This window comes from Nerophis lumbriciformis, linkage group LG39 (genome assembly GCF_033978685.3).
Source record: "Nerophis lumbriciformis linkage group LG39, RoL_Nlum_v2.1, whole genome shotgun sequence".
In the NCBI taxonomy this organism is placed as follows: Eukaryota; Metazoa; Chordata; class Actinopteri; order Syngnathiformes; family Syngnathidae; genus Nerophis; species Nerophis lumbriciformis.
The window spans coordinates 14,648,098-14,720,186 of record NC_084586.2 but is presented as its reverse complement, the minus strand read 5'-3'; the positions used below and the strand labels follow the sequence as shown (position 1 = coordinate 14,720,186).

At 38.1% G+C, this 72,089-nt stretch overlaps 3 protein-coding genes across 7 annotated transcripts in view; 2 read left to right on the top strand and 1 right to left on the bottom strand.

The window, feature by feature from the left end:
• Nucleotides 1-3,713, top strand: part of cyth1b (cytohesin 1b) — a 56,452-nt gene extending 52,739 nt beyond the window's left edge. For all 3 annotated transcript variants that reach the window (XM_061931761.2, XM_061931759.2, XM_061931760.2), the window contains exons 10-12: nt 824-895; nt 972-1,126; nt 3,260-3,713. In XM_061931761.2, coding sequence (XP_061787745.1) covers nt 824-895; nt 972-1,126; nt 3,260-3,341 — 309 coding nt within the window. In that variant the 3' untranslated portion in view covers nt 3,342-3,713. The remainder of the gene's footprint in view (nt 1-823; nt 896-971; nt 1,127-3,259) is intronic.
• A 7,809-nt stretch (nt 3,714-11,522) lies between these two features.
• pgs1 (phosphatidylglycerophosphate synthase 1) lies at nt 11,523-55,219 on the bottom strand. 3 transcript variants are annotated; one of them, XM_061931763.2, is made up of 11 exons: nt 55,012-55,219; nt 44,602-44,803; nt 44,232-44,309; nt 36,738-36,837; nt 36,463-36,652; nt 32,197-32,375; nt 24,992-25,191; nt 24,495-24,786; nt 19,310-19,458; nt 19,126-19,246; nt 11,523-12,354 (listed from the first exon to the last, which is right to left on the bottom strand). In XM_061931763.2, exons 1-10 carry the CDS (start codon nt 55,125-55,127, stop codon nt 19,127-19,129), a joined length of 1,626 nt encoding a protein of 541 aa, XP_061787747.1. In that variant the 5' UTR covers nt 55,128-55,219; the 3' UTR covers nt 11,523-12,354; nt 19,126. The 3 variants fall into 3 exon arrangements, with proteins under 3 accessions (XP_061787747.1, XP_072768807.1, XP_072768808.1); XM_072912706.1 differs by lacking the exon at nt 11,523-12,354 and adding an exon at nt 18,312-18,474; XM_072912707.1 differs by lacking the exon at nt 11,523-12,354 and adding an exon at nt 18,323-18,471.
• Nucleotides 55,220-63,213: 7,994 nt separating this feature from the next.
• socs3b (suppressor of cytokine signaling 3b) lies at nt 63,214-68,976 on the top strand. The gene is made up of 3 exons (XM_061931712.2): nt 63,214-63,441; nt 66,830-67,130; nt 67,205-68,976. The coding sequence occupies exons 2-3, from the start codon at nt 67,035-67,037 to the stop codon at nt 67,718-67,720; spliced, it is 612 nt and encodes a 203-aa protein (XP_061787696.1). The 5' UTR covers nt 63,214-63,441; nt 66,830-67,034; the 3' UTR covers nt 67,721-68,976.
• Nucleotides 68,977-72,089: the final 3,113 nt, after the last annotated feature.

Here is a 72,089-nt window from a genome sequence, read left to right as displayed (position 1 = left end):
CTGTGTGTAATGTTCTGTATTTTCAATGGAACACATAAAATGTTGGTGTTGTTTACTTGAGTCATATTGCAGCCTACACGTATCTCTTATGTGCGCCTGGCATCATATTGCAGTCTACACATATCTCTTATGTGCGCCTGCCATCTACTGGTCACACTTATCATTACACCATGTACCAAATAAAATAGCTTCCAGGTCGGTAAGCACGACCAGAATTATTCCGTACATTAGGCGCACCGGGTTATAAGGCGCACTGTCCAATTTTGAGAAAATGTAAGGATTTTAGGTGCGCCTTATAGTCCGAAAAATACCATGAAATAAATGTATTATTTTAAAAATCATAAAATATTTAAATTATATTTTACATTAAATTAATTGCATCTAATAACACATTTATGTATTTTATTAATAATATAAATTGACAATTATTTCAAGATATTTATTTAATTTGTCCAATTGACACTCCATATAAAAGGGCTAAAGTTTACATTTTGACAAATTGTTTATCGCATGCAACTGCAGTTTTTCTTAAATCAATATTTAATGCAAAAAGCTATCCCAAGCATTTTTTTGTCATTTAAAATCCTTTTTGAAATTATTTCCACAATATCTGCACTTGACCTTCTGATTGCAAATGAAGTGTTGACATGCAATATGGTAATAATCAAATGAAAGGGGCAATGTTGTAGTCATATTAATTTGGCCATGATACATTTCCATGGTTTGGCAGTTAGAATTGGCCCGTTGAGGGCAGTTAGGCCATACAAATGAGTTTGTGACACAAGTTGTGCAAGCGTGTTCTCTCTCTCTCTCTCTCGCTCAGGACAAAGAACCCAGAGGGATCATCCCGCTGGAAAATCTGAGCATCAGAGAAGTGGATGACTCAAAGAAACCGGTAAAACCCTCCGCCGCGCGCCACATTTTCCGCGACAACTCATTTTGGGTGACCCGCTCTCCTCCTCTTTCCAAAGAACTGCTTCGAGCTCTTCATCCCGGACCACAGAGATCAGGTGATCAAGGCCTGCAAGACGGAGGCGGACGGCCGCGTGGTGGAAGGCAACCACACTTTTTACAGAATCTCCGCGCCCACCGTGGAGGAGAAGGAAGAGTGGATGAGCAGCATCAAGTGAGTTGTTCAAATGGACTTATTAGTGCCACCATTTATTGACTTCTACATGTTGCATAGTCCTGTTAGATTCCTGCATTTGGAGTGGACACAATGTGATGTCACGGGCCAAAAGTTTGGACACACCTCATTCAGTGGGTTTTCTTTATTTAGATTATGTAGATTGTCACATCAAAACTATGAATGAACACATGTGGAGTTACCGTATTTAACAAAAAATAACTGAAAACATGTTTTGTATTCTAGTTTCTTCAAAATAGCCACCCTTTGACTTGATTACTGCTTTGCACACTCTTGACATTCTCTCCATGAACTTCAAACACACTGTGAAGTGAACCATTTCAGCAGTGACGTGCAGTCACTAGAGGAAAGAAAAAAAAATTTAAAAAGAAAAAAATTGTATTAAATTGTTATATGTATCCAGTGATTATACTATAAAGTTATTTTCCATTTAACTTCACCAGTTTTAGATTATTTTTTATTCAAAATCGCTGAATTTTCACATTTGCCGTTCAAATACTGAGAAGAGACGGTGCGGTGAACAGCAGCCAGTTGAGGCACGTCACTCAGTGCCTCAACATGGATTCCGGACTCGGCTAACTGCTGGCCTGCTGTGCAGTGAGACCGTATTGCTATATGAATTATATTATACATTTCCATAGTTTAGTTAGCTGAGGTATATAATGTACAGTGTATTTTGTCAACAACTGTATGTGTGTAAAGTATTTCTTGTGCTGAGCGATCATAAAACGGCTGCAAAAGACGCACTGGCTGAGGCTCGCCTCCTGCACCCCCGCCGTAGAATTGTTATATCAACTAAAGCCCACACTTAAACTTTCCACGTGCAAGATTGAATCTATTTAAAAAAATTATTTCATAAGAAGCCAAAAAGTGCAAAAACAATAATGTTGGTGTTGGAGGAGTTGTGAATGACTGCAGGGCCACAACATTAGGTACACCTGCAGACTGCAGGTGTATCTAATTCACAACTCCTCCAACACGAACATTATTGTTTTTGCACTTTTTGGCTTCTTATGAAATAACTTTTGTAACCTATTTTCGTGGGGTTTCCTCTTTGTGATGTTAAGTTCCTGTTATGCGCTGTTACACAGTATATGCCTTGAGCTCTTATTTTGAAGGCGCTAAGAGCGGAAGTGATGTCACGTTGCGGAGGTTTTTGAAAGAAGGTAAATAAAGTGGTCCTCGTGTAAACTGGAGCCTCCGTGTTTGTTATTTTGTAGTTTCATACAGTATAGGCGACATTTATAAACCCTCGGTTCACTTTTTTAAATAGATTCAATCTTGCACGTGGAAAGTTTAAGTGAGGGCTTTAGTTGTGGACTTAATTTCTAAGTAAAGGTAAGACCATAATAAAGTTTTTTTTATTAAATGTGCTTTTTTGTGTGCTACAGTTTGTATGTGTAAAGTTAAAGTTAAGTTAAAGTACCAATGATTGTCACACACACACTAGGTGTAATGAAATTTGTCCTCTGCATTTGACCCATCCCCTTGATCACCCCCTGGGAGGTGAGGGGAGCAGTGGGCAGCAGCGGCGCCGCGCCTGGGAATCATTTTTGGTGATTTAACCCCCAATTCCAACCCTTGATGCTGAGTGCCAAGCAGGGAAGAATGCTGGTATGAGCTTTTAAACATAACCCGTTAACTGCTGCCAATCAAATGGTGAATAAGATACTCTTTAGGGTTCATATGTTTGTAAATCTGACTGTGGTGTAGTCAGTGCCTCACCAGCCATCAACCTCACCGCACGTCACTGCATTTCAGGTGACTACCTCTTGAAGCTCATGGAGAGAATGCCAACAGTGTGCGAAAAAGTACTGTAATCAGAGCAAAGGGTGGCTATTTTGAAGAAGCTAGAATATAAAGAGTTTTCAGCTATTTCACCTTTTTTTTTGTTAAGTACATAACTCTACATGTGTTCATTCCTAGTTTTGATGTGACAATCTACAATGTAAATAATCATGACAATTAGAGATGTTACATTTCAGACTTTTCTCCTGGTCAATTTTCCATAGGTCATAAAAATAATGGTATAAGGTCCAGTTCATGTGATGGAGTCTAATTCAAATCCTCACATTTCAACAACTGTAAATAAAAAAGTGTCCTCTCCCGCAGAGCCGCCATAAGCAAAGACCCCTTCTACGAGATGTTGGCCGCCCGCAAGAAGAAGGTGTCGTCCGCCATGAAGGGCGTGTAGCAGCTTCAACAAACACGGACCTGAAGTCGAGGTTTAACAAACCACAATCTATTGCACCTTTACGTGACGGCAGCACTTTTTATTTCCAGGCTGCAGAATTATTACCTTCACATGTTTTGGTCTTGTTGAGACTCAGGGTTTGTTGCTTCTCCAGGTGAGAAGCTGACACATCACTAAGTAGAATTTCATCAACTGGAACAATCTCCTTTCATCTCAGACTTTTGCAAAGCCTCCAAACTTGAGCGTTCTTCCTCCACTTCTTGTTCTTGCATTCTAAGCACACATTGGTGGGAATGATGCTAAAGCGTTGATATTTATTATTATTTGTCCTTATTTATTGTTTATCTCATTAAACGTTTACAACCAGTCAAAGATCTTCCCTTGGCCCTCGTCTTATTTGACACCAGTGGAGTACCTTAGTTCTGCCAAGACTAGAGATGTCTGATAATGGCTTTTTTGCCGATAATCTGATATTGTCCAACTCTTAATTACCGATACCGATATATACAGTCGTGGAATTAACACATTATTATGCCTAATTTGGACAACCAGGTATGGTTTAAAAAAAATTATAAAATAAGATAAATAAATTAAAAACATTTTCTTGAATAAAAAACAAAGTAAAAAAAAACAACTATATAAAAACAGTTACATAGAAACTAGTAATGAATGAAAATGAGTAAAATCAAGTGTTAAAGGTTAGTACTATTAGTGGACCAATCATGTGTGCTTACGGACTGTATCCCTTGCAGACTGTATTGATATATATTGATATATAATGTAGGAACCACAATATTAATAACAGAAAGAAACAACCCTTTTGTGTGAATGAGTGTAAATGGGGGAGGGAGATTTTTTGGGTTGGTGCACTAATTGTAAGTGTATCTTGTAGAGATGCGCGGTTTGCGGACACAACCGCATCCGCGGATCGGGCGGTTGAAATAAAAAAAAATTAGATTTTATCCGCGGGTCGGGTCGGGCGGTTGAAATAAAAAGAAATTAGATTTTAAATAGATTCAGGCGGGTGGCAGTTAAACCAATTGGGAAATATATATACATAGTTAAATGTTGTTACCCACATACGAAAAACGAGCAGGCACCTGCTGCATATGCCACAACAGAAGAAGAAAAAAAAAAGAGATGGACACTTTTACGGAGCGGAGAAGGGACGCCTCGCCGGGGTCCGGGACCGAGGCCCCTTCCCCCGAGAGGGCCCCACCGGGAGCCGTAGCTGAGGCGATCCGCGAGAAGTGCCCGACGCACGTCCAGGGTCACCACCGCGCCCACCGCACCGACACCCCGCCTCGTCCGCCTTCGCCGCGGCCGGCGTCACGCGCAGCAGGTAAGCAGCTTACCTGCCCGCCACCCCCGTGGCCGGGGGCTCGTAACAGGGGTCACTCCGCACGCTCCGCCCGCGCAGCTTACCTGCCCGCCACCCCTGTTGCCGGGGGCGCGTAACAGGGGTCACTCCGCGCGCAGTGCGCTCACGAAAGGGGTGGGGCTCACCCTGGTTGATATAGACAGCAGGACGGTGGCCATGGAAGTTGGAACCCGCTAAGGAGTGTGTAACAACCCACCTGCCGAATCAACTAGCCCTGAAAATGGATGGCGCTGGAGCGTCGGGCCCATACCCGGCCGTCGCCGACAGCGAGAGCCGCGAGGGCTATGCCGCGACGAGTAGGATAGCCGCCGCGGTGCGCGCTGAAGCCTCGGTCGCAAGCCCGGGTGGAGCCGCCGAGGGTGCGAGGGACATCGCACCTCCACGCGCTTGGAGGTGCGCTCAACGCGGCTCCCAGATGATTGCGCACTGGTGTGCGTCTGGGCCGTGACAGCGTGGCACGCATTGAATGTCTGTGCTGCATTGGATCAGTCTCCTTTCTTTAACAGGCAAAAGCTTTATAACCTCACTAATGCCTTGCATCGTCTATATTAGATATATAACAACGGGCGGGTGCGGTTCTGATTAAATGTTAGATCGGGCGGATGGTTGACGACTTTCTGATGCGGTTGCGGATGAAATAATTGCCTATCCGCGCATCTCTAGTATCTTGTGTTTTTTATGTTGATTTAATAAAAAAAACAATACCGATAAAAAAACAAACGATACCGATAATTTCCAATATTACATTTTAAAGCATTTATCGGCTGATATCAGCAGGCCAATGATATCGGACATCTCTAGGCTAGACCCATTGGAACTCACTAACTTTACCTTGACTACACTAAATAACGATTTAGTTTGTCTTAACATGTTTCACACTACTAATTTACACCATCTAACCTGGGGTTTATTTCAAGGCATGGAAAAAGTGCTGCAAGGCATGCTGGGAGCACTTTCCTATTATTTGGTTTAGGGTTGTACGGTATACCGGTAAAAGTATAGTATCACGGTACTAATGAATCAAAAACAATACTATACTCTGTTTGAAAAGTACCGGTTCGCCATATTATTATTTATCTTTTTTAACGACACGCCGTCACATTGCTGGTTTTACGAGCAGAGGAGCATGTTCGGCAGCGCACAATCACAGAGTACTTACAAGCAGACACAGTGTGTAGACAGAAAAGGGAGAACGGACGCATTTTGGCTTAAAAACTAACGATAAAAGTGTAGTTCTAACACTGAAACGCCCTCAGGAAGAGGTGCTTTAAGACATGGCTAACGTCCATCCGCAGTGTTGTAGCTACTTCTAAATCACTAATCCTCGCCTCCATGGCGACAAAGTGAGTTTCTTACAAGGACGAGGAATAGCTAAACATGCTTCACTACACACCGTAGCTCACCAGCGTCACAATGTAAACAAACGCCATGGGTGGATCTACACCTGACATCCACTGTAATGATACCAAGTACAGGATCGTATCTAGTCGATACTACTATCGATATTTTTTTAGCATCACAAAATCTTTGTTCGTTAAAAAAAAACAAATTCATATTATGTTTATAAACCCAGGAAATACGTCCCTGGACTTAAATTACGACCAAAGTATGATCCTGTAACTACTTGGTATCGGATCGATACCCAAGTGTGTGGTATCATCCAAAACTAATATAAAGTATCAAACAGAAGAATTAGTGATTATTACATTTTAACAGAAGTGTAGATAGAACATGTTTAAGCAGATATTAACAGTAAATGAACAAGTGCATTAATCATTTTTTACAGCTTGTCCCTCATAATGTGTACAAAATAATAGGTGTATAAATGACACAATATGTTACTGCATAGACTAATTAGGAGCCTTTGTTTGTTTACTTACTTCTAAAAGACAAGTTGTCTACTATGTTCACTATTTTATTTAACAATGGTTAAAATCAGGCACTTTGAAGCTTTTTTAGGGATATTGCGTGATGGGTAAAATTTTGAAAAAAACTTGGAAAAATAAAAAAAGCCACTGGGAACTGATTTTTAATGGTTTTAACCCTTCTGAAATTGTGATAATGTTCCCCTTTAAGGACTAAATTGCAATAATAAACATATGTTTAATGTACCCTAACATTTTTGGTTAAAATAAAGGTCCCCTTTATTGAGAAAAGTATCAAAATACATTTTGGTACCGGCACCAAAATATGGGTATCGAGACAACCCTAATTTGGTTGTAGAGTGAAACATGTACTGTATACTAAATGAACAATTAGGGCCGTCCAAAATAACGAGTTAACTCATGATTAATCACAAAAAAGTATATTAATCATGCATATATGCAAATTAATCACAATTTATTCTGAGTGCATTTATCACTTTCAAATACGACACTTTAGGTGACTGCTTCCAGGTTTTTTACGCATTTAAAAATGCAACTGTGTTTTACATAAATGTTTACTCTGCAAGCTCCTATTAGTGATGGGTCCGGCAACACCGGTGCATCGGCGCATGCGTCGAGCTCATAGAGCAAAACCCTGTGACGGGTGCGCGTACCGCTTTTAGAAAGTCACGTGACCGATCATGCGCTGTTTGGGTCACGTGACCGATACGCCAACTGTGTCGCACTGACGCCTGCGCGTCAAACTGTGTTTTTATAAGGAAGCGCATCCGTCAACGAGATGCTGCTGCCAACACAATCGTCACACTTCTGTCGTTGGTCATTCCTAATTTATCGTCGTCAGAGATCATGGAACTGCCTCAGGCAAAAAGAAAGATATCCGCCGTGTGGGAATATTTTGATCATACTTGCCAACCTTGAAACCTCCGATTTCGGGAGGTGGGGGCGGGGGGCGTGGTTAAGAGGGGAGGAGTATATTGACAGCGAGAATTCACCAAGTGAAGTATTTCATACATACATATATATATACAGAGGTGGGTAGAGTAGCCAGAAATTGTACTCAAGTAAGAGTACTGTTACTTTAGAGATTTATTACTCAAGTAAAAGTAAGGAGTAGTCACCCAAATATTTACTTGAGTAAAAGTAAAAAGTATGTTGTGAAAAAACTACTCAAGTACTGAGTAACTGATGAGTAACATACACACACATATCATATATATATATATATATATATATACACACACACCGGTATATATATATATACATACATTGATATATACAGTATATAATTTATATTTATTTTGCCGTTTTTGTTTACATGTTAAAGGTGTTTTAATGAATATACATGCATGTTTAACACATATAGATTCCTTTCTTTCATGAAGACTAGAATATAAGTTGGTGTATTACCTGATTCTGATGACTTGCATTGATTGTAATCAGACAGTAGTGATGATAACGTCCACGTTTTCAAATGGAGAAAAAAAGTTCCTGCTTTCTGTCTAATACCACATGAAAGTGGCTGGTTTTTGGCATCTTATTTGTTCAGCTTCCATATTCATTTTTATACACTTTACAAGAAATACATTGGCGGCAAACTCCGTAGCTTGCTAGCTTGTTTGCCCTGGCTTTCGGAGACTCTTATTTTGAAAGCGCAGGGGCGATGGAGCGGCACTTTTATTGTGAAGACAGGAACTGTGCAGTCAGTCTTTAGGCTTTTGACGGGATGTACGGTTGAAATAAAAAAGGGTCTTTTTTCCTTCACACTTTTGATTGATTGATTGGAACTTGTATTAGTAGATTGCACAGTACAGTATATATTCCGTACAATTGACCACTAAATGGTAACACCCGAATACGTTTTTCAACTTGTTTAAGTCAGGTCATGTGACCGCCTGGCTCTGTTTGATTGGTCCAACGTCACCAGTGACTGCATCTGATTGGTGGAACGGAGTGAACGTCACCAGTGACTGTATTTGTTGAAACGCAGGCACTTTGAAGGTCTGTCTGACAGACCAAAACAAACAAAGCGTGCATTAACAGATCGATAAAAAATAGTAGCGAGTAGCGAGCTGAATGTAGATAAAAGTAGCGGAGTAAAAGTAGCGTTTCTTCTCTATAAATATACTCAAGTAAAAGTAAAAGTATGTTGCATTAAAACTACTCTTAGAAGTACAATTTATCCCAAAAGTTACTCAAGTAGATGTAACGGAGTAAATGTAGCGCGTTACTACCCACCTCTGTATATATGTATATATATATATATATATGTAAATATATATATCTACATCCTGAAAATATGCAAACAAAACTGTGTTTAGATAATTGATACTTCAAACTTGCATAAATAAATATTAAGGAATATAACATAACTTGGCTTCTGAGAGCTTCAAAATGTAATGAATAAAATGCTAAAGTTGTTGATAAACAAGCAATTATTTTAATAATTAAACATGGTCATTTTAAATGAATTATTATTTAAAATTAATTATTTCAAATATGTTTATTTTAATGTATAATTCTATGGCTGGATGTAATAAGGAGTCAGAAAAAATACAAATAAAAATACAATAAATTTTGATGTTTTTAGCAAAATATAGTAAAAATGCATTTCGTTTTTGTTTTTTTTAATTAGTAAATATATTTATTTTTAGGTAAGATAAACATAATACAATTTATCTCTAGTCTGGATGATTTAGTTCTTGTCACCCTGTTGTCCTCCCGTCGTGAAAAAAGGCTGTCCTCACTCAGGTCCGCATGGAGCTGGAGGGGGCGTGGCCTCCAGCTCCGGCTGAAAATCGGGAGATTTTCGGGAGAAAATTTGTCCCGGGAGGTTTTTGGGAGAGGCGCTGAATTTCGGGAGTCTCCCGGAAAATCCGGGAGGGTTGGCAAGTATGGAACAGCCTCAGGCAAAAAGAAAGATTTCCGCCGTGTGGGAATATTTTGATCATATATCGGAAAAAAATGTATTTGTGTTAATTTCCTTGTCGTTTCATCCTCTTCTCTCAAAGTTTCCACTTGATCTATTAGAATTCAAAATCTCTTCAAAATGATTCTTAGTTTACTATTCATATTTTCTGCAGGTTAAATGTCTCATTTGTACGACAGAATTGTCGTACATTAACAAATCCACCTCCTCATTGCTGTCAGCCGGAGAAATAATAACTAAGAAGAGAAATCGTCTAAAATTTAATACGTTGGAAAAACAGTTTAAAAAAAACAAAAAAAAACATTCCCAGTCCACAAGCATCCTCATCCACAACACGTTATCTTAGATTTCCATGTTATGATACATGTTCACATTATTTATTGACTATCTAAAAAAGATAAAAATCTATTTTTATTTAAATGAAAATATGAAATATATAGGTATGTCCGATAATGGCTTTTTGCCAATATTCCGATATTGCCCAACTCTTTAATTACCGATACCGATATCAACCGATATATACAGTCGTGGAATTAACACATTATTATGCCTAATTTGGACAACCAGGTATGGTGAAGATGAGGTACTTTAAAAATTTTTTTATAAAATAAAATAAGTTAAATAAATTAAAAACATTTTCTTGAATAAAAAAGAAAGTAAAACAATATTAAAAACAGTTACATAGAAACTAGTAATGAATGAAAATGAGTAAAATTAACTGTTAAAGGTTAGTACTATTAGTGGCATAATTGCCAACCTTGAGACCTCCGATTTCGGGAGGTGGGGGGCGGGGGCGTGGTTAAGATATATATATATAGATATATATATATAAGAAATACTTGACTTTCAGTGAATTCTAGCTATATATATATATATATATATATATATATATATATAATAAAATATATGTATATATATATATACACATATATTTTATTATATATATATATATATATATATATATATATATATATATATATATATATATACATACATAAATAAAAGAAATACTTGAATTTCAGTGTTCATTTATTTACACATATACACACACATAACACTCATCTACTCATTGTTGAGTTAAGGATTGAATTGTCCATCCTTGTTCTATTCTCTGTCACTATTTCAGAACACACATATTATACAAATATACATTTTAAAATCAATAAGAAAACGGGAGCTCTAATTTGGGAGTCTGAATTAGGATCAGAAGTTCCGATATAAACATTGCGCACTCACGTCGCCTTTTTGTATTGATTACTGCAGCTGTGCACTGGATTCATTCACAAACACAAACTACAACTCACAAACACTTTAGAGTTAGGCTCCACCATCAGAATGTGTACTTAAACTTATAAAGATCACATGGATATTATTCAGTGAGTTGATTCACCAAAACTAACCTGTTATACAGGAGGAAAAAGCACACAGTACGTTTCAATTGTTCACAGACTGGTCGCGCTCATCAGAATGACAAGACACTTCCGGTCTGCAGGTGATAGCATTCAATTGGGAAGAAACGCCCTACTGCCCCCTACTGACCAATGTGAATACTGATAAATGTGTAATGACAGCTTCAAAAAACGAATTCAAACCAAAAAATAAAATAAATAAATTAACACAAAAATGTGACACATTATGGGTGGGTCACATATGCACCCATATCACTCAGGTCCGCCTGAATTTCGGGAGAAAATTTGTCCCGGGAGGTTTTCGGGAGAGGCGCTGAATTTCGGGAGTCTCCCGGAAAATCCGGGAGGGTTGGCAAGTATGATTAGTGGACCAGCAGCACGCACAATCATGTGTGCTTACGGACTGTATCCCTTGCAGACTGTATTGATATATATTGATATATAATGTAGGAACCAGAATATTAACAACAGAAAGAAACAACCCTTTTGTGTGAATGAGTGTAAATAGGGGAGGGAGGTTTTTTGGGTTGGTGCACTAATTGTAAGTGTATCTTGTGTTTTTTATGTTGATTTAAAAACAAAAACAAAACGATACCGATAATTTCCGATATTACATTTTAACGCATTTATCTCTAGAAATAATCCTAAATGAAATACAATGACTTAGTTTATATTATTGTATATACTAGGGCATAAAGTCAGTGTCAGTTGAGTCGGTCCATAGGTTGCCTGTAGGGATTTTTAATGTCCAGCAGATGTCAGTATTTAGTGACACAGTATCGACACAGTATCAATACAGTTTTGCAATGTGTCGAAACGCTTCATCAACCCATCACTAGCTCCTATTAATCAGGGATTAAACATTCTAAATGTGATTAAAAGAAGTCATCATTTGGCAGCAGTAGACAAAATAGTGTACTCACGTGTAGGATTAAACACATCCACATCAATTCCAATGGGGAGCATGTCTCGCCAGAACACCGTCCACCCAGTCCAGGACCTTAGCACCTTACAACCCCGCTAATAAAGTTAGTGAACGTGTGAATTGTTTGCTTGTCATCAGTTTGTCTTCTAAAGGTACGCTGCCCCCCTCTGGTTGGAGTGCAGAAGACAAGCTCAGCAGACGACTGGTACCTGTGGTGTGACGTGACTCCTGCGCCAGGTGGACCTTTAAACCTTCCTCTCTGGTTAGTTGCAGACAAAAGGTGTACTTCAGAGTCACATGTGACTTTTGACCGGTAGAAATGTAAAAAGACATTTTAGGATCCGGCTGATCCCCGGCAATAAATAAGACTTCGCCATCCCGTCAAGTCACCGTGACCCATTTTTGTTCGTGTCACTTCCTGTGAGGACACAAGTTCAGTGCGGCAGGATCCACTTCCTCCTTGCTTCCAGGACCAGAGGTTCTCACCTGCACACAAATAATACACAAAAGGGGAAAAAAAAGTGACGGATCAGAGAATGTCCTGAGGACGGCCCACACAGCGCAATCTAAGACTAGAAAAGTACCACAGTTCGCTCACAATAAACAAATTAGAGACACAAACAAAAGAGCTTTCTGAGAGAGATTTCTGCTCCGCCGCTCCCAGTCTGTGGAACGCTCTCCCTGACCACCTGAGGGTACCACAGACTGTGAATGCTTTTAAAAAAAAAAAAAAAGGCTTAAAATCCCTTCTTTTTAAAAAAGCCTTTTTTTTAAAGATATATGCGTGCTAGTTCTTTTTTTAATACGCTGTAGCACTTTGAGGTTGTATGCTCAATGTAAAGTGCTTTTTACAAATAAAATCTATTATTATTATTATTAGCAAACAGGTGAAATGCAACAAGAAAAAGTTGTAATGTTGACTAATAATTTTTTTTTAACTTAAACTGTTATTGCTCCAATGTTGTGTGAATGCTCCAAAACATTCACACGTTTTCTTTTTTTACACCAAAATTCATATATTTATTCAACTTCTTCTTCTTCTCCAGATTTTGGCACGCTCTACCTTCCACATTTTTCACCCGATTCAAACCGTTCCAACTTCAAACTGTTCAGCCTATTCAGGAATCGCGGGCTTTCCCTTGACAAATTCCAAACATTTCCAGATTTTCCAGAATTCCACGTTTTCCGGGTAATTTTTCCCTCATTCTGCGGTCCTCTCCAAGGTTTCTCATCGTCATCCCATTGGGTTGAGTTTTTTCCTTGCCCTGATGTGGGATCTGAGCCGAGGATCTTGTTGTGGCTTGTGCAGCCCTTTGAGACACTCGTGATTTAGGGCTATATAAGTAAACATTGATTGATTGAAATCACCAAAAATGATTCCCGGGCGCAGCCAACGCTGCTGCTCACTGCTCCCCTCACCTCCCAGGGGGTGAAACAAGGGGATGGGTCAAATGCAGAGGACAAAGTTCAACACACCTCGTGTGTGTGTGTGTGTGTGAGACAATCATTGCTACTTTAATTTGAACTCTACAAACTGAGGTAGAAACTATTCAAGAGGGTCACGATAGAAAAGACTTGTAATGTGTGAACAATTTCAACAAAGCAAACATAAAACCTTAAAAGACTGACAATATTGCAGTAAATCACACACTCTTTAACTTTCTTTACATTTGCACAGAAGAAAATAATGTTGACGGAACTATATCACTTTGCAGAGTCTCATGCAGCAATTTTATTTATTTTTTGTTGTCCTGTAGTTGATGTAGACGTCCATATCGTCTGTATGCATTTACTTTGGGATACTTCTCTTGTTGCCTTATTTGTATTTGACTTTATTAAATGTATTTATATTATCATTTGGTGCAGGAGGGGATAAAAAGAGGAAAAAAAGGAAGATAGAGGGGGAAATTGTGGGGACAAGAGGGGGAGCAAACAATAATAACAATAGAGCAACATCAGTAAATAGGATGTGTACAAATATGATGGTAAAAGTGATAGCAAAGAAGCAGTTAGTGAAATAAATAATACAGAAATGACAATGAGCATTATTACACTACAAATGGAGCAATAGAAATATCACTATTGATAATGAACAATACCAATAATTTACCTTTATTATCAACAATACAGATGTTCAAATGCAACAATACATATACGTAATGATAACTAGAGATACGAAAGAATGCAGAAAAATGGAGGGGAAGAAAGAGAAGCAACCTATATTAACCTTGTAGATTGTTATAGTAACAATAGGTTAAGCTTTGTCCGTGTGGTAATTGGGTTATACTTGTATAGCGCTTTTCTACCTTCAAGGTACTCAAAGCACTTTGACACTATTTCCACATTCACACACTGGGGGCTGCCTGCCTAATCACCACCCATCAGGAGCAAGGGTGAAGTGTCTTGCTCAAGGACACAACGAGGTTGGTAGAAGGTGGGGATCGAACCAGGAACCCTTGGTAGCGGGGGTGTATAATGTAGCCCGGAAGAGTTAGGGCTACATGGGATTCTGGGTATTTGTCCTGTTGTGTTTATGTTGTGTTACGGTGCGGATGTTCTCCCGAAATGTGTTTGTCATTCTTGTTTGGTGTGGGTTCACAGTGTGGCGCATTATTACCGTAGTAAAAGTGTTAAAAGTTTTTTATACCGCCACCGTCAGTGTAACCTGTGTGGTTGTTGACCAAGTATGCCTTGCTGTCACTTACGTGAGCAAGCAGAAGCCCCATGCAACGTGTGGCTAGTCCGGCACGCTGGTTGTAGTGGGCGCTAAATGCTGTACCATCACGGCACGTTCGAGAGAACAGTTGCCTTGAATTTCGCAGTCTGCCAGAAAAATCGGGAGGGTTGACAAGTATGATGCTGTCAAGCGCTATTCATATAAAACCCGCGGGCCGCACGAACATTCAATTTTCATATTAAGGTGTGGGCCGCGTGTCTGAGACCCTTGGTTTATACATAGCACAAAGCAAAAAAAAACTTTGTATGCAGTGTTTATTTCACTTTAAATTTCAAAAGATTTGTGTGGCTCCCATTGTTTTCTTTAATTTGTGAAACTGGTCAAAATGGCTCTTTGACTGGTAAAGGTTGCCGACCCCTGCCCTAGGGCAACAACATGAATTATTATATGCATGAGTGTATATGTATGCAGCATTTTAAGTGGTGTTACCAAGTGTTTATATTACTCCTGTTTGTTTTACGTTGGGTTGAGGAGGAGGAGGAGTCACAGCCCCGTTTTACCGTCTACCTCTTGCTTGGTGTATTTAAGTATACCAAAGTTTGAAGGTGGATGTTTCATTTCCCCCCACTAGAGGGCAGCCACCTGCAGACCCTCACACCAGCCTGCTTGGGGTCCAAGATCACATCGAGACTTTGCAACAATGGACTTCCTCTCCCTGCTCGTTGCCGACGGCAACCATGTCCTCCTTTTCAAGGCCGGCCTTTTGTTTGGTTCCCGTCAGGAACCACGTGAGATAAGAGCTGAATGCGCGCGGCTAAAAATGTCAACATCACCCACCGCCAGAGAAACCACTCGGTGTGCGCGCCTTCATTCCTGCCCAAGTCATTCTACTCCACTTTCTAGCTGACAAACTGAGCAAAAATGTGCGCAATAATCCGAGTGGACTTTGTTTTCATGACTTTTTACCCTGCCTCACATTCTTGGTTGTCGTGCAAAACAAATCCAAACATCAGAGGTGAGTCTCCGGCTTCATCGCGGTCACGTAAACAGTAAAAAGTATCAAAAGCGGTGAGTCAGAGGGGTGAGTCAACGGACTGGGATCCTGGCAAGACGAGGAGGACGCCGGGTCAGGACGGACCACAATGACACTGGAACTTCTTTTTCTTACAAGCGCGCCCGAGATGGATTCCAGTGACTGTGCACCCATTTTAAAACAATAGCAAAAGTTTTCCACAGGCCAAAAGTTTGGACACCTTCTCATTTCAATGCCTTTTCTTTATTTTCATGACTATTTACATTGAAGATTTTTTGATTTTTTTACCCTTCGCGTTCATATTTCGCTGTGTTTGTTGCATTTCGCTTCATTGTAAACTATGTCAACAGGAAGATTTTGTCTTTACCCGAGATCTACAAAGCGGAGAGGAAGCAGGACCTGACCCCACCTTCAGGCACCTTTTCTTTGAACTGTTTTGTAACCAAAGGCGACGGCTGTTTATGACCCCCGTCCCTTTATAAACAGCTGTTGCCATGTAATCAGGGAAAGTCCAAATAAAAGAGGAGGCGTGCGACCTTTCGTCAGAGCGCGGTGGAAGACTGTACAAAGAGTACAGCCCAGACGTTTCTCCTCAATTGAGCTAAATTGAATTCTGTCTCTGTTTAATTCCTTGCTTCTTGTCTTGTTTAAAGGCGAACATTATCACAATTTCAGAAGGGTTAAAACCATTAAAAATCAGTTCCCAGTGGCTTATTTTATTTTTCGAAGTTTTTTACAAAATTTTACCCATCGCGCAATATCCCTAAAAAAAGCTTCAAAGTGCCTGATTTTAGCCATCGTTATATACACCCGTCCATTTTCCTGTGACGTCACATAGTGATGCCAATACAAACAAACATGGCGGATAGAACAGCAAGCTATAGCGACATTAGCTCGGATTCAGACTCGGATTTCAGCGGCTTAAGCGATTCAACAGATTACGCATGTATTGAAACGGATGGTTGTAGTGTGGAGGCAGGTAGCGAAAACGAAATTGAAGAAGAAACTGAAGCTATTGAGCCATATCGGTTTGAACCGTAGGCAAGCGAAACCGACGAAAACGACACGACAGCCAGCGACACGGGAGAAAGCGAGGACGAATTCGGCGATCGCCTTCTAACCAACGATTGGTATGTGTTTGTTTGGCATTAAAGGAAACTAACAACTATGAACTAGGTTTACAGCATATGAAATACATTTGGCAACAACATGCACTTTGAGAGTGCAGACAGCCCATTTCAGGCGCGCTAAGAACATATATTTTTCCCCGATTTCAGCACTCAGGTTAACCATACCTAAATAGACAAAATACTGCATTACACAAGACTACTCGAATGATTGAAAAAAATTAATGTTTTTAAGCTAAATTATTGGTAAACACAGTTTATGTATAATAATTTACGTAAAACCGCGAGTAATGAATAAAGTTTTCATCAATTAATATATTCTGTAGACATACCCTCATCCGCTCTCTTTTCCTGAAAGCTGATCTGTCCAGTTTTGGAGTTGATGTCAGCATCTGCTTTGAGTGTCGCAGGATATCCACACATTCTTGCCATCTCTGTCGTAGCATAGCTTTCGTCGGTAAAGTGTGCGGAACAAACGACTGACCATTTCGTCGGCTTTCTCCACAGCCTCGTATTTTGAACAAATTTCGTCCAATTTCTTGCCACTTTCGCATCTTTGGGCCACTGGTGCAACTTGAATCCGTCCCTGTTCGTGTTGTTACACCCTCCGACAACACACCGACGAAAGTGAGAAAATGGCGGCTTGCTTCCCGATGTGACGTCATCGCTCCGAGAGCGAATAATAGAAAGGCGTTTAATTTGCCAAAATTCACCCATTTAGAGTTCGGAAATCGGTTAAAAAAAATATGGTCTTTTTTCTGCAACATCAAGGTGTATATTGACGTTTACATAGGTCTGGTGATAATGTTCCCCTTTAATAGATGTCATCCATGTTTGAACCTGACCGGAACATTTACATTTTTGTTGTTGTTTACTGGCGTCATATTGCAGGCTGCACGTATCTCTTATGTCCATCCATCCTTCATTTTCTACCGCTTGTCCCTTTTGTGTGACTGCGAAATAATGTGACTGGTCACACTTATCATTTCATCATGTCCCAAATAAAAATTACTTCTCCTAAGCACAACCAGAATTATTCCGTACATTAGGCGCACCAGGTTATAAGGCGCACTGTCGCTTTTTGAGAAAATGTAAGGATTTTAAATGCGCCTTATAGTCCGAAAAATACGGTAAGGTTAAAAAAAAATAAAAAGTTGCTGCAAATAAGCGTCTTTTCGTGTCTTTCAGCCATCTCCAGGTCGAGTTTCTGTCAAATCCAGGTGCGAGGCATGATTTATAGTCGAGAATCAACTTTCACCAATGCAGAGGAGAAGCAGCAGCTCACCGGCTCAGTATGTCAATATCGCAGAATAAGCTTCTTAGGGTCCAAAAAAAATTCGATTTTTGAATGAATCGCAGATCCTATGTGTAACAATTCTTAATCGATTAAAAAAAAATCTAAAATAAATGTTTCCCCCCTAAAGAATATGTCCTGTGCAGCCACTTCAGTAAATGTTTGGGTAGAATTTTATCAAACAAAACCAGTTTTCTTTTATGCAATATAAAAATGTATCACAGCTGTTTATTCTTATGGAGGAATGTCATTAATCATAGAACCCAATTGTAGAGGTTGCCCTCTAGTGGGTTCTTCGGACCACCACACACTGCCAGGAGAGCCTGGAATTCAGGGTATGACACGGTTTTATTTTCATCAATTCTGCAAGGCTTTTGCTTTCCAGCAAAGTGTCTTTTTCTGAGTTTGTGTCTCTCTCTCGCTCTCTCTCTGGCTCCCACTCCAACTCCAACTGTGTGTCTCATCCCGGCTGCTGCTAATAAAGGCGACAGGTGATTAGATGACAAGGCCCACCTGGGCCATCTATTCACCCGTCGCTGTCTTCGAGGCCGGTCCTGGCACACCCCGTTCCGCGGCAGGCCCGCAGGCCACGCCCCCCTCCACACCAATGTTATTAAAAAAAGTATGGATTTTGAATCGAATCGTTACCCCTAAGAACTGAGTCGAATCGTGTGGTGCCCAAAGGATTCACAGCCCGACTAGTTAGCGCTCTGACAACGCGCCGCTAAGAATACTCGGTCGCCGTTGGCGCTTATAATAACAATATCGCTAATACTTGATTCATATCCAGGTCACAAAAAGTAAATGGAGTATTGTTAGCACTTTTTGGATGGTTTATTAGAGGGTTTTATGACTCCGTCATTAGCTGACTTTTGCTAACATTTATTTACGATTTAGAATTTATAAAAACAGAAGAACATGTCTTACATAAGGATTGTGAATGACAGGCACAATTTAAATTATTTGTCAACTTATTAGTGCAATTAAACTTTCCCATTTAGTTCTGCCTTGTTTTTTTGTTTTTTTTTTAAAATATGTTTAACCGTTAAAGTAACATTTCAAGCTTGAGCTGACTGCAGGAATGGTGATTCAAATCTAGATTCAAGATTTTTTGTGTGTGCCTTACCTCAGAAGAAGTTCTTGATGAGGGGAGTGATCAGCCGGACCCAAAGCTTGACGTGGCGGTCCGACTGCAGGAACGTAGACCTGGACACCTCAGAGGAGCGCTGGTACAACATTTCCTGCTCCTGCAATGTGTCGGAGGAACTAAATGATGCATCATCACTCCCAACTGTGAGGTAAACACTCACCTCTTGCAGCTGGCTCTTCAGCTCTTCGTTCTCGGTTACTATGGCAACCTGGGCCTCCAAGTCGCGGTGAACCGAGCGGTACCCAAAATTAGGGGAGCCTATTAGCGTGAGGCAAGGCTGATCCTGCCCTTTGAGGTAGTACCATAGACCTGGAAGACAAGAAGGAGGGTTTTGGATCACCATCACACTGTCCAATAAAAAGTATGTAGAGTTTACAGTAAAAAGAAAATTGGCAGGTCAAAATAAAAGTGGTTCAATTTACAGTAATGCACTGTAAAAACTACCATAGATTTTACGGTAAAAAAAAAAAAAAAAAAAAAAAAAAAAAAAGGTAGCTCAGTCTTAGGAAGTTTACAGCAAAAATTAAAGTGGTAATTTTTCATTTACAGTAATGCGCTGTAAAAACAACGCCTGCAGATTTTAATGTAAAAATAACTGACACGTTTTTTTGAAAAAAAAAAAAAAAAAAAAAAATGTAGATTTTAACACAATTTTTACTATGAAAATAACAGTTGTACAGTTTTTCTAAAAAAACAACTGGCAGCTTAGTCGCCGAAGTTTACCGTCAAAATAAAGTTTTTCCATGTATCGCAACGTACTGTAAAAAAAGTGATTCCGCTTTTTGTATAAAAAAAGAATTTCTGAAAAAGCGAGAATTTTTTGGAAAACGTTAAAAGACTTGAATGTTCTGAGTGAGTTGAAATGGTCGGTGTTGGAATTTTTAAAATCGCTCGAGAAATGTTGAAGTAGTGACATTTTTAATTGAGAAATGGTATTTAGGAATTCCAGGAATTTCGGGAAAACCGTAAATCTTTGTTTTTTGTCCTGATTAAGAGGAATGTTTGGACGGTAGAAAGGTTAAAGTGGGCTGAAAATGTGGGAGGAGTAATCGGCAAAAAAAATTATCAAAAAAAGGGTTTAAAAAAAAAAAAAAAAAAAAAAAAGGAATTCTGGGAATTCCTGGAAATTTTTTGAGCTTGGAAAAATGATAGTTTGAATTTACAGGATGAGTGGAATATGTTGAAGGTTGAATGGTTTGAATCGGTTGAAAAATATGAAAATGGTGGAAGTTTGAAAAATAGCCAATTCATTTTGAATGGGAAAAATGTCCCGGAAAAACGGAAATTCTGGGAATTTGTTAAGGGAAAGACCGCAATTCCCGAATAGGCTGAACAGTTTGAAGTGGATCCCGCTTTTTGTATAAAAAAACAATCTTAAATTTTGCAGTAAAAAACTGGCAGCTCAGTCACCAAAATTTCAACGTGAACATAACAGTGGTACTGTTTTACTATTTACAGTTATGCGTAGTGTAAATAAAACACTGCACAATTTTACGGTAAGAATTTGGCAGCTAAGTTGACTGAATTTTACCATAAAAAAATAACAGTGGTAAAGTTTTTTTAATTAAAAGTAATGCACTGTAAAAACAACGCCTGCAGACTTTAATGTAAAAATAACAGTGATACCTTTTTTGTAAAAACGAGTGTAGATTTTAACATAAAACTGGCAGGTTAGTCACCGTAATTTAAAATTTTGCGGAAATAATTTGGCAGCTCAGTCGACTGAATTTTACCGTCAAAAAATAACAGTGGTACCAATTCTTCATTTACAGCAATGCACTTTAAAACGACCGCAGATTTTACAGTAAAAATTGGCAACTCAGTCGCCGAAATTTTTACGTAAAAATAACAGTGGTACCGTTTTCTATTTAGAGTAATGCACTGTAAAAACGACGACTGCAGTGATACAGTTTTTCGTAAAAACGAGTGTAGATTTTAACAAAAAACTGGCAGGTGAGTGACCAAAATTTTTACCATGAAAATAACAGTTGTAATGTTTTTCCATTTAAAGTATTGCACTGTAAAAAACAACAACCTTAAATTTTATGGCAAAAAAACTGGCAGCTATTTCGCAAATTTTTTTTACTCGAAAATGACAGTGGTACTGTTTTACCATTTACGCAGTTTAAAAAAAATAAAAAATAAAAAAAAATAAAAAATTGTAACTTTTGTGGTAAAAATTTGGCAGCTCAGTAGAGTGAATTTCACCATAAAAATATAACAGTGGTACCAATTCTTCATTTACAGCAATGCACTGTAAAAAAAAACGCACGCAGGTTTTACAGCAAAAATGACTGTTTTTCTATTAAGAGTACCGGTAATGCACTGTAAAAACGACACCTGCAGATTTTAACGTAAAAAAAAAAATGTGATAGTTTTTCGTAAAAACGAATGTAGATTTTAACATAAAACTGGCAGGTTAGTGACCAAAATTTTTACCATGAAAATAACAGTTGTACTGTTTTTCCATTTACAGTATTGCACTGTAAAAAAACAACAACCTTAAATTTTATGGCAAAAAACTGGCAGCTATTTCGCAAATTTTTTTACTCGAAAATGACAGTAGTACTGTTTTACCATTTACGCCGTTAAAAAAAAAAAAAAAAAAAAATTGTAACTTTTGTGGTAAAAATTTGGCAGCTCAGTCGAGTAAATTTTACCATAAAAATATAACAGTGGTACCAATTCTTCATTTACAGCAATGCACTGTAAAAAAAAACGGACACTGGTTTTACAGCAAAAATTACTGTTTTTCTATTAAGAGTAATGCACTGTAAAAACGACACTTGCAGATTTTAACGTAATGCAGATTTTAACGTAAAAATAACTGTTACCGTTTTTCGTAAAAACGAGTGTATATTTTAACATAAAACTGGCAGGTTAGTCACCGTAATTTTACTATAAAAATAACAGTTGTACGGTTTTTCCATTTACAGTACTGCTACTGTAAAAAAACAACCTTAAATTTTATGGCAAAAAACTGGCAGCTATGTCGCCAAAATTTTTACGCGAAAATGACAGTAGTACTGTTTTACCATTTACGCAGCTTAAGAAAAAAAAACTGCGTAAATTTTGTGGTAAAAATTTGCCAGCTCAGTCGACTGAATTTTACCGTAAAAAATAACCATGGTACTAATTCTTCATTTACAGCAATGCACTTTAAAAACGACCGCAGATTTTACAGTAAAAATTGGCAACTCAGTCGCCAAAATTTTAACGTAAAAATAACTGATACCGTTTTTCGTAAAAACGAGTGTAGATTTTAACATAAAACTGGCAGATTAGTGACCGGAATTTTTACCATGAAAATAACAGTTGTACTGTTTTTCCATTTACAGTACTGCACTGTAAAAAACAACAACCTTAAATTTTACGGCAAAAAACTGGCAGCTCAGTCGCAAAAATGTTAACATGAAAATGACAGTGGTACTGTTTTACCATTTACGCAGCTTAAGAAAAAAAAACTGCGTAAATTTTGTGGTAAAAATTTGCCAGCTCAGTTGACTGAATTTTACCGTAAAAAATAACCATGGTACTAATTCTTCATTTACAGCAATGCACTTTAAAAACGACCGCAGATTTTACAGTAAAAGTTGGCAACTCAGTCGCCGAAATTTTAACATAAAAATAACAGTGGTACTGTTTTATATTTAGAGTAATGTACTGTAAAAACGAAGACTGCAGATTTTAACGTAAAAAAAACAAAACAGTGATACGGTTTTTAGTAAAAACGAGTGTAGATTTTAACATAAAACTGGCAGGTTAGTGACCGGAATTTTTACCATGAAAATGACAGTTGAACTGTTTTTCCATTTACAGTAATGCACTGTAAAAAACAACCTTAAATTTTATGGCAAAACAATGGCAGCTATGTCACAAAATGTTTTACGTGAAAATGACAGTTTTACCATTTACGCAGTTAAAAAAAAAATAAATAAAAAAAAAAAAGCGTAAAGTTTGTGGTAACATTTTTTTACCATAAAAATATAACAGTGGTATCAATTCTTCATTTACAGCAATGCACTGTAAAAAAACGGCCGAAAGTTTTACAGTAAAAATGACCTTTTCTATTTAGAGTACTGCACTGTAAAAACGACTGCAGATTTTAAATCGTAAAAATAACAGTGATACCGTTTTTCCTAAAAAATGAGTGTAGATTTGAACATAAAACTGGCAGCTCAGTCGCCAAAATTTTGAGGTGAAAATAACAGTGGTACTGTTTCACCATTTACAGTTATGCACTGTAAAAACAATCAGATTTTACAGGAAAAAACTGCAGCTTTTTCGCCGATATTTACCTAAAAAATAACAGTGGTATTGTTTTTCCAATTTATAACAATGTACAGTAAAAAGAACGACCGCATATTTTAACGTAAAAGTAACAGTGATGCCGCTTTTCGTATAAACAACGAGTGCAGATTACTGGCAGGTTAGTCACGGGAATTTTACCGTAGAAATAAAAGTGGTGCTCTTTTTCCTTTTACAGTAATGCATTGTAAAAAAAAAAAAAAAAAAAAAAAACAGGCGAAAGTTTTCTGCAAAAAAAAAAAGGCAGCTTAGTCACTGCAATTTTATCGTAAAAATAACAGTGGTACCGTTTTCCCATTTACAGTAAATTACAATATATTTTTACAGAAAAAAATTGCAGCTCAGTTGCCGGAATTTTAACATACATAAAACACAAATATATAATTGTTCAATTTACAGTGATGCATTTTAAAAACAAGCATACATTTTAGGGTAAAAAAAAAACACCTGAATTTTACAGTAAAAATAACGGAGGTAGCGTTTTCCCACATACAGTAAAACACTGTCAGAACAACAACCGTAGATTTTACGGGAAAAAACTGGCAGCTCAGTCACCAGAATTTTCCATAAACCTCTAAAGGCTTAGTGGCCACATGCGTGGACGGCACCTTTTAGCTCTTATTTCCAAAATTGTGTACACTAATGAATTGGGGTCTTATGGTCACTTATGTGGACACTTATACTGCCATCTGGTGGTGTCAGAAGAGTATAACATACAATGGAATTTGGGAAAAAAAAGTGTAAAAATAAGAATTAGCATGTCACCAAACATAAAGGTACACATTTGTGTACTTATGGACTAAGTACATCATATCAAAAGATGATTCTTAGTTTTTATTCTAATTAGGCTCCAATAAGCCCAAATAGCAAAGAGAAATAAAAAAAGCATGTAAACAAAAAGCTTGGGCCTTAAGAGGATACATTAAAAGTGGTACCCTTTTCCCATTTACTTAAAAAAAAAAAAACGTAAGTTCTGGCGACTGAGCTGTGGGTTGATGCAGTTTTTACAGCGCACATCAGGAGCGAGAAAGAGGCACCTTTGGCATGGAAGGTCCATTTTGGCCTGTGGTACTCGTGCAGGTAGACCCGGTCCCGCTGGCCCAGGCGGCACACCCGCTCGTAGAACTGCGCGGCGATGTGCGTGTAGGCGTCGGGGATGGCGCCCGCCACGCCTTTGGCCCCGAAGAAGCCGTTGACCTCCGGGGAGGCGGTGAGGATGTGGTAGCGGGCGCCGCCCCCCAGCACCAGGCGCATGTACGCCCGCGTCAGGTTGAAGTAGCCCGACGTCAGGAAGACGCTGGAGTCCGGGGCCACGTCGCTCAGCAGGCGCTGGATAAAAGGGAGACTTTTTTTTATTTTATTCCAATGCTTTATCTGCTCCACATGAATATTAGAGGACCGCTTCACTCCCGACTTTGTGCCCAGAAAAAGTGACTAAGCGGGACTCAAATATTCCTCCAAGCAGTTTTTATTAGTCATCTTTAATCCTATGAGTCACATGTTTAAAATCGTGCCGACTGCTGCTAACGCCCACCTGTGTGACCCACTCGTCCACCTGGATGCCCAGAGGCTTCATCTGGACCAGGGGGAAGACCCAAGTGTCCTCATCCTCATCCTCCCCCTCCCTTTCCTCCTCTTCAGAGAGCTGACCGAGCAGCCGCTGGCGTGCGTGGGCAGCGTCCACCACCTCCATGATGCGCCTGCTCGCGACGGCGGAGAAGTCCCGCCTGTCGCCTGGTTGCCGTGGAGATCCAGACAAGAAAAAGGGAGACATGTGCGTTTGTCAATCCAGGGCATGAAAACACATTGTAGACAATTATTATATACTTTTATATTTAAATAAAATTCCATGTTATTAATAATTCAATAAATAATCATTTTAAAATTATTACAATTGTGTAGAAATACTACGGAGCCCCTAAATGGACATGGGGGAATTTTATTTATTTTTTTAGACATGTATCTCGTGCACACGAGAAACTTTTTATAAAGTTATAAAAAAAAAAAAATTTAAATTTTTTTTTTCTTAGACATGTATCTCGCGCACGAGAAACTGTATAAAGTTATATAAAAAAAAAAAAAAATTTTAGACATGTATCTCGTGCGCACGAGAAACGTTTTATAAAGTTATAAAAAAAAAATTATAATTTTTTTAAATTGTATTTTATTTTTTTTTAGACATGTATCTCGCGCACGAGAAACTTTATAAAGTTATAAAAAAAATAAAAACATTTTTTAGACATGTATCTCGTGCGCACGAGAAACTTTTTATAAAGTTATAAAAAAAAAATTAGAATTTTTTAAAATTTTATTTTATTTTTTTAGACATGTATCTCGCGCACGAGAAACTTTATAAAGTTATAAAAAAAAATTTTAGACATGTATCTCGTGCGCACGAGAAACTTTTTATAAAGTTATAAAAAAATATATATAATTTTTTTAAATTGTATTTTATTTTTTTAGACATGTATCTCGTGCGCACGAGAAACGTTTTATAAAGTTATAAAAAAATTATAATAATTTTTTTAAATTGTATTTTATTTTTTTAGACATGTATCTCGCGCACGAGAAACTTTATAAAGTTATAAAAAAAAATAAAAATTTTTAGACATGTATCTTGCGCACGAGAAACTTTATAAAGTTATAAAAAAAAAAAAAAATGTTTAGACATGTATCTCGTGCGCACAAGAAACTTTTTATAAAGTTATAAAAAAAAATTTATTTTATTTTTTTAGACATGTATCTCGTGCGCACGAGATACATGTCTAAAAGAAATTAAAAAAAAAAAATTAATTAAAAAATATTTTTTATAACTTTATAAAAAGTTTCTTGTGCGCACGAGAAAGTTTCTCGTGCGCACGAGATACAGGTCTAAAAAAAATTAAAAAAAAAAAAAAATCCCCCATGTCCCTTTCGGGGCTACGTAAAATACTGATTACCGGTAATCTAAATTTAAATAATGTATTTCTTAGAACTTTAGACACTAAATATAAAAAAATTTAGTTTTTAGTTACTCTTTCATGGACGCTCCTATTAAGTTTTGATAAAATCACATTTTACAGAAAAAACTGCACTTTTTATTTTTATTTTGCCTATCGTTCACAATCCTGTGTGATAAATTTAGATTTTTTTTGTGCATTCTAAATCGTAAATAAACATTATCAAAAGTCAGCTAACAATGGAGTCAATGGAAGTCGCTCTATTCCGCCTACAACGCCCTCTAAAAAACATCCAAACACCTCCATCGACGTTTATTATACATTCTGTAAGTATACCGTATATGTCATGTGGTAAAATTCACGACAACATTAAATATAATCAAAGTTGCCATGGAGATCCAGACGAGAAAAAGGGAGACAGGTGCGTTTGTCAATCCAGGGCATAAAAACATTGTACACAGCTATTATATACTTTTATATTTAAATAAAATTCCATGTTATTAATAATTCAATAAATAATAATTTTAAAATAATTGTGTAGAAATACTGATTAATCTAAAATAATGTATTTTTTAGAACTTTAGACATTAAATATAAAAAAAAAGTTGTCGCTCTATTTCGCCTACAAAGTGCTCTAAAAAACATCCATCAAGGTTTTATATCCACGCTGTAAGTACATATGTCATGTAGTAATATTCATAATAACATGAATTAAATATAATCACACAAAAAGGTTAAAAAAAAGTGACTGTGCACCGATTTCAAAACAATAGCCAAACTTGCTTTATTAAAAAGCTCTCCAGAGTTTTTGATACATCAACCAAACTTTGAAACATCGGTAGTTACTTTTTAAAATATGCTCATATTAAGTTTTGATAAAATCACATGTTTTACAGCAAAAACTGCACTTAAAAAAAAAAGTTGCTCATCGTTCACAATCCTTTGTGATTTAAAAAAAATTATATATATATATATTTGGGGCGTTTTAAATCGTAAATAAACGTTAGCAAAAGTCAGCTAACAATGGAGTCAATGGAAGTCGCTCTATTCCACCTACAAAGTGCTCTAAAACACATCCATCAAGGTTTTTTATACACGCTGTAAGCACATATGTCATGTAGTAATATTCATAATAACATGAATGAAATATAATCACACAAAGGGTTAAATAAAAGTGACTGTGCGCCGATTTCAAAACAATAGCAAAACTTATTAATTATTTTGATACATCAACCACACTTTGAAACATCGGCAGTTACTCTTTCATGGATGCTCATATCAAGTTTTGGTAAAATCACATTTTACAGCAAAAACTGCACTTGTTTATTTTATTTTGCCCATCGTTCACAATCCTATGTGTTATTTTTTGTGCATTCTAAATCGTAAATAAACATTAGCAAATGTCAGCTAACAATGAAGTCAATGGAAGTCGCTCTATTCCGCCTACAACGCCCTCTAAAAAACATCCAAACACCTCCATCGACGTTTAATATACATTCTGTAAGTCTATACTGTATGTCATGTAGTAATATTCAAAACAACATTAAATATAATCAAAGTTGCCGTGGAGATCCAGACGAGAAAAAGGGAGACAGGTGCGTTTGTCAATCCAGGGTATAAAAACATTGTACACAATTATATACTTTTATACTTAAATACAATTCTCATAACTCCTCATGATGGAGTCAATTGGGCTCAAATGATAACAGGTTTGTATGGCCCATGAATAAACTTATCTCGATAACCTGACTGACAACAAATGTGACAGCTAAATTACCCGTGTAATGTCCATAATTACACCCGGTTATTTTGTATGCCATGTGCCGGTTTATGAATTAACTGCATGGGCGTGTGTGCGTTCCGAGGGCATATCATCTTACAGAATGATTGTGACATCACGACTATTTCTGGCGTTTGTTTCCGCAGTCTGGCAGACATGATGTCATTCACTCCTCAAACGGGCATCCTGGAAGGCTACAGCACGCGCGTTACGGTTACACAGTTAAGTGTGTGTGTGTGTGTGTGTGTGTGTGTGTGTGTGTGTGTGTGTGTGTGTGTGTGTGTGTGTGTGTGTGTGTGTGTGTGTGTGTGTGTGTGTGTGTGTGTGCGTGCGTGCGATAAGTAAATCCAATTTGTTAGCATTTAATATGACACTCAAAAGGGGTAGGATTAAATAAGCGCTGCTTCTTCCTGCTCCTTTTCGGACATGTTGGAATGTGAAAGTGTACATATGAGACGCAGCACAAATGAAGGAATAAACTCATGCGTGCCTGAACATGTGCTTGGAATACTGTGAGGCTCACTTTAGTTTAGAGCAGGGATCCCCAAACTATGGCCCCCGCATTCAAAATCTGGCCCGTGGGAAGTCCCAAGGTAAAAAAATGTATTTATTTATTTTTTGTTTCGTTTCAATTTAATTATTATGTTTTTAAATCTGTCTTTTCTAATCCATTTTCTACGGCTTGTTACTCTCAAGGTCTCCTAGCCCATACCTGCCAACTTTTGAAATCAGAAAAACCTAGTAGCCAGGGTCCAGGGGCCGCAGGCCCCGGTAGGTCCAGGACAAAGTCCTGGTGGGGGGTTCCTTCGCCCCCCGACGCAAAATGATTATTAGCATTCAGAGAGGTTAAAATGTTGCTAAAACCATCACTTTTCTATCAGTCACAGTGACTTTTCAAAACAAAAATATTACAGCAAAAATCATATGGGTTGATTGACATGTTTATTCTGTAAACTAACTTCAATAGTTTGAAATTATTTTGACAGTTAATGCCAGTTATCCTGTCAACCTTTCACAAGACTTCAATTTGTTAATTGAAAGTATAAACAGTATAAACAACTTTTACAGTAAACAAATGGTAAAACAGTACTAAACAATTCCATTAAAAAAAAAATTGGTGTCATTATTAACTTTCTGTCCAAGCTTGTATAATCTACTGCCTTGTTCAATTGTAAAAAATATTCTGTGCCTAAAATTCACATTTCTATCACAATTATCATACTGTAAACATGGTAAACTAACTTCATTAAATTAATAGTCCTGTCAATAGCATGGGATTACAATTCAAATGTAGTTTTTTGTAAGCCTTTCAAAAGAATTCAAAATATGAAAAATTAATGAAAATTAATTTAAGCCATCAGACACTTGAAAAGTGGCACATCACATCTCTAATGTAATCATTTTAACTTTTCAACAGAAATAGCACTGCAAAAATATTAAGGACATACTTCTGTATTTTGGTAGTTATGCTGTCAACATTTAACAAGATTTCTTCAACTTGGACTTGAAAGCATAAATAGTATAAACACTTTTAACAGTATAACAGTACTAAACAATTCCAATAGATAACATTGGTGTCATTACCTTTTTGTTTGCTCAATTATTGCCTCCGTAAATAAAACTTCGGCATTTATCACATCCAAAGAATCTGTTTGGGCGACGAAAAACGTTGAAAGTTTTCCACTTGTATCGCTAGCAACGGCATTAGACTTGTGTTTTTTTGTCCCAACGTGGTCTTTTACATCGCTAATTCCTCCCTGTCCGATCGAAAAATCTTGTCTGCACAAGGTGCAATTCGCGTAGTTTTCACCCTTTTTGGAACGGATAATTATTCCCGGATAGGCTTTTGAATATTCTTCACGGAATGACTGCAGTTTTCTTTTCGGTTTAAGACTCGTATGCGATTTTTCTCCGGCTGATTCCATGATCGTTCGCTCATTTGGAAACAATGGCCTCGTGCTTGGCAGCGGTGCTATAAATAGCCTCGCGCATGGCATTCGGAATGGCTCAATAGGAAGTTACGGGAAGCAGTGTCGATTGTCATTGTTGTTACGCGATTTCGTGAATAAAACTTTAAAAAAAAAATATTTTTTTTAATTAATGAAAAAACGTATTTTTTATCACTGCAACCGTAACCCGGAATAGGTTGATGAAAACCGTACTAATAGCGGGAAAATCGGAGTAGTTGGCAGGTATGCTAGCCGCTCAGAGAATCATATTGTCTAAAAAATGCATTTTCCCATCGATAACGTGACATCGCGCTGCAGTGACAGGCGAGCCAATTAGTGCGCAAGGAATAATATATATATATATATATATATATATATATATATATATATATATATATACACCGTATTTTTCGGACTATAAGTCGCAGTTTTTTTCATAGTTTGGCTGGGGGTGCGACTTATACTCAGGAGCGACTTATGTGTGAAATTATTAACACATTACCGTAAAATATCAAATAATAATATTTAGCTCATTCACGTAAGAGACTAGACGTATAAGATTTCATGGGATTTAGCGATTAGGAGTGACAGATAGTTTGGTAAACGTATAGCATGTTCTATATGTTATAGCTATTTGAATGACTCTTACCATAATATGTTACGTTAACATACACATAACTCGATGAGGCAATTCCTGAAGGAATTGTGTGTGAAAGCGCCAATGCTGAAGTTGAACTGAAATGCTGACAGAATGTAGTATGAATGTAACAATAGTTTGAATGTTGAAGAGTTTGAATTTCCAGGAAAAACGGAATTAGGTTTGGAACTTGGGAAAGTGTTAGTTGGATGAGTTGAAAAATGCGCAAATTGTATAAGTTTAAAAAGTGGACAATGGGGAAAATGTCCCTGAAAACTGGGAATTCTTGGAAATCCGGGAATTTTTAAAATGGTTGAAGGAGAGCACACAATTTTGAACAGGTTGAATATTTTGGAGTTGGAACGGTTTGAATCAGATGTAAAATGTGGGAGTTGTGGAATTTTGAAAAATGTCCCATTCATTTCAATGGGAATTTCATGTAACAAATTTACATGAAATTCCCATTGAAATTTCGGAAAAAGCGAGACATTTTTGGAATATGTTAAAAGACTTGAATGTTCTGAGTGAGTTGAAATGGTTGGTGTTGGAATTTTTAAAATTGATCGAGAAATGTTGAAGTAGTAACATTTTTAATTGAGAAATGGTATTTAGTAATTCCAGGAATTTCGGGAAAACCGGAAATTTTTCCAGTTCAAAAAATAACTTTGTTTTTTGTCCTGATTAAGAGGAGTGTTTGGACGGTGGAAAGGTTAAAGTGGGTTGAAAATGTAGGAGGAGTAGCCCCCAGAAAAAATTATCAAAAAAAGGGTTGTTTTTTTAAAAAAAAAAAAAAAAAAAAAGGAATTTTTTTGAGCTTTTAAAAATGATAGTTTGAATTTACAGTACGAGTGGAATATGTTGAAGGTGGAATGGTTTGAATCGGTTGAAAAATGTGGAAATGGTGGAAGTTTGAAAAATGGCCAAATCCTTTTGAATGGGAAAAATGTCCCGGAAACACGGAAATTTTGGAATTTGTTAAGGGAAAGCCCGCAATTCTCGAATAGGCTGAACAGTTTGAAGTTGGAACGGTTTGAATCGGATGAAAAATGTGGAAGGTAGAGCGCGCCAAAATCTGAAGAAGTAGAATAATAAAAACCATGTGTGTGAAAGCTTTGGAGCATTCACACAATAATAATAATAATAATAAGTGTTTAAGGTTTTTATTCCAAAAAATGTAATCCAAATACTTTAATTTTTTTAATTTTTTTATTATTATTTTTTTTTAATTTTTTTAAATCTATTCCCAAAAATTATGTCTCGATTTGGAATTGGAAAAATAAAAAATTGCGATTTGGTTGTCAATCGATTTAGTCTAGCATCCCCATTTTTTAAAAGCATTTTTTATGCTTGAAAATGCTTAATTTATGACCAAAAATTATGCTTTAATCATTTCTTTTAAATTTTCCAAAAAAAAACAACCCTGCGATGTGGTACCTTTGTACGGGTGCACCATGCCCTCCTGCACGGTGACAGAGTCGTCGGGCTGAAGCTGCAGGGAAGCGTCTCCGACGGCATCCACCAGCTCCGAGAAGAAATCGGCCAGCTCGGGGCAGTTCTCCAGCAGGACGTAGCGGTCCTGTCTGTTGGTGAAGTAGGAGTCGCTCAGGTTGGCTCTGCAAAAACCACAACAGGGTCCATCAAAGGTGTGGCGAGGAACAACACCCCACTTCTAGACCGGACCTTGGCAAAATAAGGCCCGGGGACTGCAAGCGGCCCGTTAAGCTTTTCAATCTGGCCCGCCGGACATTCCCAAATAATTTTTTTAAATATTCAATATGGAAAATGTACCTGCCATTATGATGTGCAGTGATGTTTTCTAATGACTGTAAGTCTTCAACGATACAAAGTATTTCAATGGTTGGAATCTGCACGTTTGCATGATATACTAGTTACTATGGTCATCTAATGAGTTACTATGGTCATCTAATGAGTTACTATGGTCATCTAATGAGTTACTATGGTCATCTAATGAGTTACTATGGTCATCTAATTAGTTACTATGGTCATCTAATGAGTTACTATGGTCATCTAAGTCACAGCAGCTCAGACGAGGCACCAAGCAGCGTGGGTGGGGAGCGTTTCCACAGAGGCCTGAAATGTGGGTGTCAGGGACAGACGTGAGAGGAGATTTTTACAACAAAGTTCTAAAACTTAGTGATATATCAGATCGTAGGTGGGTTGTTTTTTTTACCCTTCACGTTCATATTTCGCTGTGTTTGTTGCATTTTTGTTGTGTTTCGCTTCATTGTAAAATATGTCAAGCGAGAGGGGGTGTGACGTTGTCAATATTCAGTGTTTTATCGTTCATAGTTAATATTGTAAATCCCACATTCTTTATTTTCATGTACATTCTGGGTGTCTCATTCAGTAAAACATTTTTAAATTCCATTCCGTTTTTAAGGCGGTCTTGTCATAACGTTTTTAGCATTCAATCAGACGTTATTGTGAGGTTTTGTATCAGAGTTCCTAAAAATAGGACCCAAGCACACATACTGTACAGCAGATTTTCACAGCTGTATGTATATACAGTACAGGCCAAAAGTTTGGACACACCTTCTCATTTCAATGCATTTTCTTTATTTTCATGACTATTTACATTGTAGATTGTCACTGAAGGCATTACAACTATGACACCTGTGAAGTAAAAACCCCTTTCAGGTGACTACCTCCTGAAGCTCATGGAGAGAATGCAAATAGTGTGTAAAGCAGTAATCAGAGCAAAGGGTGGCTATTTTGAAGAAACTAGGATATAAAACACATTTATAGTTATTTCACCTTTTTTTAAGTGTGTTCATTCATAGTTTTGATGCCTTCAGTGACAATCTACAATGTAAATAGTCATGAAAATAAAGAAAACGCATTGAATGAGAAGATGTGTCCAAACTTTTGGCCTCTACTGTGTGCACAGTGGAACAGGGGTTAGTGCATGTGCCTCACAATACGAAGGTCCCGAGTTCAATCCCGGGCTCGGGATCTTTCTGTGTGGAGTTTGCATGTTCTCCCCGTGACTGCGTGGGTTCCCTCCGGGTACTCCGGCTTCCTCCCACCTCCAAAGACATGCACCTGGGGATAAGTTGATTGGCAACACTAAATTGGCCCTAGTGTGTGAATGTTGTCTGTCTATCTGTGTTGGCCCTGCGATGAGTTGGCGACTTGTCCAGGGTGTACACCGCCTTCCGCCCGAATGCAGCTGAGATAGGCTCCAGCACCCCCCGCGACCCCAAAAGGGACAAGCGGTAGAAAATGGATGGATGGATGTGTGTACACAAATTTTTTTTACCTCGGTTTAGAGGTCACGGTTTGGTTCATTTTCGGTACGGTAAGAAAACAACAAAATATACATTTTTTTGGTTATTTATTTACCAAATTTGCAAAATCTTCCACCAAAAATATTTTTCTTAGTGGAATATTTGATGTGAAATAATCAGAACCTTAGATAGGTCAATAATTCATAATAACATTGATTTTGATTCAATATTATGTTTTGAGCAATGACAGTTTGAAAGAAAAAACAACAGCTTTGTTTTATTAGTCAACATTGCAACTTTTAACCTTTAAGCTTTTTTATTTCACTTTTGTTATGTTTTTGTTTATTTTAATAGTATTTTTATAATGTGCCGTGGGCCTTTAAAACATTAGCTGTGGGCCGCAAATGGCCTCCGGGGCACACTTTTGACACCCCTGCTATAGATAATAAAAAATTAAATCTGATAAATCTATGGATAAAAAGCAGAGCCTGGCGACGCATGAGCGTTTATCATAACTCTCTCTCTCTCTCTGTCTCTGCCCCTCCCTCACCAATGCTGCTGCGAGCACAATTTTTGTTTTTAACCCCTTCTTAACCCTGAACATACATTGAAAATACATGCAACCCTAACTCAAAATGCCGGACATTTGAGGCATTTAAGAAACTCCGCCTGGACAGCCCCGCAAAAGAGGACATGTCCGGTGAAAAGAGGACGTATGGTCAGTCTATCCTAGCCCGGTCGCTGCTAGCTAGTTCGGTTTCACCGGACATGTCCTCTTTTGCTAGCACCACTATTACCCACATATGCGGTCCTCTCCAAGGTTTCTCATAGTCATTCACATCGACGTCCCACTGGGGTGAGTTTTTCCTTGCCCTTATGTGGGCTTTGTACCGAGGATGTCGTTGTGGCTTGTGCAGCCCTTTGAGACACTTGTGATTTAGGGCTATATAAATAAACATTGAACTATTATGTTGGATCCACTATGGACTGTACTCTCACAATATTATGTCAGACCCACTCGACATCCATTGCATTCGGTCTCCCCTAGGGGGGGGGGGGGGGGGGGGGGGGGGGGGGGGGGGGGGTTACCCACATATGCGGTCCTCTCCAAGGTTTCTCATAGTCATTCACATCGACATCCCACTGGGGTGAGTTTTTCCTTGCCCTTATGTGGGCTCTGTACCGAGGATGTCGTTGTGGCTTGTGCAGCCCTTTGAGACACTTGTGATTTAGGGCTATATAAATAAACATTGATTGATTGAAATACACGTATCGTTACACCCCTAATATATATATATATATATATATATTTTTTTTTTTTTTCCCCCCCCAATTCAACATGATTCTCGATTCAAAAACGATTTTTTCCCGATTCAAAAGGATTGTCTATTCATTCAATACATAGATTTCAGCAGGATCTACCCTAGTCTGCTGACATGCAAGCAGAGTAGTAGATTTTTGTAAAAAGCTTTTATAATTGTAAAGGACAATGTTTTATCAACTGATTGTAATAATGTACATTTGTTTTAACTATTAAATGAATCAAAAATATGACTTATTTTATCTTAGTGAAAATATTGGACACAGTGTGTTGTCAAGCTTATGGGATGCGATGCAAGTGTAAGCCACTGTGACACTATTGTTCTTTTTTATTTTTATAAATGTCTAATGATAATGTCAATGAGGGATTTTTAATCACTGCTATGTTGAAATTGTAACTAATATTGAGACTGTTGTTGATAATATTCATTTTTGTTTCACTACTTTTGGTTTGTTCTGTGTCGTGTTTGTGTCTCCTCTCAATTGCTCTGTTTATTGCAGTTCTGAGTGTTGCTGGGTCGGGTTTGCTTTTGGAATTGGATTGCATTGTTATGCTATTGCTGTGTATTGTTTTGTTGGATTGATTAATCAAAATAAATAAAAAAAATAAAAATTAAAATTAAAAAAAAATCGATTTTTTAAAAATGAGAATCGATTCTGAATGGCACGTGAGAATCGCGATTCGAATCGATTTTTTCCCACACCCCTAATATATATATATATATATATACATATATATGTGTGTGAAATGTGTATATGTGTGTATACACACACACACACACACACACACACACACATTTGCCCACCCCCCCCCAAGTATAATAATTGCCCAGGCCTGACTTAGCTGAAGGTGGAATGTGTCCCAATACTTAAGTCTATATTGAATATGGATGTTTTTAAGAATATGGTTTGCATTGGCTTGTGCACGTTTAATAAAGTTGAGAATGCGCTCCTCTTTGTTTACTTTATCCATAAGCTGCCAATTCCGTGGAAGTACAAACATGGCCTGGCACCGCACGGGATAGGAAAACCCCACATTTCTGCATTTTTGGGGCCTGTGAAGTCTGAACTGTTTTCCAAGGAAGCCGCTGATGGCGACAAGCCACGGTGCGGTGCGGTTCTATGGACTCACCCGCTGATCACGAGGCTGTCGTCAAACAGGTAGACCTTGATGTGCTGCACGCCGATAGTCTCGTTGAAGCGCTGCGGGACCAGCAGCCTCAGCAGGCCCCTCAGGTCGGGGGTGTGGTACAGAGAGACGCGCATCTGCGAGTTGAAGCGCCGCAGCAGGGGCAGCAACATGGTCCTGGAGTTCAGCTGCCCTGCAAAAACAAAGCAACGCACGGGGGGAGGGCGGGATGAGCGCCGCCTTGTGGCCGCGGTGGGGAAGAGGACGGGGTCACGGACCTCGTGAGCCTCGCGTGTAGTCCAGCAACACTGAGACTTTCAGGCCAGGGTGGTGGCTGTTTTCTTGCGAGCTCTGCAGGGCTTCCTGCATGCAGTCCACCTTCAACAACAACAACAACAACATGCAGTGGTTTTAAATAGGCTTGCACAAAATGACTGCCATATTCATTCAATATCTATAAGACAACAATGTTTAAGAATTCGATATAAAAACCCTTGGGCAATTGGGACCTTTTGAGGAAGACATCATTATTATTATTAGCCTTTATTCAACCAGGTAAAATCCCATTGATATCAAAGATCTCTTTTCCAAGGGAGACCTGGCCAAGAGGGCAGCAGCAAGGTTACATTAAAAACAGTAAACAAATACATTAAACATTACATTTACAACATTAAAACTTGCTCACATGACACATGTGCATACAGACAAGGTAGACTGCAGTCCCTTCACAGAAGCTTTAAACTCATTCAACGTAACTAGGGTTTGAAGTTTAATGTTCGATTGTAGGTTATTCCAAGCCTTCGGTGCTGAAAACCTAAATGCTTTCTTGCCCAGTTCAGTTCTTACTTTGGGGACGACAAATTGCAGAACATTCATTGAACGAATATTGTGACTTCCTTGTTTCTTTGTTAAAAGACAAGACAGATAAGATGGAGTGATACCCAGAATGGTTTTGTAGATGAAAACATACCAATGATTGAGGCGTCGAGCACATAAAGATGTCCAGTTAACCATTGAGTATAACACACAATGGTGAGTAAGGGGAGCGCAGTTGATGATGAATCTCAGTGCTCCGTGGTACACACTATCCAGCTTGTGGAGACAACCAGCAGTAGCATTCATGTACAACACATCTCCATAGTCAATAACAGGTAAAAAGGTTGTTTCCACCAATTTCTGTTTCACAGTAAAAGAAAAGCAAGACTTGTTTCTATAATAAAATCCCAGTAAAAGTTTGTTTTTTTACAACATACTGAATGTGCTCCTTAAAACTCAAGTGGTCATCAATTAAAAATCCTAAATATTTAAAAGCAGATACTAACATAATTTGTTGCCCATTTCTTGTTAAAATGTTCTCACACAGTGATGATCTTACAGTTTTTGATGTGGTAAAGAGCATACACTTTGTTTTCTCTGCATTTAAAACCAGTTGAAGATAGCAAAGTTGTTCTTGTACTCTGTCAAATGCATGTTGTAGATATTTAAAAGCCTCAGCAAGAGTGGGTGCTGTGCAGTATATGACAGTATCATCAGCATAGAAATGGAAAGTTGAGTTCGGAATATTCTGTCCAAGATTATTTATGTAAATAGTGAATAATAAGTGGCCCAACACAGAACCTTGAGGGACACCCTTTTTCACTTGCAGTACGTCCGAGGAGGAACCTTCTATCTGAACAGCCTGAGTTCTACTTGTGAGGTAATTTGCAAACCATCCAACTGCTTGCGAAAAACCAATAGCTGAAAGACGTTTGATTAAAATGACATGATCAACAGTATCAAATGCCTTTGAAAAGTCAATAAAGAGGGACAGACAGCACTGCTTCTTGTCAAGAGCTTCAGTTACATCATTTATAAACTTCATAGCAGCAGTAACAGTACTGTGATTTCTACGAAAACCTGACTGAAATGGTGACAGAATAAAATTGGTGTCTAAAAAGTCTTTTATCTGTTCACTGATAAGGGATTCAAGCACTTTAGCCAGAACAGAGAGTTTAGAGATCGGTCTGTAATTATTTAGATTACTAGGGTCACCTCCTTTTAATAGGGGGATTACAAGGGCAGATTTCCAATCCAAAGGGATTTCATTTGAAATTAGAGTAAGGTTAAAAATGTGAGTCAGTGGTTCAGCTATAATTTCAGCTGCCAACTTTAAAAAGAGCGGCTCCAACTTATCTGAGCCAGCTGGCTTTCTAGGTTGAAGTTGTTTTAGAGCCCTCGTGACCTCTGTTGTGGTAAAGGGCGTAAAGTTAAAAACCTGGGTATTTTCAACGGTTCTTTCCGGAGTTAGCGGAGCTTCAGTAGAGTTGTCAGAATTGTAGAGATTCATCATGCAAGGTGACTGAAAATAAGTTTTCTACCGCTTGTCCTTTTCGAGGTCGCGGAGGTGCTGGAGCTGTGTATGTATATATATATATATATAAATGTGTGTGTATATATATATATATATATATATATATATATATATATATATATATATATATATATATATATATATATACACACATACATACACACATACACATCCATTTTCTACCGCTTGTCCCGTACAAGATCGCGGAGGTGCTGAAGCTGTAATATATATATATATATATATATATATATATATATATATATATACATACATACATAATTTGCTGTACAGATTTACTTTAAAAAAAGAGAAGTGTTGGATACTTGTATTGTTTCCTAATTTGTTTTTGATTTTATTAAATGTTTGGGTAGAACTTTTTTAAACAAAACCAGTTTTCTTTTAAGTAACAAACACAGCTGTTTATCTATTTTATGGAGAAATATAGTTAAGTTGACTAGTTATTTATTTTTTTAAATACTAAATATTTGTATCATGTGTATATATTGTATGTGCTGATGTAGTTCTGTTGTAGTTGTAAAAAAAAAAAGAAAAAAAAAAGACTGATACCGATAAAAAGAGGACGATAACTATATAATATATATGCCAAATATCGGCACCGTTAATCGGTCAATCTCAAGTTGCATCTTCAAGCAAATTATTATTTTCCGACAGGCAAAGGCAGAGTGACAGCAGGTTGAAAATACATTTACAGATAACCTCTAAATAGAGATGGGTAAACAAACACCTGAACAATAATAGAACACCAGCGGAAAGATCAGATCAGCAACAGATGTGTCTGGCTACCATTGAATGTATTTGATATCATCATAACAACATGGCTGCAAGTTAGGTGCTTCTCTGGGACTGCTTTTGTGTTTGTGCATGCGAGTATGGAGGAAACAGCGGTAAGGGACAAGTCTGAACGCCAGACAAACGGGAAGTCTGCTACAGAGCGAAAATAAACCGCTCTCTTTGTGATCAATGTCAAAAAATGCACCTGATGTGCCGTGCGATCAAAGGATCGACGGTTTTACAATTAGCGTCATCCTGCAGTTACTAGTTAGCGATGTGCCTCTGGCGCTGCTAGTGAAAGGTGCACAAGCGGGAAGAAATTAAAAGACGACCTGGCCTGACCTAGACTGTACGGCTACCGGTATTTTTGTGGATGGTGTACCTTTTTTTATCCGACCTTCGCTAAAAGGCCCCAAGTCAACCATGACCCGTCTTTTAATGTCGCAAAGCAAGGTTAGCTAAAAGACATTTTGACATAATATGCAAATACGTCCAATAAATCTTGTAAGTGTAGGCGTGACACACGGTAAATGGCGTGACTCATAGCACGAGTTCTGCCAACAAAAAAACAACAATGGAGTAAAAGTGACCATTCGCTGTCCGACAATAAACAGCCTCGCCCCACAAATGTGAATTACATTTATATAGCGCTTTTCTCTAGTGACTCAAAGCGCTTTACACAGTGAAACCCATTATCTAAGTTGCATTTAAACCAGTGTGGGTGGCACTGATAAATAATAAATGATAAATGGGTTATACTTGTATAGCGCTTTTCTACCTTCAAGGTGCTCAAAGCGCTTTGACAGTATTTCCACATTTACCCATTCACACACACATTCACACACTGATGGCGGGAGCTGCCATGCAAGGCGCTAACTAGCAGCCATCAGGAGCAAGGGGTGAAGTGTCTTGCCCAAGGACACAACGGACGTGACTAGGATGGTAGAAGGTGGGGATTGAACCCCAGTAACCAGCAACCCTTCGATTGCTGGCACAGCCACTCTACCAACTTCGCCACAGCAGGTGGGTAAAGTATCTTGCGACTAGGATGGCGGAAGCGGGGATCGAACCTGGAACCCTCAAGTTGCTGGCACGGCTATTTGAGGGTATATTCTCCGGGACGATATTGTTCACTTCTTTAAGTTTTATTATTGGATTCGTGTGGAGGGGGGCGTGGTCGGCGCGCCTCCTGCGGGAAGGGAGTGTGTAAGGCCCGGCTTCGAAGCCCAGCCGACAGGTGATTAGATAACCAGCCCCAGCTGGGAAATCTACTCACCTGCCAGCTGGGCTGGGTGGATCTACACCTGACATCTACTGTAATGATACCAAGTACAGGAGCGTATCTAGTCGATACTACTATCGATATGTTTTAGCATCACAAAATCTTTTTTCTTATTTTTTTCATTTATATTATGTTTATAAACTCAGGAGATACATCCCTGGACTTAAATTATGACCATTGTATGATCCTGTAACCACATGGTATCGAATTGATGCCTAAATTTGTGGTATCGTCCAAAACTAACGTAAAGTATCAAACAACAGAAGAATAAGTGACTATTACATTTTAACAGAAGTGTAGATAGAACATGTTAAAAGAGAAAGTAAGCAGATAAACAGTAAATAAAAAAATAGATTAATAAATTATCTACCACTAGTCCTAGTTTTGACAAAATACTAGAATATAAATGACAATATGTTACTGCATACTTCAGCAGACTACCGTATTTTTCGGAATATAAGTCACAGTTTTTTTCATAGTTTGGTCGGGGGTGCGACTTATACTCAGGAGCGAATTATGTGTGAAATTATTAACAAATTAGCGTAAAATATCAAATAATATTATTGATCTCATTCACGTAAGAGACTAGACGTATAAGATTTCATGGGATTTAGCGATTAGGAGTGACAGATTGTTTGGTAAACGTATAGCATGTTCTATATGTTATAGTTATTTGAATGACTCTTACCATAATAAGTTACGTTAACATACCAGTTGGTTATTTATGCCTCATATAACGTACACTTATTCAGCCTGTTGTTCACTATTCTTTATTTATTTTAAATTGCCTTTCAAATGTCTATTCTTGGTGTTGGCTTTTATCAAATAAATTTCCCCAAAAAATGTGACTTATACTCCAGTGCGACTTGTATGTTTTTTTCCTTCTTTATTATGCATTTTCGGCCGGTGCGACTTATACTCCGAAAAATACAGTAATTAGGAGCCTTTGTTTGCTTACTTACTAATAAAAGACAAGTTGTCTAGTATGTTCACTATTTTTTTTTTAAGGACTAACTTGCAATAATAAACATATGTTTAATGTACCCTAAGATTTTTTGTTCAAATAAAGCCATTTTTTGTAGTATCGAAAAGTAAAGAAAAGTATTGAATAGGGATGTCCCGATCCAGGTTTTTGCACTTCCGATCCGATACCGATATTGTTTTTGCACTTCCGATCCGATACCGATACTGACCGATACTGGCCTATCCGAGCATGTATTAAAGTTTAAAGTTATTTAGCCTACTTAGTTGTCAGAATCATGTTGAAAAGGGTTTTAGTACTCTTGACAACAACTAGCCAGCTGAATTAGGGGAGTTTGAATAATACACAATGGTTGGTAACAAGAAACTGACCTGTTTATTCAAGGATAAACACAAAATAGACAAAATTATACATGACAAACAGAAATGGCATCATTGAACTAGGGCTGGGCGATATGGCCTTTTTTTAATATTGCGATATTTTAAGGCCATATTGCGATACACGATATATATCTCGATATTTTGCCTTAGCCTTGAATGAACACTTGATGCATATAATCACAGCAGTATGATGATTCTATGTGTCTACATTAAAACATTCTTCTTCATACTGCATTAATATATGCTACTTTTAAACTTTCATGCAGAGAAGGAAATCACAACTAAAAAAAAATCACTATTTTTTTCATACGGTGTTGATCTGGAAATGTTTGCCTCGGCATTTTGATGGTGTGGACGTGTGGCACCGAACGGAGATAAGCGTCTCGACAGACGTTACAATATTTGAACAATGATGACGAAAACTGTTTTCTCTGGCGCGTCCGTGTGTCGAAAATTGTTATGCGCTTTATTTTTTTTATTTGATTTTGTGCGTGGCATGGATTTGCAGTGCGCAATTGCACGGGTGCGCACCCTCGAGGGAAGTTTGCTCGCCCGGCTGCGCTAGCATCACAGCTAACGTTAGCATGCTGCTACCTCTCTGCTGGGAGAGTGCGTATACGTATGTGACGTATGACGTGACAGTATGTGACGTGTGTAAGAAGGTGCGCTTGCTGTCTGTGAGAGGGAGACACAGGAGAGAGTGAGAAGAGCCTGTCGTGTAATGCCAGCAGCTAAAAGCAACTGCGTGAGAATCCACAGACCTGTGGATGTGTTGAAGGAGTGCTGGAAAATGCGGAACGGAAATTAGGGAGCAGCAGAAAAGTGGAATGTATTATTTAAATCGGTGCGTTGGAAAACACGGACCGGAGTTTTTTTAAAAACTGGATCTGAATCGGCATTTTCCCATGCCTTGCCGATACGCTTTTTTTTTTGCAAATATCGGCGGCCGATCCAATCCAAATATCGGATCGGGACATCCCTAGTATTGAAATACATTTTGGTACCAAAATATTGGTATCGGGACAACCCTAATTGCAACTAAGTACCGCAGCTGAGGAACAGATATTTTTGAGGGGAGAAACACTGAGTTAGGAAACTATATATACACACACCCTAACCCTAACCAAGTATTGAGTATTGTACATGCTCATATTTTTCATTTCCATACTTTTCAGTTGGCCAACATTTCTAAAAATCCCTTTTTTGTATTAGCCTTAAGTAATATTCTAATTTTGTGACACACGGAATTTTGGATTTTCATTTGTTGCCACTTCAAATCATCAAAATTAAATGAAATAAACATTTGAATGCATCAGTCTGTGTGCAATGAATAAATATAATGTACAAGTTACACCTTTTGAATGCAATTACTGAAATAAATCAAGTTTTTCCAAATATTCTAATTTACTGGCTTTTACCTGTATATATATTTTTTTTTTACTATGTTGAGGTTCAGGGTTGTTGTTTGTGTTCCCCGGGGAGGTCACACACCTGCTTTTTGAACACTTCTTCCTGCATCTAATCGCGAGCGGACTCGGGGAAAACAACAACGCTGAAGACATCTTGGCTATGTGTCGCGTGGAGCGCCTGTGACTCATACTTGAAGATTTTGGCAGCGGCAGGAGCTCATTCGCAGGCTTCTAAACGTGTGACTCAGCTTCTCTGCAGCTCATACAGTTAAGATTTGTGTTTTTTATAATAAAAACATCAGGAGGAGGGGGGGGAAAAAAAGAGCTGAATGTGAGTCCAGACTGTGGTTTTTCACGCTGTGTATGTTGGGGCTTGCAGGCGCGTAGTCACAGGCCAACGCCGCCGTCCTTAAAGACGTAAAACCTCAACACTTCGCAGTCGTTCCTTTACGTTGGCATGGGGGAAACGTTGCTTTCAGGGAGGACTGTGACTCACTTTTTCTCCGACCAGCTCTTTGGCCCGGAGGGTGATGTTGCTCTCACCTGCCCAAAAGACAAAAACACACGCGTCTCTCACCAGGTCTTGTTCCAGCTGACCCGTTCCCAGATACAACGAGGCCAAGACCACTCGTCTCTTTGCAGTCCTGACACGTGCCTGATGGGAAAGAGGGAGAGAAACAATCATTTTTTTTAGTATGAAGGGGGATGTGTGAGCGTGATTCCCACAAATGACGGCAGCTGCGTTTCCAGGCTGTCACATGCTCTTGGCCTTTGAAAGGTCCGACTGTATTTTTTTTTTTTTTTTTTAATGGCTCGTACAGTAAGGAGGAAGTGGTCATTTGTAAAGCGCGGTAATTAGCTTGCTGGGAAAGCAACGCCTCAAATAGGCATATTTTCTACCTGGGGGGGGTTAGAAACTCAGGTGTGGACTAGAGGGTGTAACTGACCTTCAAAGTCTGGTAGAACTGGTCGGGCGAGGTGAGGACATGGATGCGGGCACCGTTGACTCGGAAGGCGGGCACATGCTCCGCCATCCATCGGAAGTGGCTGTTGAGGCTGGGCGCCCCCCGAGCTCCGGCCGGGCTGGAGACGCGCTCCTGTGCCGGTTGGGCTTTGGCTAGAAGAGGCGCCAAAAGCAGCACCGAGGATCTGCGGGACGGGAAACCGGAATTGTGTTATTGCGAAACCCGAGGGCCTTGCCACAGCTTGTTAACATCTTGTAAACAAGGATGACTGGAGAAAATTTGTAGTTTTCATTACCTGATAACATATCAATGACAGTTTAGCTGCATTGTAATTACAGCCATGGTAAAAAAAACAAAAACAGTACAAAGACAACAACCTTTTGTTTTCTCCTACTTCCTACAGGTGCTGGTTTGGCACCAGATCACACACTTGAGTACATTGGCTTCTGCCACAGGGAAACTGACAAAACATGTTCTTGGCGGCATCGGCATTCCAAAAAGTTAGAAATAAACTCGGTCTGCGACAGGCTCACCAAAGGGTCAAAAAATATGCGCATAAACGCCCAGTGTTTTTAATAACTACTGAATTCAGACACAATTTGATTTACAAGCTTAGTTGGTTCTTGAACATGGTTCGTAAATCGAAATGTTCGTACAGTGAAGCAAATGCCATCCATCCATCCATCTTCTTCCGCTTATCCGAGGTCGGGTCGCGGGGGCAGCAGCTTAAGCAGGGAAGCCCAGACTTCCCTCTCCCCAGCCACTTCGTCCAGCTCCTCCCGGGGGATCCCGAGGCGTTCCCAGGCCAGCCGGGAGAGATAGTCTTCCCAGCGTGTCCTGGGTCTTCCCCGTGGCCTCCTACCGGTCGGACGTGCCCGAAACACCTTCCTAGGGAGGCGTTCGGGTGGCATCCTGACCAGATGCCCGAACCACCTCATCTGGCTCCTCTCGATGTGGAGGAGCAGCGGCTTTACTTTGAGCTCCCCCCGAGTGACAGAGCTTCTCACCCTATCTCTAAGGGAGAGCCCCGCCACTCGGCGGAGGAAACTCATTTCGGCCGCTTGTACCCGTGATCTTGTCCTTTCGGTCATGACCCAAAGCTCATGACCATAGGTGAGGATAGGAACGTAGATCGACCGGTAAATCGAGAGCTTTGCCTTCCGGCTCAGCTCCTTCTTCACCACAACGGATCGATACAGCGTCCGCATTACTGAAGACGCCGCACCGATCCGCCTGTCGATCTCACGATCCACTCTTCCCTCACTCGTGAACAAGACTCCGAGGTACTTGAACTCCTCCACTTGGGGCAAGATCTCCTCCCCAACCCGGAGATGGCACTCCACCCTTTTCCGGGAGAGAACCATGGAGCAAATGTTGCCATAAAAAACAATGTCAACATGAATAATGGGTTTACGCCTCGACAAAAGTGCATATTTTACTGAAGAATTGTACACTTTGGAACTAGTGTTGTCCCAATACCAATATTTTGGTAGCAGTATCGGTACTAGGGTTGTGAACGATAAACCGATGCGACAGAGTATTCGATTCAACAAGTGAGCGATTGGGCTGCATCGGTAGCAGACTCCTCAATCAATGCGAATAATTCATGAATTCCTAGCTGAATCGGTTATAGAGTCATGGATCGGTTATCGCGAGACTTTGCATGGGTTGGCTAAATTACAATATGCGCCAGCGTCTCTAAAACAACGCGAGAGCTGAAGCTACTCGCCAAACGCGGTAGCCGCCTAGCTGGTATTAATACGAGTGATAAACAAGGGATAACACGGAAAATGAAGGAGGAGGAGAACGAAAGCGTCAGTCTCACCGAAGGTGATAATGGACCGAGAAAGATTTTCAACGCATCGGGGAGACAGAAATCCAAAGTGTGGAAAGTTTTGGGGTTTTATAAGAAGGAAGGGAAGCTCGACAGAAGCCATGCTATTTGTAAATTGTGTCGAGCATCGTTGACGTACACTGGCAGCAGGTTGAAATATTGAATCTTTGTTACCTACCTCTAGTGTTCAAAACTATGCTCAGGCTGAAATATTGCACTTTGTTGTTACTATTCTGTGCTACTTTTACCTCTGGAGTTCCCATCCTACAATTCAGCCAGACTTTTTTTGGTCCATGTGTAAAAATAAATACATTGACATGTGATTTTGTTGTTCTGTTTTTTTTGCCAGTGCCATAAAGCCATAATGCTTGGGGATTTGGAGTCTTGAATATTAACCGTCAAATCGAATCGTATTGCTCGGAATCGAATCCAATCGAATCGGTCTGTAATAAAAGGATATCGTTTTTGAATTGAATCGTAACCTGTGTATCTAGATGCATATCGAATCGTTTATCAGAGAGAGATGTGCAACCCTAATCGGTACCAAAATGTATTTCGATACTTTGATAAATAAAGGGGACCACAAAAAATGGCATTATTGGCTTCATTTTAACAAAAAAACCTCAGGGTACATGAAACATATGTTTCTTATTGCAAGTTTGTCTTTAAATAAAATAGTGAATATACAAGACAAATTGTCTTTTATTAGTAAGAAGCAAACAAAGGCTACTATTTAGTCTGCTGAAGTATGCAGTAACATATTGTGTCATTTATATTCTATGGTTTTGTCAACATCACTTGTTCATTTACTGTTAATTCTGCTTACTTTCTCTTTCAACATGTTTTATCTACACTTCTGTTAAAATGTAATGATCACTTATTCTTCTGTTGTTTGGATGCTTTACATTGGTTTTGGGTGATACCACAAATTTGGGTATCAATCCGATACCAAGTCGTTACAGGATAATACAATGGTCATATTCAAAGTCCTCATGTGTCCAGGGACGTATTTCCTGAGTTTATAAACTATAAAACGATAGAAGATGTTGTGATGCCAAAAAAATATCGATGTAATCATAGTAGTATCGACTAGATATGCTCCTGTACTTGGTATCATTACAGTGGATGTTAGATGTCAAACCCATGGCGTTTGTTTACATTGGGACGCCGGTGAGCTACAGTGTGTAGTAGGGATGTACCGATCCGATATTTGGATCGGATCAGCTGCCGATATTTGCCAAAAATTGCGTATCGGCAAGGCATGGGAAAATGCCGATCCAGATCCAGTTTAAAAAAAAACTCCGGTCTGTGTTTTCCAAAGCACTTATTTAAATAATACATTCCACTTTTCTGCTGCTCCGTAATTTCCATTCCGCATTTTCCAGCACACCTTCAACACATCCACACGTCTGTGGAATCTCACGCAGTTGCTTTTAGCTGCTGGCATTACACGACAGGCTCTTCTCACTCTTTCCTGTGTCTCCCTCTCACAGACAGCAAGCGCACCTTCTTACACACGTCAAATACTGTCACGTCATACGTCACATACGTATACGCCCTCCCCGAGCAGAGAGGTAGCAGCATGGCTAACGTTAGCTGTGATGCTAGCGCAGCCGCTAAGGTGCGCGCCTGCTCAAACGTCCTCTGCGCACGGCAAATCTATGCCACGCACAAAATCAAATAATAAAATAAGCGCATAATAATTTGACACACGGACACGACAGAGAAAACCGTTTTCGTCATCATTGTTCAAATATTGTAATGTCTGTCGAGATGCTTATCTCCATTCGGTGCCACACGCCCACACCACCAAAATGCCGAGGCAAAAATTTCTACATCAACAACGTCTGAAAAAATTAGTGATCTATTTAGTTGTGATTTCCTTCTCTGCATGAAAGTTTAAAAGTAGCATATATTAATGCAGTATGAAGAAGAATGTTTTAATGTAGACATGCAAGCCTTGAAGAAAAATTTTGAAAATCAAGACTACATTTCCTGCAAATGGGTGCATTTCTACCCTATATTTTAACTTTAGATTTATTCTCATATCAAACTCTTTTGGCTGTCTTTTTGACACTTACATCCGGCGCCCCCCTCCACACCCTGGATTATAAATAATGTAAATAATTCAACGTGATTATCTTGTGTGATGACTGTATTATGATGATAGTATATATCTGGTAGTATATATCTGTATCATGAATCAATTTAAGTGGACCCCGACTTAAGCAAGTTGAAAAACTTATTGGGGTGTTACCATTTAGTGGTCAATTGTACGGAATATGTACTTCACTGTGCAACTTACTAATAAAAGTCTATATATATATATATATTGTGTATCGCAATATGGCCTTAAAATATCGCAATATTAAAAAAAGGCCATATCGCCCAGCCCTAGTTTCAATGATGCCATTTCTGTTTGTCATGTATAATTTTGTCTATTTTGTGTTTATCCTTGAATAAACAGGTCAGTTTCTTGTTACCAACCATTGTGTATTATTCAAACTCCCCTAATTCAGCTGGCTAGTTGTTATCAAGAGTACTAAAACCCTTTTCAACATGATTCTGACAACAAAGTAGGCTAAATAACTTTAAACTTTAATACATGCTCGGATAGGCCAGTATCGGTATCGGTCAGTATCGGTATCGGATCGGAAATGCAAAAACAACATCGGTATCGGATCGGAAGTGCAAAAACCTGGATCGGGACATTCCTAATTTGTACCATGAATTGATTAACGTGGACCCCGAGTAAAACAAGTTAAAAAACTTATTCGGGTGTTACCATTTAGTGGTCAATTGTACGGAACATGTACTTCACTGTGCAACCTACTAATAAAAGTCTCAATCAATCAAAAAAAACCCACAATACAAAGTGCTATACAGTACTGTATATTAAACTAACATAACAAGGAGGTGATGGATCAACTTTCTCTTTATTAAGCCAAAACAGCAACAACAACAAGCTAAATACAAACTGTGTTTCATGCCCTGCTCTGCCAACACACGCAAACACACAAAAGTCCCTGTGGTACCTTCACAAACGATCAGAAATCCCAACAATCCTTAACTTTAACAACCACATTGCTCCAATAATGAACATTTAAAAAAGTAAAAACCCACTTACATTAACGTCGGCAAATGAGCGGCTGCTGACAAGAGGAGAGAAAGGAGCAGACAGAAGGTTTGGAAACCAAGGTTCCGCTGTATTCCTCTTTCCCAATGACAAATTACCACAAAATAGCACAATGACCGCACTGCACGAAAAGGTGGCCGTCGATACAAATAAGACCTAAGTACAGCGGTACCTTAATGTACTCTAAGAATGCCCCAACTGTTTTGTAAGGGTGATGTTCTAAATAACATTCACTATGGACTGGACTCACGGAGGGGCTGGAGAGGAGGGTCCCTTCCAAGGTTTCTCATTACGCCCAATGGGTTGAGGTTTTTATTGCCCTGATGTGGGATGTCGTTGTGGTTTGTACAGCCCTTTGAGACACTTGTGATTAAGGGCTGTATAAATATACTTTGATTTGTGTAACGACTCTTTTACAACAACGATTCGATTCATAATTTAAGTGTGTTCGGTAACTTTTAGCTAGAGGAAACCTTTTCTGCTCTCATTTTCAATATTCAAGAACTTTTCAATAAAAGTACAGTAACAAACATTTTAACAGTACATGTACTTGCTACTTTTGCAGTTGCTTTTCAACATGAAAACAATACAATAATAATATGAAAAATAAAATGCAACCAACACCTCTTTAGGTTTAGTGAACACTAGTTTTACTGGAGAAATTAAGTGCAACCAAATATTTTCAGGTTAAAAGAGCGCCGGACAATCCCAAATCATTTTTTTTATTTTTTAAGATGGAAACTGTAGCTGCCATTATGTTGTGCAGTGATGTTTTCAAATTACCGTAAGTCTTGAACCATACAAAGTAGAGATGTCTGATATTATCGGCTGATAAATGCTCTAAAATGTAATATCGGAAATTATCGGTATCGGTTTCATTAAGTAAAAATTATGACTTTTTAAAACGCCGCTGTGTACACGGACGTAGGGAGAAGTACAGAGCGCCAATAAACCTTAAAGCAGGGGTGCTCACTACGTCGATCGCGATCTACCGGTCGATCTCTGAGGGTGTGTCAGTCGATCACCAGCCAGGCATTAAAAAAATAGTCCTAAAAATGAGCGATCATAAATCTTCATTGTGACGTCACTTTCGTCACTTGATTGACATTCACGGCACCGGAGGGTTTTCGGAGATGACGCTGGCTGCTGCCAGCTCATTAAAATTACCGACTGGAAGGCGAGAAACACTTTATTTCAACAGACTCTGGCGCCGTACCTGTCGTCAAAACTCCAAAGACCGACTGCACAGTTGCACAATAAAAGCTCTGCTTCATCCTGCCTGCGCTACCAAAATAAGAGTCTCAGAAAGCTGGCGTGCACAAGCTAGCAAGCTACGGAGTTTGCCGACAATGTATTTCTTGTAAAGTGTATACAAAGGAGTACTTATATTCTTGTCTTCATGAAAGAAAGGAATCTATATGTGTTAAACATGCTTGTATTATCTTTAACCACCTTTAAGTTGTTAACAATATTAACTATATGTGTTAAACATGCTTGTATTATCTTTAACCACCTTTAAGTTGTTAACAATATTAACTATGTGTTAAACATGCTTGTTTTATCTTTAACCACCTTTAACTTGTTAACAATATTAACTATATGTGTTAAACATGCTTGTATTATCATTAAACACCTTTAACTTGTTAACAATATTAACTATATGTATTAAACATACTTGTATTATCTTTAAACACCTTTAATGTATTAACAATATTAACTATATGTGTTAAACATGCTTGCATTATCATTAAACACCTTTAACTTGTTAACAAAAACATATATTTCATAAATAAGTAAATATAAATTATATATATGAATGAGGTAGATCCCCACGACTTGATCAATTGAAAAGTAGCTCGCCTGCAGAAAAAGTGTGAGCACCCCTGCCTTAAAGGCACTGCCTTTGCGTGCCGGCCCAATCACATAATAGCTACGGCTTTTCACACACACAAGTGAATGCGAAGCATACTTGGTCAACAGCCATACAGGTCACACTGAGGGTGGCCGTATAAACAACTAACACTGTTACAAATATGCCCCACACTGTGAACCCACACCAAACAAGAATGACAAACACATTTCGGGAGAACATCTGCACCGTAACACAACATAAGCACAACAAAACAAATACCCAGAATCCCATGTAGCCCTAACTCTTCCGGGCTACATTATACACCCCCGCTACCAAGGGTTCCTGGTTCGACCCCCACCTTCTACCAACCTCGTCGTGTCCTTGAGCAAGACACTTCACCCTTGCTCCTGATGGGTGGTGGTTAGGCAGGCATCTCCCGCCTTCAGTGTGTGAATGTGTGTGTGAATGTGGAAATAGTGTCAAAGTGCTTTGAGTACCTTGAAGGTAAAAAAGCGCTATAAGAGTATAACCCATTTACCTTTTATCACACTGACCCCTTGCAGCACAAACTCTTCCGGGATGCTACAATATACACCCCCCACAAATATAAATATATATTATATAGTTTAATCTTCAACGTGTCATAATATAGTACAATGTTGGTGTTAACACACTTTTTGTGTCTTTTTATGCACTGAAATTAGAAATTTCCGGAAGTCCGCGGGTCCCTGGGATCCAGATTTATTTTTTTATTTTTTTTACTGACCCTGCCTTCTCTTGGTCAAAACTCCGGTTTGCTTGTTTTTTTTTTTTTAAATCGAGTATCGCTTTCCGCTGGTGTTTTGTTTTGTTTATATTTGCCGGTGTTGTGACAAAAAGTGATTGCCTGCCAAAAATCGACTTCCTTCGCGAAACCTGCATTGCTTGGCTTAGTCTGTCTAGAGCGGATTACTAGGTGTAAGACAAACACTTTATCTTCATGGTTATTGTAACGCTACGTGTTTGACATTATTTAAGCCTTTATCGTGTCCGGAAAATGACAGTTTGCCTTTTCTGTGGTATTATTGAGATTTAAAGGACTGTTGCTAGTCTGATGTTGATGTGATAAAACCTCTTTCTTGTTTGGAAGATACATACAATTGTAACTGTTATTTCTCCCTGCACATAATACATATTTATAAAGTGTTTGGATGTATTCATTTATTTAAATATTTACACATGCATGTTGTACTAGAATACCCTTATGAGCATTACATATATCAAAATCAAGTGCCTACTGTACTGTTTACTTGATGAAATACACTTCAAATAAATTTTTGGCAGCATCAAAGTGGTCGTTTGGGTAGATATTTGCTCTAAAAAGAGTATTCCAACAAGCACGCTAATTTTAGCATGCTAGCAAGCTAACTGGGGAAGTTGAGGGAAATAGGTACATTTAGCAAATAAAGTTAGCACTTTAATGTTAGCATGCTTACGTTTGCATGCTAACATTTTACAAGTTGCAAAACTAGGGCAAAAAGTTAGCATGCTAATTTTAACATGCTAGCAAGCTAACGTCAGCATGCTATCAGCTAGCATGTGTCACATACCAAGTTATATGACTCTGGGTGAAACGGCTGCAAAACTAGCTAAAAAAGTTGGCATGCTAATGTTAACATGCTAGCAAGCTAACGTGAGCATGATAATAGTTAGCTTGTGTCACATACCAAGTTATATGACTGTAAGGTGTATGCTGGGGAAGTTGAGAAAAATGTGTACATTTATCAATGAAAGTTAATGTTAGCATGCTTATGTTTGCATGCTAACAGTTTACAAGTGTCCCATACCAAGTTACATGACTCTGGGGTAAACGGTTGCAAAACTAGCGCAAAAAGTTAGCATGCTAATTTTAGCATGCTATCAAGCTAACTGGGGAACTTGAGGAAAATAACCCCAAAAGGGAATAAGCGGTAGAAAATGGATGGATGGAAGTACATTTAGCAAAAAAGTTAGCACTTTAATGTTAGCATGCTTACGTTTGCATGCTAACATTTTTACAAGTGTCACATACCAAATTAAATGACTCTGGGGTGAACGGTTGCAAAACTAGCGCAAAAAGTTAGCACACTAGCAAGCTAACTGGGGAATTTGAGGAAAAGAAGTACATTTAGCAAAGAAAGTTATCACTTTACTGTTAGCATGCTTATGTTTCTGCTAAACTAGCGCAAAAAGTTAGCATGATAATTTTAACATGCTAACATGCTATTCTTTGCATGCTAGCAAGCTAACGTTAGCATGCTATCAGTTAGCATGTGTCACATACCAAGCTTTATGACCCTGGGTGAAACGGTTGCAAAACGAGCGCAAAAAGTTAGCATGCTAATTTTAGCATGCAAGCAAGCTAACTGGGGAACTTGAGGAAAATAGGTACATTTAGCAAATAAAGTTAACACTTTAATGTTAGCATGCTTATGTTTGCATGCTAACATTTTACAAGTGTCACATAGCAAGTTACATGACTCTGGGGTAAACGGTTATAAAACTAGCACAAAAAGTTAACATGTCAATTTTAGCATGCTAGCAAGCTGACTTTAGCATGCTATCAGTTAGCATGTGTCACATACCAAGTTATATGACTGTAAGGTGCATGGCTGGGGAAGTTGAGAAAAATGTGTACATTTATCAAAGAAAGTTAGCACTTTACTGTTAGCATGCTTATGTTTGCATGCTAACAGTTTACAAGTGTCACATACCAAGTTACATGACTCTGGGGTAAACGGTTGCAAAACTAGCGCAAAAAGTTAGCATGCTAATTTTAGCATGCTATCAAGCCAACTGGGGAACTCGAGGAAAATAAGTACATTTAGCAAATAAAGTTAGCACTTTAATGTTAGCACGCTTACGTTTGCATGCTAACATTTTTACAAGTGTCACATACCAAATTACATGACTCTGGGGTAAACGGTTGCAAAACTAACGCAAAGAGTTAGCATGCTAATTTTAACATGCTAACGTTAGCATGTGTCAAATACCAAGTTGTATGACTGTAAGGTGTATGGCGGTCCAATTAGATTTAAAAAAAGTGTCTGCTGTCAGACTGGGCGGGACTAACAGTGAAACAACCAATCCCGTTTTAGAATTTAACCGATCAACCCAGAGCATGAAAACCGATGATTGCCGAGGACAGGCGGAACTGCACGAGCCCGAAAACCGATGATTGCCGAGGACAGGCGGAACTGCACGAGCCCCATCGTAAACATGTCTAATGTAAGGTCAAATGTAGATGAACAACTGCAATACGTTAGAATACATCACGTGACGTGTGGCAACTCGCTTCATTTCCGGGAACGCAATTCTCTAACTTTACCCTTTAAATGTTGTTTTTAAAGAGGATGTTTAAATGTTAAAGCCCCCGACAAGCGTTACGTCCCAATGAGCTTGGCGGCTAAACGCCTCGTTTAAAGTTTAAAGTTTAAAGAGGCGCCAAACGTGCTAGCAGAATAATGGCGGCTACTCCTTCACTCCCTCTACCACATGCAGACTTTACAGGCTACAACCTTGGCTTCCGTCGTCAATTCAGTGTCTTCTTACCCGCCTCCTTTATCCCTCGCACGGAAGAACCGGTCGGCTATTCGCGTGAAAACCCCGGCCACTGCCGGTGAATACACGGAGTACGCCAGCCTCCTCCACGACATGGAGGCCGCCATTGTTGCAGCTGCGTCCTTTTGAACAAACTTTATTGACACGAGGAGGAGAACACACACACACACACACACACCCACACACTCACAGACACACACTCTCACAGACACACACACGTACACACACTATCACAGACACACACACACACACTCTCACAGACACACACACACACAAGGTTGGAGTGGAAACTCATTCTGCAGTCTTCTAGTGAGTACAACTTCACAATATTTGAGTAATATTTGAACAATATTTGAGTAATATTTGAACACTATTTGAGAGACATTTGAACAATATTTGAGTAATATTTGAACAATATTTGAGAATTTTTTTAACAATATTTGAGTAATGTTTGAACAATATTTGAGAGACATTTGAACAATATTTGAGTAATATTTGAACAATATTTGAGAAATATTTGAACAATATTTGAGTAATATTTGAACAATATTTGAGTAATGTTTGAACAATATTTGAGAGACATTTGAACAATATTTGAGTAATATTTGAACAATATTTGAGTAATATTTGAACGATATTTGAGTAATATTTGAACAATATTTAAGTAATATTTGAACAATATTTGAGGGACATTTGAACAATATTTGAGTAATATTTGAACAATATTTGAGTAATATTTGAACGATATTTGAGTAATATTTGAACAATATTTGAGTAATATTTAAACAATATTTGAGGGACATTTGAACAATATTTGAGTAATATTTGAACAATATTTGAGAAATATTTGAACAATATTTGAGTAATATTTGAACAATATTTGAGTAATGTTTGAACAATATTTGAGAGACATTTGAACAATATTTGAGTAATATTTGAACAATATTTGAGAATTTTTTAAACAATATTTGAGTAATGTTTGAACAATATTTGAGAGACATTTGAACAATGTTTGAGTAATATTTGAACAATATTTGAGAAATATTTGAACAATATTTGAGTAATATTTGAACAATATTTGAGTAATGTTTGAACAATATTTGAGAGACATTTGAACAATATTTGAGTAATATTTGAACAATATTTGAGTAATATTTGAACGATATTTGAGTAATATTTGAACAATATTTGAGTAATATTTGAACAATATTTGAGGGACATTTGAACAATATTTGAGTAATATTTGAACAATATTTGAGAAATATTTGAACAATATTTGAGTAATATTTGAGAGACATTTGAACAATATTTGAGTAATATTTGAACAATATTTGAGAAATATTTGAACAATATTTGAGTATAATTTGAACAATAATTGAGTAATATTTGAACAATATTTGAGAGACATTTGAACAATATTTGAGTAATATTTGAACAATATTTGAGATACATTTGAACAATATTTGAGTAATATTTGAACAATATTTGAGAAATATTTGAACAATATTTGAGTAATGTTTGAACAATATTTGAGAGATATTTGAACAATATTTGAACAATATTTGAGTAATATTTGAACAATATTTTAGAAATATTTGAACAATATTTGAGTAATATTTGAACAATATTTGAGTAATATTTGAACAATATATGAGTAATATTTGAACAATATTTGAACAATATTTGAGTAATATTTGCACAATATTTTAGTAATATTTGAACAATATTTTAGTAATATTTGAACAATATTTGAACAATATTTTAGTAATATTTAAACTATATTTGAGTAATATTTGAACAATATTTGAACAATATTTGAGTAATATTTGAACAATATTTGAGTTATATTTGAACAATATTTGAGTAATATTTGAACAATATTTGAGTTATATTTGAACAACATTTGAGTAATATTTAAACATTTGAACAATATTTGAGTAATATTTGAACAATATTTGAGTAATATTTGAACAATATTTGAGACATTTGAACAATTTTTGAGTAATATTTGAACAATTTTTGAGTAATATTTGAACAATATTTGAGTAATATTTGAAAAATATTTGAGTAATATTTAAACAATATTTGAAAAAATTTTGAGTAATATTTGAACAATATTTGAGTAATATTTGAACAATATTTGAGTAATAATTGAACAATTTTTGAGTAATATTTGAACAATATTTGAGTAATATTTGAACAATATTTGAACAATATTTGAAAATGTTCTGAGTAATATTTGAACAATATTTGAGTAACATTTGAACAATATTTGAACAATATTTGAGTAACATTTGAACAACATTTGAGTAATATTAGAATAATATTTGAGGGACATTTGAACAATTTTTGAGTAATAATTGAACAATTTTTGAGTAATATTTGAACAATATTTGAGTAATATTTGAACAATATTTGAACAATATTTGAAAATGTTCTGAGTAATATTTGAACAATATTTGAGTAATATTTGAACAATATTTGAAAATGTTCTGAGTAATATTTGAACAATATTTGAGTAATATTTGAACAATATTTGAACAATATTTGAGTAACATTTGAACAATATTTGAGTAATATTTGAACAATATTTGAACAATATTTGAGTAACATTTGAACAATATTTGAGTAATATTTGAACAATATTTGAGTAATATTTGAACCATATTTGAGGGACATTTTAACAATATTTAAATAAATAAATGATAAATGGGTTGTACTTGTATAGCGCTTTTCTACCTTCAAGGTACTCAAAGCGCTTTGACACTACTTCCACATTTACCCATTCACACACACATTCACACACTGATGGAGGGAGCTGCCATGCAAGGCGCTAACCAGCACCCATCAGGAGCATGGGTGAAGTGTCTTGCTCAGGACACAACGGACATGACGAGGTTGGTACTAGGTGGGGATTGAACCAGGGACCCTCGGGTCGCGCACGGCCATTCTCCCACTGCGCCACGCCGTCGTTTGAGTAATAATTTAACAATTTTTGAGTAATATTTGAACAATATTTGAGTAATATTTGAACAATATTTGAACAATATTTGAGTAATATTTGAACAATACTTGAGTAATATTTAAACAATATTTGAGTAATATTTAAACAATATTTGAGTAATATTTGAACAATATGTGAGTAATATTTGAACAATATTTGAGTAATATTTGCACAATACTTTAGTAATATTTGAACAATATTTGATTAATATTTGAACAATATTTGAACAATATTTTAGTAATATTTGAACTATATTTGAGTAATATTTGAACTATATTTGAACAATATTTGAGTAATATTTGAACAATATTTGAGTAATATTTGAACAATATTTGAGTAATATTTAAACAATATTTGAACAATATTTGAGTAATATTTGAACAATATTTGAGTAATATTTGAACAATATTTGAGAGACATTTGAACAATTTTTGAGTAATATTTGAACAATATTTGAGTCATATTTGAACAATATTTGAGTAATATTTAAACAATATTTGAACAATTTTTGAGTAATATTTGAACAATATTTGAGTAATATTTCAACAATATTTGAGTAATATTTAAACAATATTTTAACAATATTTGAGTAATATTTGAACACTATTTGAGTAATATTAGAACAATATTTGAACAATATTTGAACAATATTTGAGTAATATTTGAACAATATTTGAACAATATATGAGTAATATCCATCCATCCATTTTCTACCGCTTATTCCCTTTGGGGTCGCTACAATCGGGCGGAAGGCGTGGTACACCCTGGACAAGTCGCCACCTCATCACAGGGCCAACACAGATAGACAGACAACATTCACACTCACATTCACACACTAGGGCCAATTTAGTGTTGCCAATCAACTTATCCCCAGGTGCATGTCTTTGGAGGTGGGAGGAAGCCGGAGTACCCGGAGGGAACCCACGCAGTCACGGGGAGGACATGCAAACTCCACACAGAAAGATCCCGAGCCCGGGATTGAACCCAAGACTACTCAGGACCTTCGTATTGTGAGGCAGATGCACTAACCCCTCTTCCACCGTGCTGCCCATATGAGTAATATTTGAACAATATTTTAGTAATATTTGAACAATATTTGAACAATATTTTAGTAATATTTGAACTATATTTGAGTAATATTTGAACAATATTTGAGTAATATCTAAACAATATTTGAGTAATATTTGAACAATATTTGAGTAACAATTGAACAATATTTGAGTGGCATTTAAACAATATTTGAGTGGCATTTGAACACTATTTGAGTGGCAGTTGAACAATATTTGAGTAATATTTGAACAATATGTGAGTAATATTTGAACTATATTTGAGTAATATTTGAACAATATTTGAACAATATTTGAACATTATTGTGAGGAATATTTGAACAATATTTGAGTAACAATTGAACAATATTTGAGTGGCATTTAAACAATATTTGAGTGGCATTTGAACACTATTTGAGTGGCAGTTGAACAATATTTGAACAATATGTGAGTAATATTTGAACTATATTTGAGTAATATTTGAACAATATTTGAACAATATTTGAGTAACATTTGAACAATATTTGAGTAACATTTGAACAATATTTGAGAGACATTTGAACAATATTTGAGTGGCAATTGAACAATATTTGAGTAACATTTGAACAATATTTGAGAGGCATTTGAACAATATTGTTCAAATGTTTCTCAAATATTGAAAATGAAAATATGTATTTTTTTCATTTTCAAAATCAATACAATTGTTTTAACCTTTAGGGCTCCCTCTCAAGTCTGGTCCCAGGGACCCGGAAGGATATCAGTCATATAAATGTTGAAAATAAGTCAAATATATATATATATATATATATATATATATATATATATAACTATTCAACGCTTAAATCTCTCGATCGACTTCAGGTGTATCTGTCAATATAAAGCTGTATGCCCTTTCTGTAACAAAACCCATTTTTATGGCAAAAACACAAAATATGCTATATTTCCCATTAAATATTTTAAGTGGAATCTTTGATGTGAAGTAATTGACGCCTTAAATAGGTCAATAAATCATAACAACATTTATCTTAATTCATTATTATTATTTACGCAATGACCATTTAAAAAAAAAAAAAATCCCACTACATATCTTAGGGATCCAAAAGTGTTAAAATAAGTTATACTTTTTTTTTTTTTAAACACTTAAGTCTTTACATCAACTTCAGATCTGTCTGTCGATTATGTTGTTTTACGTTTTTTTCCGGAAAATGTTGTTGTAATATGGCAAACACACAAAATGTGTAATGATTTCTCCAAATATTTCAAAGTGGAATATTTGATGTCAAGTAATTGAAGCCTTAAATAGGTCAGTAATTCATAAAATTGATTTTGATTCAATATTATTTTTTGAGAAATTATTTAAAAAAATCCCACTACATTTTTGGGGGATCTAAAAGGGCTACACATATATAAATATATATATATATATATATATATATATATATATATATATATATATATATATATATATATATATGTATGTATGTATGTATGTATGTATGTATGTATGTATGTATGTATGTATGTATGTATGTATGTATATATATGTGTGTATGTATATATGTATATATATATATATATATATATATACATATATATATATATATATATATATATATTTTTTTTTTTTTTTTTTTTTAACACTTAAGTCTCTACATCAACTTCAAATCTACCTGTTGAGTATGTTGTTTTTTTATGCCTTTTTTTCCCAAAGAAAACGTTTTTTTATATGGCAAACACACAAAAAATGTAATGATATCCACAAATATTTTTAAGTGGAATATTTGATGTGAATTAATTGGAGCCTTGAATAGGTCAGTAATTTATAACATTGATTTTGATTCATTATTATTTTTTGAGGAATGACGGCTTTTAAAGACAGCTTAGTATTGGAGTCAACATTGCAACTTTTTTCCCCGTTACATTTCACCTGTTTGCTCTGTTATTCCACTTTTTTATGTCTTTTTTTGTTTGTTTGTTTTCCTTTTTATTTAACAGTATTTTCAATAATATCTGTGGCACCCCTGCCTTGGAAAATATGTACTTTTATCCAATATACATCTGCACCTTCCATATATCTATATACAAATATACACGTGTTTAAAAAGAATGCATTTTTGTGTTATCAAATGTGTGATCTCTAGTCATGCAACAAAATGTTTGAGTTGGGAAATTGTGTTAGATGTAAATATAAACGGAATACAATGATTTGGAAATCATTTTCAAACCATATTCAGTTGAATATGCTACAAAGACAACATATTTGATGTTCAAACTGATAAACATTTTTTTTTTTTGCAACTAATCATTAACTTTAGAATTCGATGCCAGCAACACGTGACAAAGAAGTTGGGAAAGGTAGCAATAAATACTGATAAAGTTGAGGAATGCTCATCAAACACTTATTTGGAACATCCCACAGGTGTGCAGGCTAATTGGGAACAGGTGGGTGCCATGATTGGCTATAAAAACAGCTTCCCAAAAAATGCTCAGTCTTTCAGTTTAAGAACAACATTTCTCAAAGTGCAATTGCAAGAAATTTAGGGATTTCAACATCTACGGTCCATAATATCACCAAAAGGTTCAGAGAATCTGGAGAAATCACTCCACGTAAGCGGCATGGCCGGAAACCAACATTGAATGACCGTGACCTTCGATCCCTCAGACGGCACTGTATCAAAAACCGACATCAATCTCTAAAGGATATCACCACATGGGCTCAGGAACACTTCAGAAAACCACTGTCACTAAATACAGTTGGTCGCTACATCTGTAAGTGCAAGTTAAAGCTCTACTATGCAAAGCGAAAGCCATTTATCAACAACATCCAGAAACGCCGCCGGCTTCTCTGGGCCCAAGATTATCTAAGATGGACTGATGCAAAGTGGAAAAGTGTTCTGTGGTCTGACGAGTCCACATTTCAAATTGTTTTTGGAAATATTCAACATCGTGTCATCCGGACCAAAGGGGAAGCGAACCATCCAGACTGTTATTGACGCAAAGTTCAAAAGCCAGCATCTGTGATGGTATGGGGGTGTATTAGTGCCCAAGGCATGGGTAACTTACACATCTGTGAAGGCACCATTAATGCTGAAAGGTACATACAGGTTTTGGAACAACATATGCCGCCGTCTTTTTCATGGACGCCCCTGCTTATTTCAGCAAGACAATTCCAAGCCACATTCAGCACGTGTTACAACAGCGTGGCTTCGTAAAAAAAGAGTGCGGGTACTTTCCCGGGCCCGCCTGCAGTCCAGACCTGTCTCCCATCGAAAATGTGTGGCGCATTATGAAGCGTAAAATACGACAGCGGAGACCCCCGGACTGTTGAACGACTGAAGCTCTACATAAAACAAGAATGGGAAAGAATTCCACTTTCAAAGCTTCAACAATTAGTTCCCAATTGTTTATTGAGTGTTGTTAAAAGAAAAGGTGATGTAACACAGTGGTGAACATGCCCTTTCCCAACTACTTTGGCACGTGTTGCAGCCATGAAATTCTAAGTTAATTATTATTTGCAAAAAAAAAATAAAGTTTATGAGTTTGAACATCAAATATCTTGTCTTTGTAATGCATTCAATTGAATATGGGTTGAAATTGACATCTAACACAATTTCCCAACTCATATGGAAACGGGGTTTGTAATATGTATTTGTGTAAACTGGTTAAATATTGTTACTATATTCACTATTGAAAAAACATAATGTCCTGAAATATTCCCTTTTAATGTGTAAAATATTTCCAAATAGGTAAAATCTTTGATGCGTGAATTTACTGATTTTTTTTATTATCAGCAATTTGAATGTAACAAAAGCCAAACATGCACTAATAAAATACAAAACGTATGTAAAACCGGGTAAACGAGTGTCACCACATCCACCATTTAAAAACAATGTGCTCAATGAAATATTCCGTTTTTAAGTGTAACGTGCGGTAAAAAATATGTAAAATCTTTTGAGCATTACCAGGAAGTGGGGCCCGCAGCGGTCACGTGACCATTTATTGGCAATCTGCCTGTGCACGCGTGCCCGTGCGCGCCAGCCTGTGCGCGCGCGCGTGCGTGTTTACTGGAAGGACTGAAGGGGGCGGGGCCTTACGATCGGCTTTACTCACTGGAAACAACCTCCGGTAACCTTCCGCCACACACACACACACGACACGGTCTGGCTACCTCCTACGGCAGACGGCACCGCCGCCGAGCTCCCCTCGGCCCCAGGAAGACGACCTCAGACTTTTCTTGAGGAGGAATATTTCGCCAAAAGGGGGATTTTAATGCCTGAGCTAATAATACTCCATCCAGCACTACTCTCGGGTAGTTTGCCGAGCGTGTCTCTTGGCGACGAGCTGCGGCACGGGGCTGTGTCAATCCGCAAGGTAAGTTGACGGCGTCCCCCGTCCCCCTCCGAGCAAAGTAGACCGCGTTAAATATGTCGCTGTTGTTTAAAACGCTCGCTTTCAGCTCAGTTAAATGTCAGTTTATTTCGAACATGCATGTGATACAATGTAATGCATCACCCAATTCCAGTTGTTTCATCGCAGCACGTCCGAAAAGGAGTAGGAAGAAGCAGAGCTTATTTAATCCTATCCCTTTTCACACCATAGCAATTTTACCCAAATTCCTTGTTCTCTGTAACAGAACAGTGAATAAATAAATAATATACCATATAGGGATGTCCGATAATGGCTTTTTGCCGATATTCCGATATTGTCCAACTCTTAATTATCGATACCGATATTAACCGATACTTATATATACAGTCGTGGACTTAACACATTATTATGCCTAATTTGGACAACCAGGTATGGTGAAGATAAGGTCCTATTTAAAAAAAATAAAAAAAAAATAAGATAAATAAATTAAAAACATTTTCTTGAATAAAAAAGAAAGTAAAACAATATAGAAACTAGTAATTAATGAAAATGAGTCAAATTAACTGTTAAAGGTTAGTACTATTAGTGGACCAGCAGCACGCACAATCATGTGTGCTTACGGACTGTATCCCTTGCAGACTGTATTGATATACAGGTAAAAGCCAGTAAATTAGAATATTTTGAAAAACTTGATTTATTTCAGTAATTGCATTCAAAAGGTGTAACTTGTACATTATATTTATTCATTGCACACAGACTGATGCATTCAAATGTTTATTTCATTTAATTTTGATGATTTGAAGTGGCAACAAATGAAAATCCAAAATTCCGTGTGTCACAAAATTAGAATATTACTTAAGGCTAATACAAAAAAGGGATTTTTAGAAATGTTGGCCAACTGAAAAGTATGAAAATGAAAAATATGAGCATGTACAATACTCAATACTTGGTTGGAGCTCCTTTTGCCTCAATTACTGCGTTAATGCGGCGTGGCATGGAGTCGATGAGTTTCTGGCACTGCTCAGGTGTTATGAGAGCCCAGGTTGCTCTGATAGTGGCCTTCAACTCTTCTGCGTTTTTGGGTCTGGCATTCTGCATCTTCCTTTTCACAATACCCCACAGATTTTCTATGGGGCTAAGGTCAGGGGAGTTGGCGGGCCAATTTAGAACAGAAATACCATGGTCCGTAAACCAGGCACGGGTAGATTTTGCGCTGTGTGCAGGCGCCAAGTCCTGTTGGAACTTGAAATCTCCATCTCCATAGAGCAGGTCAGCAGCAGGAAGCATGAAGTGCTCTAAAACTTGCTGGTAGACGGCTGCGTTGACCCTGGATCTCAGGAAACAGAGTGGACCGACACCAGCAGATGACATGGCACCCCAAACCATCACTGATGGTGGAAACTTTACACTAGACTTCAGGCAACGTGGATCCTGTGCCTCTCCTGTCTTCCTCCAGACTCTGGGACCTCGATTTCCAAAGGAAATGCAAAATTTGCATGGTTGGGTGATGGTTTGGGGTGCCATGTCATCTGCTGGTGTCGGTCCACTCTGTTTCCTGAGATCCAGGGTCAACGCAGCCGTCTACCAGCAAGTTTTAGAGCACTTCATGCTTCCTGCTGCTGACCTGCTCTATGGAGATGGAGATTTCAAGTTCCAACAGGACTTGGCGCCTGCACACAGCGCAAAATCTACCCGTGCCTGGTTTACGGACCATGGTATTTCTGTTCTAAATTGGCCCGCCAACTCCCCTGACCTTAGCCCCATAGAAAATCTGTGGGGTATTGTGAAAAGGAAGATGCAGAATGCCAGACCCAAAAACGCAGAAGAGTTGAAGGCCACTATCAGAGCAACCTGGGCTCTCATAACACCTGAGCAGTGCCAGAAACTCATCGACTCCATGCCACGCCGCATTAACGCAGTAATTGAGGCAAAAGGAGCTCCAACCAAGTATTGAGTATTGTACATGCTCATATTTTTCATTTTCATACTTTTCAGTTGGCCAACATTTCTAAAAATCCCTTTTTTGTATTAGCCTTACACAATATTCAAATTTTGTGACACACGGAATTTTAGATTTTCATTTGTTGCCACTTCAAATCATCAAAATTAAATGAAATAAACATTTGAATGCATCAGTCTGTGTGCAATGAATAAATATAATGTACAAGTTACACCTTTTGAATGCAATTACTGAAATAAATCAAGTTTTTCAAAATATTCTAATTTACTGGCTTTTACCTGTATATTGATAGGAATCAGAATATTAATAACAGAAAGAAACAACCCTTTTGTGTGAAGTGAAGTGAATTATATTTATATAGCGCTTTTTCTCTAGTGACTCAAAGCGCTTTTACATAGGGAAACCCAATATCTAAGTTACATTTAAAGCAGTGTGGGTGGCACTGGGAGCAGGTGGGTAAAGTGTCTTGCCCAAGGACACAACGCGGAAGCGGGTATCGAACCTGCAACCCTTAAGTTGCTGGCACGGCCACTCTACCAACCGAGCTATACCGCCCCACAATGAATGGGTGTACATGGAGGAGGGAGGTTTTTTGGGTTGGTGTACTAATTGCAAGTGTATCAGTCTACCCCAGGGCAGCTGTGGCTATGAAAGTAGCTTACCACCACCAGGTGTGAATGATTGATGGGTTCTACATGTAAAGCGACTTTGGGTACTTAGAAAAGCGCTATATAAATCCCAGTTATTATTATTATTATTATTATTATCTTGTGTTTTTTATGTTGATTTGATTAAAAAAAACTAAAAATGATACCGATAATTTAAAAAAACGATACCGATAATTTCCGATATTACATTTTAAAGCATTTATCGGCCATCTCTAATACCATAGTAAGCATACAAATATTAAATACATAAATAATATTTGTCTCATTAAAAAAAAAAGGGGGGGGTTCAAGATGTAGCTTTAGCTTCGTAGCTTAGCGTGTATTTCCCAACGTCTGCTTGTTTTGCCGCTATTTCGGTGTCTCTTGTTACGGCGTACCTCACAAGCCCTTCCTCCAGGCTCAAAAGGGGTGGGGGGGGGCGCCCCTCTTTGAGTGTAACCGGAGAAAGGGGTCGCCGTCCAGGCTAGTCGGAGAGAGGAAACGGGCGCTTCTGTCCGTGTCACCCTATTTTCCCAGTCTGTTGCGGTGTAGAAACGATCGATGACAATTGAAAGCAATCAGGATCCGGTTGCCGTCTGGTGTGCAGGGGTGCGTTGCCATGTCTAATTTAAGCCGCGCCGGACCCCCCCCCCCCCCCCCCCCCCTCCCCATTCATGCATTTGTCACCAGTAGCCGCAAAGTGCCGTTTGGGTGTAAAATGAGCTCCATTGATGCCGTCAGGGATGTGTGCTCATGAATGGCATCCCCCCTTTCCTCTGTGCAGCTGTGTCTAGGTGCTCTCTCCCAGCCCCTCTCTGGATGCATCGGACTCCCCTGCCCCCGGGCCCTGGCCCCGGTGTGTGACCCCACCGCCCTCCCCTTGCTCACCCTGCCTTCCCTCGCCGTCCTGCAGCTTCCAGGAGGCAGAGGCGGCGGGCGATGGCGCCGCCACCGGAGCGGCGGACCCCCGTGGGCGCGAGCCCCGCGCCATGAGCGGCGCCGCCTCCTCGGAGGGTAGGGTTCAGCGGGCCGACGTCACCCCGCATCACTTCAAGCCCTTCAGCTCGCACGCGCACTACCAGCAGGTCAGTCTTCTTTTCAAAAAGTGTTTCGGGGGCTGAGAAAATCCCCCCAATTGAGAACCGTTGACCTGTTTCAGGTGATGCGCGCGTTGGGTAAGCTCCAGGAGAGCGGCTTCTACTGGGGCGCCGTTGGGGGACGGGAAGCCAGCTCCCTGCTCCGCTCGGAGCCCCCCGGGACCTTCCTGATCCGAGACTCCTCGGACCACCACCACTTCTTCACGCTCTCCGTCCAGACGGCCCGCGGCACCAAGAACCTGCGCATCCACAGCGAGGTGGGCGGCTTCTACCTGCAGCCCGACTCCCAGTGCACCCAGGCGCCGCCCCAGTTCGACTGCGTGCTCAAGCTGGTGGCGCACTACATGGGGAAGGGGCCCGAGGGCGGCGAGCTGAAAGGCCGCTGCGTTTACCTCATCCACACCGGCGGGGAGCGCATCCCCCTGGAGTTGCTGCGGCCCCTCATCAACTCCCTGTCGTCCCTGCAGCACATGTGCAGGCGGACCCTGAACAATCAAGGCCTGGGGGGGTCGGAGCGGGTCCAGCAGCTCCCGCACACGCTCAGAGACTTCCTGGAGGAGTACGACGCCCCCATATGACCGGCAGGACGCGGACCAAGGATCTTCCGGACCTGGACTGGTCAGTGTTTTTTGGGGAAGGGTCACGTGACCTTCGGTCGCCGAGCGTTCGCCTGCCAGACCAAGATATGGGTCAAGGGTCAACTCTCCCTTAGACGCAGAGCAGAGCCTCGTAGAAGACGAAACTCCCCGCTTAGAGGTGACGGCACAGGGGGCCGGAGGGGCGTCCTTTACCCCGCCCCTCGCCACCGCCTCTGACTTCGACACGGGACCAAACCAAACAGAACGAAAATTCCCTCGCGGAAGCGACGATAATGAGGGGAGGGGCCTGAGGAGCGGGAAGTGGAATCAGGAAAAAGGACATTAGCGGCGCTTCTTGGGAATGATGGTCAGGGGTGCGCGTAGATGAGTCTTAAAGCAGGGGTGTCCAAATATTTTCGGCATTTATTGGCCCTTTGCATCATCTAGAACAGTGGTTCTTAACCTTGTTGGAGGTACCGAACCCCAGCAGTTCCATATGCGCATTCACCGAACCCTTCTTTAGTGAAACATAAAATGGTTTTTTTTTCAAATTCAAGACAAAGTTATATGTTTTTGGTAACACTTTAGTATGGGGAACATATTCTAAGTAACAAAGACTTAATTTAGAGGTATTTGGACACTAGGGGAACATATTCTAAGTAACAAAGACTTAATTTAGAGTTATTTGGACACTAGGGGAACATATTCTAAGTAACAAAGACTTAATTTAGAGTTATTTGGACACTAGGGGAACATATTCTAAGTAACAAAGACTTAATTTAGAGTTATTTGGACACTGGGAACATATTCTAAGTAACAAAGACTTCATTTAGAGGTATTTGGACACTGGGAACATATTCTAAGTAATAAAGACTTCATTTAGAGGTATTTGGACACTAGGGGAACATATTCTAAGTAACAAAGACTTAATTTAGAGTTATTTGGACACTAGGGGAACATATTCTAAGTAACAAAGACTAAATTTTGAGTTTTTTGGACACTGGGGGAACATTCTAAGTAACAAAGACTTAATTTAGAGTTATTTGGACACTCGGGGAACATATTTTAGGTAACAAAGACTCAATTTAGAGTTATTTGGACACTAGGGGAACATATTCTAAGTAACAAAGACTTAATTTAGAGTTATTTGGACACTAGGGGAACATATTCTAAGTAACAAAGACTTAATTTAGAGTTATTTGGACACTAGGGGAACATATTCTAAGTAACAAAGACTAAATTTAGAGTTATTTGGACACTAGGGGAACATATTCTAAGTAACAAAGACTAAATTTAGAGTTATTTGGACACTCGGGGAACATATTCTAGGTAACAAAGACTAAATTTAGAGTTATTTGGACACAAGGGGAACATATTCTAAGTAACAAAGACTAAATTTTGAGTTATTTGGACACTAGGGGAACATATTCTAAGTAACAAAGACTTAATTTAGAGTTATTTGGACACAAGGGGAACATATTCTCAGTAACAAAGACTACATTTTGAGTTTTTTGGGCACTGGGGGAACATTCTAAGTAACAAAGACTTAATTCAGAGTTATTTGGACACTCGGGGAACATATTCTAGGTAACAAAGACTTAATTTAGAGTTATTTGGACACTAGGGGAACATATTTTAGGTAACAAAGACTCAATTTAGAGTTATTTGGACACTAGGGGAACATATTCTAAGTAACAAAGACTTAATCTAGAGTTATTTGGACACTAGGGGAACATATTCTAAGTAACAAAGACTTAATCTAGAGTTATTTGGACACTAGGGGAACATATTCTAAGTAACAAAGACTTAATTTAGAGTTATTTGGACACTAGGGGAACATATTCTAAGTAACAAAGACTTAATTTAGAGTTATTTGGACACTAGGGGAACATATTCTAAGTAACAAAGACTTAATTTCGAGTTATTTGGACACTAGGGGAACATATTCTAAGTAACAACGACTTAATTTAGAGGTATTTGGACACTAGGGGAACATATTCTAAGTAACAAAGACTTAATTTAGAGTTATTTGGACACTCGGGGAACATATTCTAGGTAACAAAGACTTAATTTAGAGTTATTTGGACACTAGGGGAACATATTTTAGGTAACAAAGACTCAATTTAGAGTTATTTGGACACTAGGGGAACATATTCTAAGTAACAAAGACTTAATTTAGAGTTATTTGGACACTAGGGGAACATATTATAAGTAATAAAGACTTAATTTAGAGTTATTTAGACACTAGGGGAACAAATTCTAAGTAACAAAGACTTAATTTAGAGGTATTTGGACACTAGGGGAACATATTCTAAGTAACAAAGACTTCATTTAGAGTTATTTGGTTAGGGTTAGGGTTATAATAAGGCCATGCCGAATAAGGCATTAATAAGTACTTAATATTGCCTAGTTAAGAGCCAATATGTTACTAATTTGCATGTTAATAAGCAACTAATTAATGGTGAATATGCTCCCCATACTAAAGTGTTACCGTGTTTTTTTACTGGTGCACAAAATGAACCGTGCATGAACATCACCTTGTTCAAACAACAAAACCATCACAGTGCCTAAAATCACAATACATTGCACACCTGCAAACCAGTCTGCTGTTGCCGTATCCGTAATACGCCGATAGGGAGAAGATTGTATTTACGCGATGAGTCGGGTGTGTCTTGACCTCCGCTGAACCCCTGAGGCCGACTCACCGAACCCCTAGGGTTCAATCGAACCCAGGTTAAGAACCACTGATCTAGAAACATGATTTAGTGACTTATTAGTTATTACACTCATTTGCTTTGTTCCGACAGCTTTCATGTATGAAAAATGCCCCCTCCCACCTCCACATCCTTTTTAGGTTTGGACACCTCTGACTTTTAAAATGTTTCATGAAAATGTGTCGCTCCAAACTTTGGGAACCGGGAAGACAAAGCATTGTTGCTCACAATGAGTAAGATGCATTGTGTGTGTGTACAAATGCATACACGGATGCATGAGTGCCGCCCCGCGAGGTTCATTACCACTGCGCGCTCGTTTTAGCATCGAGCATCATTAATTGATTAGTTTATTAATACGCCGCGTCTCGGCCGTTATGAAATATTAAGAGCCAATTTAAACTCCGCCGCGAGGGCATGAATTAGTGTGGCGTGCATTTCAGTTCGATTCCACCGCTGAAGAAAACGGTCGAATTAAAAAAAACGAAACGAGTTCTTTGCGTTCGGTGTCAATCGCCACGTTTTAAGTAAGCTAAAGAAAATGGAAAAAGACACAGGATGGTGACTGTCATGGAGAGCAAAGAGGATTGAAACATCAGTTTGCAGACGTGCTAGTTCACAGGTGTCAAACTCCAGATCTGGCCCGCCACATCATTGTATGAGGCCTGGGCATACTTGCCAACCTTGAGACCTCCGAATTCGGGAGATTGGGGGGTAGGGGTGGAGTATATTTATAGCTAGAATTCACTGAAATTAAAGTATAGTATTATATATATATATATTTGAAGTTGATGTAGAGAACATCAAATATTCCATTTTAAAATATTTGTGGAAGTCATTACATTTTTTGTGTGTTTGCCATATATAAAAACGTTTTGTTTGAAAAAAAACAAAATAAACATAAACAAATAAAAAAACAACATACTCAACAGGTAGATTTGAGGTTGATGTAGAGACTTAAGTGTTAACAAAAGAAAAATAAATAAATAAATAAAAAATTAAAAAAAAAATATATATATATTTTTTTTTTTAACACTTAAGTCAACTACATCATCTAAAAAAAAAATATATACATATATATATTTTATTTTTTATTTTTTATTTTTTAGATGATGTAGTTGACTTAAGTGTTAAAAAAAAAAATATATATATATATATATATATATATATTTTTTTTTAGATGATGTAGTTGACTTAAGTGTTAAAAAAAAATAAAATATGTATATATATATATATATATATATATATGTATGTGTGGGAAAAAATCACAAGACTACTTCATCTCTACAGGCCTGTTTCATGAGGGGTTCCCTCAATCATCAGGAGAAAAATCTCCTGATGATTGAGGGAACCCCTCATGAAACAGGCCTGTAGAGATGAAGTAGTCTTGGGATTTTTTTCCCACACATACATATATATTGCGCTCTACCACGGTATCGAGCACTATTTTTTGGATAATCTTATTAAGACATATATATATATATATATATATATATATATATATATATATATATATATATATTGATTTGATTTGTATTTTTTATATTTTTAATTTTTTTAGATTTGTGCTTGATGAAAACAAAAATATATATATATATATATATATTTTTTTTTTTTTAAATTTTTATTTTTATTTTTTTTTAACACTTAAGTCTCTA

What these genes read in the sequence shown, in the direction of transcription:
- socs3b (XM_061931712.2), top strand. Translation starts at nt 67,035, where the DNA reads ATGAGCGGCGCCGCCTCCTCGGAGGGTAGGGTTCAGCGGGCCGACGTC. An exon ending in CGCACGCGCACTACCAGCAG is followed by an intron (nt 67,131 to 67,204) that starts GTCAGTCTTCTT and finishes GACCTGTTTCAG; the next exon opens with GTGATGCGCGCGTTGGGTAA.
- pgs1 (XM_061931763.2), bottom strand. Translation starts at nt 55,127, where the DNA reads ATGGCGGCCTCCATGTCGTGGAGGAGGCTGGCGTACTCCGTGTATTCA. An exon ending in CTACACGCGAGGCTCACGAG is followed by an intron (nt 36,653 to 36,737) that starts GTCCGTGACCCC and finishes TTGTTTTTGCAG; the next exon opens with GGCAGCTGAACTCCAGGACC. An exon ending in TGGACGAGTGGGTCACACAG is followed by an intron (nt 24,787 to 24,991) that starts GTGGGCGTTAGC and finishes CCTTTTATCCAG; the next exon opens with CGCCTGCTGAGCGACGTGGC.